The sequence below is a fragment of the Phocoena sinus genome, chromosome 15 (genome assembly GCF_008692025.1).
Source record: "Phocoena sinus isolate mPhoSin1 chromosome 15, mPhoSin1.pri, whole genome shotgun sequence".
In the NCBI taxonomy this organism is placed as follows: Eukaryota; Metazoa; Chordata; class Mammalia; order Artiodactyla; family Phocoenidae; genus Phocoena; species Phocoena sinus.
This window is the reverse complement of record NC_045777.1, coordinates 30,315,542-30,381,842: the sequence shown is the minus strand read 5'-3', so window position 1 is coordinate 30,381,842 and position 66,301 is coordinate 30,315,542. Positions and strand designations below refer to the sequence as shown.

General features: G+C 54.8%; 5 protein-coding genes across 15 annotated transcripts; 3 read left to right on the top strand and 2 right to left on the bottom strand.

Moving 5' to 3' along the window:
- Nucleotides 1-4,028: 4,028 nt before the first annotated feature.
- CDC25B (cell division cycle 25B) lies at nt 4,029-13,465 on the bottom strand. 2 transcript variants are annotated; one of them, XM_032605355.1, is made up of 16 exons: nt 13,063-13,465; nt 12,155-12,261; nt 11,484-11,535; nt 9,798-9,839; nt 9,577-9,613; nt 9,201-9,323; nt 8,965-9,087; nt 8,640-8,774; nt 8,092-8,172; nt 7,794-7,973; nt 7,510-7,605; nt 6,933-6,995; nt 6,693-6,791; nt 6,348-6,481; nt 5,509-5,620; nt 4,037-5,346 (listed from the first exon to the last, which is right to left on the bottom strand). In XM_032605355.1, exons 1-16 carry the CDS (start codon nt 13,260-13,262, stop codon nt 5,206-5,208), a joined length of 1,725 nt encoding a protein of 574 aa, XP_032461246.1. In that variant the 5' UTR covers nt 13,263-13,465; the 3' UTR covers nt 4,037-5,205. The 2 variants fall into 2 exon arrangements, with proteins under 2 accessions (XP_032461247.1, XP_032461246.1); XM_032605356.1 differs by lacking the exon at nt 12,155-12,261 and having other exon boundaries at nt 4,029-5,346; nt 13,063-13,427.
- A 5,685-nt stretch (nt 13,466-19,150) lies between these two features.
- Nucleotides 19,151-22,043, top strand: CENPB (centromere protein B). The gene has a single exon (XM_032605354.1). It carries the CDS (start codon nt 19,404-19,406, stop codon nt 21,213-21,215), a length of 1,812 nt encoding a protein of 603 aa, XP_032461245.1. The 5' UTR covers nt 19,151-19,403; the 3' UTR covers nt 21,216-22,043.
- A 2,131-nt stretch (nt 22,044-24,174) lies between these two features.
- SPEF1 (sperm flagellar 1) lies at nt 24,175-28,434 on the top strand. 7 transcript variants are annotated; one of them, XM_032603748.1, is made up of 8 exons: nt 24,175-24,902; nt 25,837-25,948; nt 26,299-26,455; nt 26,644-26,683; nt 26,831-26,891; nt 27,105-27,228; nt 27,328-27,431; nt 27,577-28,020. In XM_032603748.1, exons 1-8 carry the CDS (start codon nt 24,794-24,796, stop codon nt 27,896-27,898), a joined length of 1,029 nt encoding a protein of 342 aa, XP_032459639.1. In that variant the 5' UTR covers nt 24,175-24,793; the 3' UTR covers nt 27,899-28,020. The 7 variants fall into 7 exon arrangements, 6 of the variants coding, with proteins under 6 accessions (XP_032459639.1, XP_032459641.1, XP_032459638.1 ...); XR_004345595.1 differs by lacking the exon at nt 26,644-26,683 and having other exon boundaries at nt 26,716-26,891; nt 27,148-27,228; nt 27,577-27,609; XM_032603750.1 differs by lacking the exons at nt 26,644-26,683; nt 27,577-28,020 and adding an exon at nt 28,391-28,434 and having other exon boundaries at nt 26,716-26,891.
- Nucleotides 28,435-29,981: 1,547 nt separating this feature from the next.
- C15H20orf27 (chromosome 15 C20orf27 homolog) lies at nt 29,982-43,837 on the top strand. Of its 3 annotated transcripts, none has more exons than XM_032605406.1 (6): nt 29,982-30,156; nt 37,048-37,218; nt 38,646-38,788; nt 41,804-41,942; nt 42,801-42,923; nt 43,161-43,837. In XM_032605406.1, exons 2-6 carry the CDS (start codon nt 37,200-37,202, stop codon nt 43,259-43,261), a joined length of 525 nt encoding a protein of 174 aa, XP_032461297.1. In that variant the 5' UTR covers nt 29,982-30,156; nt 37,048-37,199; the 3' UTR covers nt 43,262-43,837. The 3 variants fall into 3 exon arrangements, with proteins under 3 accessions (XP_032461297.1, XP_032461298.1, XP_032461299.1); XM_032605407.1 differs by having other exon boundaries at nt 29,991-30,156; nt 37,102-37,218; XM_032605408.1 differs by lacking the exon at nt 29,982-30,156 and adding an exon at nt 30,338-30,352.
- A 398-nt stretch (nt 43,838-44,235) lies between these two features.
- Nucleotides 44,236-62,064, bottom strand: HSPA12B (heat shock protein family A (Hsp70) member 12B). Of its 2 annotated transcripts, none has more exons than XM_032605405.1 (13): nt 61,933-62,064; nt 57,064-57,123; nt 55,320-55,417; nt 54,193-54,317; nt 51,492-51,678; nt 51,041-51,145; nt 50,594-50,710; nt 48,614-48,788; nt 47,820-47,906; nt 47,286-47,390; nt 46,918-47,176; nt 46,329-46,432; nt 44,236-45,739 (listed from the first exon to the last, which is right to left on the bottom strand). In XM_032605405.1, the coding sequence occupies exons 2-13, from the start codon at nt 57,104-57,106 to the stop codon at nt 45,084-45,086; spliced, it is 2,061 nt and encodes a 686-aa protein (XP_032461296.1). In that variant the 5' UTR covers nt 57,107-57,123; nt 61,933-62,064; the 3' UTR covers nt 44,236-45,083. The 2 variants fall into 2 exon arrangements, with proteins under 2 accessions (XP_032461296.1, XP_032461295.1); XM_032605404.1 differs by having other exon boundaries at nt 44,240-45,739; nt 54,193-54,332; nt 61,933-62,056.
- Nucleotides 62,065-66,301: the final 4,237 nt, after the last annotated feature.

Sequence of the window (66,301 nt, the reverse complement as noted above, 5' to 3'; positions counted from 1 at the left end):
CCCCTGCCCTGAGCCCTCCCCTCAGGGAGCCCCAGGCCTCATGTCTTGGCTGGGCTCCAGAAGGACTAGGCAGTGTGTGATTCGTCCTTTCAAACGGCTGCTCTTCCTGCAGGGCTGAGAGCCAGGAGGCCCCACGAGGCAGCTCTGGCCCAGCCACGTGAGACCCTTTCCCCTCCGGCTGCCCCAGGCCCAGCTGACTCAGAGCCTGGCAGCTTCAGTCACCACCCCTCCCAGGGTGTATGTGTGCTGGTATGGACTGGGTGGGGAGGAAGCAATCCTAGCAGCACTGCTCGGCACCCACGTTCTCATGTGGGTTGGGTGGGAATGCTTCTTAGCTTCTGTCCCATAACCGACTGTCTACTTTGAACAATAGGCTGAATAACTTCATGTCATCCAACATTCTCTCAAGGCATGAATTTTAAGGCTGTAGAACAGCAACTTCTCCATCATTGCTCAACTTCCCTCTCCTGATTGTTTCCAGATTCCACATGACTATAGACCTCCTTGTCTAAACATCCTTCCTTTCTGTACCACCAACAGTTTTATTGCTTCTGGAAAGTAGGGTGCCTGTGTGTTCAATTCCAGGGATAAAGACTTTTTAAAAATCATGTTTTCTAGGTGGTTGTGAGCTATTGTCACTGGAAGACTCAAGCCAGTGATCTACAGTCAGTTAACTCCAAAGAGTCACTTTAACTTTTTTCAGAATCTGACTTGAGAGACAATTAAGACTAAGATCAGTATTTCAACATAGGAGAATCAGAAAACAGGCTGGAACTTCTGCTACTGCCACATCACAGCACGTAGGTTCAGCACTTGACAGTTAACAGAGCTTTTTGCTATAAATAACCATATTTTCTGGTTGAGAGAGAAATTAAAATTTACCAATCTTAATGAAAATATGGAGCAACAGAACTCTCAGACACTGCTGGTAGGAAGGTAAGTTGGTATAGCAACCTTGGAGAACTACGTGGAAAACACACATGCTACAAGCCAGCAATTCCACTCCTGGTATAGTTCCACCACAATTTGAAATAGTCCCAAATTATTAATTGAGGGCAAAATGAAAATGTTCTATATCTTAATCGTGGCGGCAGTTACCAATCTGTGCATTCGTCAAAACTCACAGAACTGTATACACAAGAGGGTGAATTTTACCTTAATTTTTAAAAGATTTAAAGGCCAGGGAATTCCCTGGTGGTCCAATGGTTAGGACTTGGCACTTTCACTGCCGGGAAAGTGGGTTCAATCCCTGATCGGGGAACTAAGATACTGGAAGACATATGGCATGGCAAAAATAAATAAATAAAGGCCAGAAGAAAAAAGTAGAATGAATAATTCAATTTAAGAATATATCCATATAGCTGATTTACTTTGTTATAAAGCAGAAACTAACACACCATTGTAAAGCAGTTATACTCCAATAAAGATGTTAAAAAAAGTCCAAAAAAATATTTCCCAACATTGACTATTGCCTTTTAAAAATTATTTGCAAATCTTCTAAGTAAAAAGGAATATCCCACAATTAAAAAAAAAAGAATATATATCCATATAATGGAATACTACACAGCAATGAACAAGAATAACTTGCTAAAAGAAATGTGATGAATCTCAAAATCATTATGCTGGGTGAAAAAAGCCAGACACAAAAGAGTATGATTTCATATCTATGAAGCTCAAGAACAGGCAAAACTAATCTACCATGATAGAGGTCAAACTAGTGGTGACCACAGAGTGTGGGTAACTAGGAGGGAGCAGGAGGGAGCCTCCTGGGATGCTAGAAATGTCGACATCTTGAGCCGTGTGGTACCTCCTCACATCTGTGCTTTATGCTTAAGATGTGTACCTTTGAGGAAATGTCAATCTTTCCCCAATTTAAAAAGAAAACTTTTAAATTGTCATTGCAAGTTATCTGGTGAGCAAATCCGATAATGCCCAGTGCCCAGTGATGCCTCCTGACTCTGCCAGGCCTGGCACAGGCTCCTTACTTGGGCCCTGCCCTGCACAGCTCTTTGTGAGTTGGCTGCACGTGGCTGCTCCCAGGCTCCTAGCCAGAGGTGGGAATTACTGCCCCACCTTGGCCCAAGTAAAACAACCTTTAAAACTGGCTGGCAGCCCAGTATTTTAAACCACTTCCTTGACTGATCCACTCCTCTTTATGAGCATCCAGGAATAAAGTTATAGCTTATTTTCCTGGTGTAACAGGGGGTTGCAGCACCTCTGCCCCATCCCCGGAAATTCCTAGGGGCAGGGAGGTCTTGGCCTGACCTGAATTGGAGAGGCGAACCCTGGCGCCCCCTCTACCGGACCCAGGCCTGCACCTCCCTCAAGGTAGATGTCAGCGCCAGGGCCTTCTCTCAGGGAAGAGTTTCATCCTCACTTGACCAGGGTTCCTTACCTTCCTCTTTCTTCTGTTTCCCCTGCAAAATGAGCTGAATACTGACCTGGTGTGCATAGAAGACACTAGGTAAAAGTGTCGGGGCAGATGTGGCTGCAGCTGTCAGCACCTGGCACAGTCTGGGCGGTGTTAGACGCTCAGCACCCATCACTTTCTCCTCCCCATGTGGCCTGATCCAGATGGACAGAGTGGTAAGAGGACTCTCAGAGCAGAAGCCAGGCAGCCTAGCCCCACCACCTTGGCTCTCTGGGCCAGAGGTAGGAGGTGAGTGGGAGAGTCCTGGGCAGCTGTAATACCTGCTCTGCTTGTATCTGTTGTGTAACCTGGGGTAAGTGAGTGCCCTCTGAGCATCCAGCTGCCTTCCTCCTCATAAAACCAGACCACTTGAGCCCTCAGGGTGGTACAGGCAAGTCTCAGCATAACCATGCCCAGGGCTCACTCTCTCCCCTCCCTCTACTTCTCCCTCTTTCTCAGGCGTCTGCACAGATATTTTCCTTTATCTGGGGCAAATCCTCACCCAAATAAAGCTGGCCTTGGTGACAGCTGCCTGCTCAGTGGAGGGGGCTTCTGGAGACTTCCAAAGTTCCTCTTCCTGAGTAGAAGTCCAACCCCCAAGATACCGGCCCTCCCACAGGTTGTGCCCTTGCAGGGGGCTCTAGACCAGGAGTGAAGACCAAGCCTTGGAGCATAAGAAACTTGTGGTGGGCAGGGGGACAAGCTAGAGACCAGGTAAGTGTCCTTTAGACCCAGCCTGGGAATCTCAAGTCCCTTCTTATTGCTCTGGCAAGAAATAGCCTGTTTTCCCATCTGCAAAATGGAGCAAATAATCATGGCAAGGTAGATGAACTTTGACAGAAAGCAGTAATGACACCTGACATGTTCTGTGTGCACTCTGTATCAGGCAGCGTCTTAGTTGTACATTTGCAAAGGATTCCCTACAATCACAGCTCATATTTGAGGGGGAGAGTTATTTGCTGTGGTATTCCGAGAGGATTTCCTGACACACCCAGGTTTGGTCTGGGACTGGTTCTCCCAGATTGGCCCTTTCCCACTCTCTTGATCTTGAACTTGGCACCTCCTAGGTGGTGGAACCTCTGCTGGGTGCTGGGGATACTGAAAGGAAAGTCATGTCCCTGATAGGGCAGGGAGCCTTCTGGGAGGAATTAACATTTGAAACCAAATCTTAAAAGAGGAAAAGCAGATTGGGGAGAGCATTCCTGAGGATAACACAGCAGATGCAAAGACAAGGAAATGTAACAGCAACTCTGTTGCTGGGATTTGATTCAGCAAGAGGTGAGGAATGAGGCTGGGGAGGGCCTAGGTCCTAAAGGGCTATGAGACTTTTAAGTTTATCTGAGGGCAATGGTGAGCCACTGACAGTTCTAGAGGAGAGAACTGATGGCATCACTCTTGCCTTTTTGGTGCAGAATTTAGGAAGGGTGAGCCCAGAAGTGCTTGAGCAGCCAGATGAGGGAAATGGGGAGGCTGAATCCAAAATCTTGGCAAGACTTGGGAAGAGGGTAAGAGGCCACCTTCCCAGGAGTCTTCCAGCCTCAACCTGCTGACTTGCCCCTGCCACATTCCACCATCAGTGTCTGCCGCAGTCTTGTCAAGGGCTCCACAGGACACATGCTGCCTTACTCAACTTGCTCAGTGCTTTATTGAACCAAGACCCTACCAGATGACTCATCAGGGCCTTCAAAAGCCCTGCCCATTTCCTGAGATTCAGAATCCAGAGGTGGCTGGCCTTGGTTTAGCTGCTTCCATGACATTTCCTTTTGAATATCTCCAAACCTTAAAGTGTAAAGATTTTGTCCACACAGATACATGTATACTCCTGCTGCAGGCTGTCATCATCACTGAGACACTTTCAACTCAGCGGTTTGTAGACAAGGCATTGTGCATCCATGGCCATCCATCCATCCACTCTTCCATTCGTCCATCTGTCCATCCACGACAAGACAGCAGCAAGTTCTGACATGGTTCAGGCCCCAGGGTTCACAGCAGTGAGGGCTGGGCTTCCAGTGGGCTCAGGATGCAGGCCTTAGCCCTCACCCAAGGGCCTCCGCAGATAATAACATCCCTTTCTGAGGCAACAGAAGCCAGGGCCAAGTGGGTTATGAAAGTTTGAGTCTTTAACCCCAACTGGACGGGGGAACCTAAACCTTAGCCTGTGACTATCCTGAGATGGGCAAAAAAAAAAAAAAAAGACAAATCAAGCCTACAGATAACACTGAAACAGGAAAGAGTAAGAGCTCATGTCCGTGCTGGAGGTGTTCATATGGAGGGACAGGAAAGAGGAAAAGAGAAAGGGGAACATGGCGCACACACTCAGGAGTGCTGTCGAGGGCCTGGGGCACAGTGCTGAATCCTAGGGCAGCGAAGAGTACAGCTGTGGCCCATCCTAGGGGGCTGTAGCTTTCTCTCAGCCTCATACATACAGACAAAGCCCCTAGAAAAAAGGGGGCTTTTCTGAATACAGGAAGACAAAGGGTTAACCCAAACAATAAAGAAAAAAAAAACGAAAAGGCTCCTGCTACACACAAAATACTTCCTTTGAACTAGACTTAATCCAATCTCACTAAGTCAGCAGGCTGGGCTCTTCCAGGGGTGCCAGGGGTGGGGGCGTGGGTGTCACCAGGATATGGAGTATGACTGGAGTGAGACAGGGGATCAGCACTGGGGTGAACAGACAGGACACCCTCACCGTCTTTCACCCAGACAGCAGACCCTCAGCCCTGTAAGCCACCGGGCAGCTGACGCCCAGGCTGCACAAAGCAAGAAAGGCGGGTGGGACAGTTGCCAGCACTTCACTGGTCCTGCAGGCGGCTGCAGAGCTCCCGCCGGCTCCGCTCGCCAGCCCAGCTGCGCGTCTTGAGGCGGAAGGTCTTCAGCTCATCCTTGAAGGCCTCATGGTTCATGGGCCGGTAGTCTTGAGGCTCACAAAAGGTCTAGGGCAGGATGGGATGGGTTGATCAATACGGGGAAATGGGCAACTTCGGTGGGGTGACCCAGTCCTCCCTACTCCTTCTCCTAGGGCTACCGCCTGGCCGAGCCCTTTCCCTGTAGCCCAGCCCTCCCACGGAGACTATGGCTACCCCCACCCATGGTACCGGGTGCTGTGGGAAGAACTCCTTGTAGCCGCCTTTGAGGATATACATCTCAGGATAGTAGAGGCTGGGGTAGTCATTGGAGGCTCTGTCCCGTTCCCGGATGAAACGGCACCTGCGACAAGCAGGGGTGTGGGGTTCAGAGCTGGGCGTGCAGTGGGTGTACATCAGGGGACCTAGTCCCCGCGCCCACTCCTTTGAGGGCCTTGGGGAACCACAGAAGGCTTGAGTGGAGGAATGTCAGCCACAAGAACACTTTGAGATCAGTCTGGCTAACTGGGTACAGAAGAGGTTGGGGAGATAGAAGGAACGAAGCAAATCAAGGGGGTTCTGTGTCCAGAAGACAGTTGCTCAATCTCTGTCAGAGACATTTCTCCTGGGCTGAGAAAGGGGAGGCAGAAAGGAAAGAAGTGGACAAAGTTCAAGAGGTAGATTCAGAAGGTCTAGACAAGGCTTGGTGAGGAGGAGGTGGAGAGAGGAAAGGACGATTGAACTCTGGAAGGGTCAGTGTCACTGAGGACTGGGACAGGGCCCTTGGACTTTAAGGACACTGATGGAGACTGATGGAGAATTAGGTTTTGGGGAGGGGGGCGGCAAGGGACAGAGGGTAGATGGGAGGCCTGTTGGGAAGGACAGTGAGAGGGAGACAGGAGGAGGGTGCCATGCACAGGGAAGAGGGGATGAGGTCTGCTCCAAGGTATCACGTGAGACAACAGGTCTAGGCCCAGATGGGGCCATGGCTGGGCTTGGGCCTCTTGGCCATTGGATGGCTCTAGCACCCACAATCCCGGGCAAGGAAGGTCAGGAGCAGCACTAGCTGGCTGGGCGGAGCTGGGACTCACATGCGGGGCCCCCTCTCAGATGAAAATTCACAGTGGAAAACGAGGATGATTCTCTTGTCCAGGCTACAGGGTGTGATGGGGCTCTGTAGCAGGAAGGTCTCAGCATCCCTTTCCAGAGGCAGGTTCACAGCAGTCTGCCAAAGGAGCCAGAGGTCAGGCCACAGCCCTAGGCCTGGGTAGGAGACCCTGCCCTATGCGGTCCCCATCTTTCAGATGAGTGACCCCACCTCCTGAGGGGCAGAATCCCATGAGAGGGTGCACCCACCCCCTACTGATTCATCCTCCGGGCAGAGGAAGGATAGAACTGGGTGAGTCTTCAGGGCCTCTCCCGTCACCCTGCCTCACCTTGATGTGCCCGCCTTCATACTCGTAGGGGTATCTGCAGTCCACAATCACAAACCTCTCCACGATGTTGCTGAACTTGCCTGTCAGCAGGGCCACCATCTGTAGGAGGCCACGGAGGTGGGTTCCAGCAGTTCAGGCGGGCAGGCAGGGGCTGACCCATGCGCGTAGCCTGACCCCAGGGGAGGTTAACAGGCAAACAGAAGTCCCAAATGCACCAGAAAATAGCTCATGCCTGCATACCGTTTCTGGTGAGATGTACTTGAGGTCTTGGTGCTTTCCATCCACAGTCTGTAGGAGGAAGGCCTGAAGGGAAGAGAAGAGAGAGGGGAGAGAGAAAGTGAGATTGGTAAGATGGAAAAGATGGAGTTTTTTCCCAAGCCCAAAGGCCACACCTGCTTTGACCTTCAAATTCAGCTCTGGTTCCCATAGCAACCAAGAGGGGCCTCTAGGGTCTGATCCCCAGGGAACAACCTTCCAAGGGGAAATGAAGATGGGGAGAAGAGATGAACCCCCATGCCTCCTGCCCCCATGTATTGCCAAGCAAGCCCCAGGATGAGGCCCAAAGAAGCTCCAAGCAAGATGTTATAGTTTGGAAATGTTTTCCAAGGTTGAGACACCACTGACGCCCTGTACAGATTTAGGTACAGTCGGGATATCAAGGAGAGTGAGAGAGAGGAGTCTAGATGAGAATAAAGGATAAGATGCAAAGGACAAAGCGAGGGGCCTCTGGGGAGAGAGGGAGTTGCTGAAGCAGCTGCTGGGCTCAGGGGCCAGTCAGTAAGGGATCGAGCCTCCTGAGGGATCCCACTGCTAGTACCTTGGAGTAATCCCCGATCAGTTCTCGGTGGTCACTGTCCAGGATGTTCTCAATCTCGTCATGACACAAGGACTTTGAGCGGAGAACGCGGGCTTTCTGTGAGGCAGGTGGCAGCCAGGGTCAGGGGTGAGGCTGCCCCTCAGTGCCCCGTCTGGCTAGGACCCCCCTTCCCCGTACCCTGTCCTCTGCCACAAACCCGGCTGAGAAGGACTTGCTGGGTGGACTTGGAGGGTGGCAGCTCAGCCCTGCCAAGCCCAGTCCCACCCTAGAAGGAGGGCACTCACGGGTTCCTCAGCCTCCCGCTGCTCCTCCTCTGGAGGGGTCACGCTCCTTCTCCGCTTGCTCTGTATGGGCAGGTCCCTGTCCTGGGGCCGCTCCAGCCTCTTGAGGATGGGCCGGATCACGCTGCAGGGCATGGACGGAGAGCGGAAGAGCCGCTGGCACTTGCTGTACATGATGAGGTCCTGGCAGAGGTGGCAGGTCCGGGGTCAGAGTTTCCAGCCCCTGCTCTCCACCCCAAATCCTACCTGGAGGGTAGGGCCCCACCCCTCCAAATTCGGAGGGGCCTCTCCAGAGGCTCACCTGCTCCTCTTCCTTTTCTGAGGTCTTGACCAGTGGGGCACTAATGAGGCTCTCCATGCCTGGGGGGACTACATCATCCTCCTGAGGCCGAATCAGCAAGGATATGGTTACATTCGCAGCAAAGGTCCAACCTCTAAGGCCCCGAGTCCTCCAGGATAGGCTTCCCAGTTCTCCCAGCAAACTTCAGGCCAGCAGCCCTCCCTGACCCTGCTCACACCTCCCTCGCTTTGCCCGAGCACATGGCAGCCCCCCAGAACTAGAAAGCTGCAGGGCCCCACTCGCTGCAGGGGCTTGCATAGAACTGTGAGAAGTGTGGCCATGCAGGAGGACCAGGCTTCCCTCTGTCCTGCCCATCTGCCCTTCACTGCAGCACCAGCCACCTCCTCTCCTCTGATTGGCCAGAGGTCAAGCTGTGACTCAGTTACCTCCAATTCTTCTTCTGACACTGAAGTGAGGTCATAGTCTTGCTGTAGGAGCTCAGAGCTCTCCCCTTTTCTGAGATCCCAAGGAGGAAGAGGTAGGGGGCTTGACAGGGCAAGGCTGTTCACCTTTAAGTCACTCTCCAGGATATCCACGAATCCATCATCTTCCTCGGCAGCCCCCCTGGCTGGGGTCAGGGAGAAGCAGCATTGGGCCAGGGGAGTCAGTTCCTCCACTTCCATCTTCCGCTCAGGGGCGAGACACTGTGTGGGTGACGAGTAGACACAGACGACTCAGGGGTGGGGCCCTGAGGCAGTCCCCACCCCAAACTTTCTGAGAAAAGTTTCCCAGCGCCTCAGGGCTCAGGATCACCCTCAAGTCCCCCAGGCTGCCTTCACAGGCACCTGCCCCACGTGCATGCCTGCCCTGCATGGGTCAGCTCTCCTGATATACCATCAGGTCGGGAGCCGAGCTTGGCCTCTGGGCAAAGGCTTCTCTGCGGCTGGCCCACTCTGCCAGGGCATGGGTGTGGCTGGGATGTGTGGGCTTCCCCGGCATCTTGAAGACAAATCCATCCTGTGGGCAATACAGGGAGAGGAGGGGGGGTGCGTGATCAAATGCCAGAGAACCATCCCAGCAAGCCCCCTCTCTCCCTGGAGTGCTCCCACTCTGGCCTTCTGGAAGCGCACATTCTCTTTGTCCTCCCTAGAGCTGTGGGCAGCTCGGCCACATGCTTCACTCTTCCTCCAGGTGTCAGGCGCTTGGGAGTTGGTGATGTTCCGTAGCACAGGGCTGTGGCCCAGAAGCCTCCCCTAGAGAGCCAGGAGGGCAGCAGGTACAGAAGGCTGCATTCCTCTGGTGCCAGCCCAGGCCCTACCTTCTCCCATTCCTCTTCCAACTCCCCCAGCTCCCCTGTCCACCTCCAAAGCCCCAGCTCCCAGAGCCAGACCAGGGACACCCAACCGATTCAAGTCCACCCTCTGGGAACCAACCACAGTCCCTCCTGCCCCTCCACAATCCTGGCCAGCAAGCCCGAGCCTCCTGATGGGCCTCAAGGACACTCACCGGCAAGGACTGGAAGCGTCGGATAGAAAACTGCTCACTGCAGAAGGAAACAGGGACACCTCAGGGCTGAAGAGTTGGGCCGTGACAGAGAGCATGCAGGGTCCCCCTCCACCACAGAGCCCTGTGCACCCCTTTGGGAGGACCTGGGAAAGCACCCTCCCTGGGCCTACTCCACCCACACGGGGCAGGGGAGCCTGTGTGAGGAAGGTCCGAGCACTTACTTTCGAATAACTCGGCTGGCTGTCTGGATGGCCTGTTCAAATCTAGGAGAGAGAAGGGTCCCATGCAACCCAGCTCCCCTCACAACCCATCGCCCACCCCCAGCATTACGTTTTTAGTCCACAAGGGCCAGGGCCAGGGTTCAGGCCAGGGGAAAGAGGGAAGGAAGAATGCAGACTATCAGGGGGCCCAGGTGTAGGGGAAGGGGAGATGAGAGGCAGCCTGGGATTTTAAAGGCTGCCGTGAATGAAGGAGGCCTGGAGAATGGCAGTGACAGAGACAGCTGGGGTAGGTTGCAGGGTGGCTGAGGAGTTACCAAGGCAACAACAGTCTCACCAGCCTGCCCACAGGCCTTCCACCTGTATGCAAATCACCTCAGCAGGGCCATATGGCTGCCAGGAAAGGCATCCATCCATCCTATGATGACAGGCCTTGTCCTGACAATGTGGATATCTCCAGGGCCTGGATGCCAGAAAGGCTGGGCTTCCCTCCCTTGTGTGGGACTGTCCTGGATCCTCCAGGACAGGGGCCTGGTTCAGTCTGCTGTACCAGACGCCCTAGCGACAAATGTGCAGGGTCACAACCTCTCCTCCCTCCTGTGGAATTTTCCAGGACCCAGACTCTGTCCTACCCCCTCCTCCTGCCTTAGAAGAGGCCAGCAGGCAAAGAATTCCAACAGATGTTCCTTCTGAGGCTAGCTATGTTACCAGAGACCACCTGCCAGGCGGGGCTTTTGTGTGTCTATGTGTATACACACACACACACACACACACACACACACACACACTTCTTTCTGTGTAATCATCAAAGCAGGTGCAGTGTGTGGGGGGGAACTGAGGGCTAAAGTGTCAGGGGGATGCCCCTGCCCCGAGTAGGGGGGTGGCTGTGCCCAGCCAACCTGGCACCAGGATGACCAATTTAATTGGCTTGGTTTTCAGTCTGCACCTGGGCCCTGGGGGTAAAGCAGGGACGGTTCTGTGTTACCATCAAAACCCAACGTGCAGTCCCCACACCACCACCCAATGCTCTCCCCATTTCCTGTTTATGAACAAACCTGCAGCCCAGCCCAGTCTGATCAAAGGCAATGGGAGGAAAGACAGTCACTGCCCTAAACCCAAAGCCACAGTCCCTTAGCCCAGGCCACGGATGCCCAGCTGTTCCCAGTAATGCCTGACAGCTGCTCTCCCTGCTGGGGCATGATCAGCTGGATGGGAACAGCTGTGCTCTGGAAGGTACTACTCATGCCCCACAACCAAGCAGCAGGGAACTATGCTGAGCAGAGCCCACCAACTTCTCTACCCCCCCTCACAAAAGGCCTGGTCCAGGGGTTGGCCAGAGGGGCAAATGTCACTGAAACCAGAGGTTACTGATAGGATGGCCAAGGGCCAAACCAGCTTGCAGCAACTGTTTTGTTTGGCCTAAAGTAAATTAAAAACTTTGAATTAGTTGGACCATATTTTCCTACCACCCCGGCCCTGAACCCACTCTAAGCTGCTCCCATGAGAGCAGACCCTTCCATGAGACAAAGAGCAGAATTCTAGGACATGGGAAGGTCAGTTAGTGCCCCCATTGGGGATCCAGAGAGGTCTGTTTGCTCTCCCAGGATTCCCAGTGAGTTTAGGGTAGAACTGAGATTCCCCAGGGCAGGTTCCCCGTCCTTGGTAGTGTGGTCCCTCTTCTCTACTCACGTCTGCTCCACCACCTGGGGGTCCATAGGGCTGGGAGAGTCCATGCACAGACCTGAGGACAGAGTGCATTGGTTTGAAAGTGGTGGCATTTCCTGCACACTTTCCCCCACCATGTCCCAACCCTATTCAGAAAAGGGAAAAAAGCCTGTTGTTATTTTAGGTCTTGACATATTAAAAAATGAAACAAAACCCACCCATGGACCCCAAGGGCTGACACACTGCCAAATCACACAGGGCTCCACTCCCTGTTTACTATGGAAACTCCTCCCTGTAGCCTTTAAACCAGAACTCTGCTAAGCATTTTTCTAGAACTGGTTTAAAATAATCTGTTCTAGAAGAGACAATGGCTTTTTAAAGGAAAAAGTTAAAGCTGAAGGCAAGTGAATGTTATAAAATGACAGACTTTCAGCCCTAATGCCTCCCAGGTGGGGCTGTGGTTCAGGACTTTGGCGCCTGGTTTTAAATAGGTAAGATCTCATCTCCCGCAGAGGACCCCACCCAACACCCACCTTGCCCAGCCAGTCTGTGCTGGGCGTGGTAAGCCCCACCAGAAGTGGGCAGAGGGAGGCTGCTGGGCCCACCAGGTTGTGGTAAGGATGTTAGTCTGATCAGTAGTGAAGTGGGGAGGCTAAGGCAGCCCCCCAAACTCCCCTGGCACCCCTGGGCCTCACCTGCATCAGAAGATTCAGAGGACTCAGACGACAGGGAGGATTCAGACGCCCGACGGGACAGGGATAGGCATGTGAGCAGGCTGCCTACCTGACTCTTTGGGGTCTCGCTGGGAAGGGAGCAGGGACCCAGGGAAGGAGAAAGGTAAATATGGGGCTCAAGGGCTGGCCGGCCCATGTTCCCACCAGCCACCCACCTCTGAAGGGCCCATCCAGCCTCTGCACTGTCCCAGGGAGGTGACGGCATCAAGGGCCTACCCTCTTCTCAGGCCTTCTACAGAGACTCTAAGTGTCTTCTCTTTGTTGATTGATTTAACGTTCTCCTGGGTGCAGGGGAAGGTGAACCCGGAGCAAGAGCAAGGAGGTAGGCTGGAGGAGGTGGGCTGGGATCATGCTGGGGGATTGTGGGGCAGCAGACAGCCTTGGAGGGCCTTCCCCTAAACTCTTCAGGCCCCTACCCATCCACAAGCCTTTCTGGAGGAATGGCCAAGACTTTGGTCTTTATTGCTCCAAGGACAACCCAGGCTGGAGCTGCAGGCTTGCTCAGGGAGCAGGACCAGAGTTTAACCCCTTAATCCCAGGAAAGAACTGGGGTTGGAGGGAACAGGGCCACCCTCAAGTTCCCCCTCCAGACTCAGAATCCCCTGCCTGGGGCAAAATGGTGGAGATTTAGGCTCAGATTAGGAAGGCAGCATGGTGGAGGTAGGGAAGAGGGTCTCCAGAGGCTTGTGCGGGCCAAGAACAAGTCACCTGGAGGGTGTGAACAGCACAGCCCTAGTCCTGGGCCCCTGAAGCAGTCTCTGTTCCGGATGCCTCCCCATTTGGCACCCAGGCAGGGCTCCCAAGAGGCCTGGGGCTAAATCCTAATGCGGGCCTCTCACCCCACATCCAGTATCCTTGGGGCGCCCTACCTGCCGAGCCCGGCGAGGTCGTGCATGGTCTGGGTGAGGGTGGTGACCGGCGAGGAAGCGGCGGCGCGCTTCGGAGACCCCAGGAGGCCATGAGCCCCCAGCCGGAGGCCCGGGAGGTGGCCGGGACGCTGGGCGCCACCGCGCACGCCGGCCGGACTGAGAGTCGAGGCTGCCGCGGGCTCCGGCTGGGGCAGCTCCATCTCGGTGGGGCGGGAGGGCTGGGCGAAGGGCGACCCACAGACGCCGGGCACAGCTGGCCGGGACGAGGTACGGAGCCGGCCCGGGGTCGAGGGGGGAGGGAGGGAGGAAGGAAGAGCAACGGGGCCGGAGCGAGGGAGGAGAGGGAAGCGGGGAGGGTGGGGAAGGGAGGAGGGACGCAGGGACCAGCCACCAGCCCGGGAAGCCTCTGGCAGAAGCTGCCACCTCCACCTCCTTATATATTCGAAAAATAACAGCGGCCGCGCCGCCGAACGCCACCAATGGGGGTGCGGGTTAGAAGAGAGGCGGGACCGAGGGCGGAGCCCGTGTGGTGGAAGGCGCGGAGGCTGGACCAGCTGGGCCTCGCCCAGTTCCAGGCTTTGGGTGGGGTGGAGGAATTAGGGTTTCTCTTACACCCCTCGCACTCCCTCCCAGCTACGGTTCGAGGAGCCTGGCTTCCCAAATTCCGCTTCTCAGTATGTGGTTTGGAGCTACACCCCCGCCCCCGCAGCGAAGAGGGTGTGTAGAGGGCCTCCAGCGAAGAGGGCCTCAGAGGATGCAACAACCCCCCAGGGTGGCCTTAGAGGGACCCCCGCCGTTTAACATCACTCACAAGCACCGGTTGGCATCTTGAGAGCCTCCATTCCCGGAGTCTGCAGAATACAGCTGTGCGGTGCGGTCTGTTTTCTCCATTCCACTTTACAGACGGGGACAATGAGGCGTAGAGAAGTTCATTAACTCGTTCAAGGTCACATGGTTGTGCAGATGGTGGAGCTGAGATTCACCCCAGGTGCCTCTACTCCCACAGCTTCCCTGACCCTGCAACTGGCAGCTCAGAGCGGCCCCAAAGCGTAATTCCCACGGGGAGCCCCCAGTGCAGGAGGTGGACCCGCGGTGGGGGCTGACACGTAACTGATGGGTGCTTCCATGGCCTCTGATTAGATGTGATGCCAAGGGATCCAGTTTTCTCCCGCAGCCCCAGAGGAGGCTCTAATGGTTGGTCTAGCCATGAGTTTTGGCCGTAAGGGCCAAATAGGGTGTCAGCAACCTCAGAACCCAGTTATGGAATTATCTCATGCCCACTGACGGTTTGGCTAATGTGTTGCCAACGTTTAATTGGTGTTTCTTTAATCAGGGAGGCTGAATTTGTCACTAGTTTTAACTGAACATCTTCTAATTATCTGATCACCTCCTAGGGAGCCATCTTTCCTGGACCGTGGTGGGAAGACTGAACCCAAAAGCGAGTGGGTGGTAAGCTACTCTTGCACCCCATCTCCCCCGGGGGAGAGGTGCTCTCCGGCTTGTCAGGTCGCAGCTCAGGAATGCTGGAGCCACGGCCTTGAGTCCCTTCCCCTGCAGCCCCAATCCTTCAGGCCAAGGAGCAGTGGGTGGGGGTGGCAGAAGGGAGGGCATGGCAGTAGGGGGTTGGGTGGGCCAGGAGACATGTGGAGGAAGGGAATGGAAAGACCCCAATCCCATCTGAGAGGGGTGAGGAGGGTGGGGACGTGACAAAAGTATGTCTCCCACCCCACCCAAATCTTCAGGGCCCCTCCCCAGAGGCAGTCACTACTATAATTTGTTGCATATTCTTCTGGAGTCAGTCTAAACAGTCCTAGCTAATAGAAACACAATGGGAGGCACAAATACGAGCCACATATGTAATTTAAAATTTTCTAGTAACTGCATTTAAAAAAGTGAAAAAAAGGATTTCCCTGGTGGTGCAGTGGTTAAGAATCCGCCTGCCAAGGCAGGGGACACGGGTTTGAGCCCTAGTCCAGGAAGATCCCACATGCCATGGAGCAACTAAGCCCGCATGCGACAACTACTGAGCCCGCGTGTCACAACTACTGAAGCTCGCTTGCCTAGAGCCTGTGCTCCGCAACAAGAGAAGCCACTGCAATACGTCCACACACTGCAACAAAGAGTAGCCCCCACTTGCCGCAACTAGAGAAAGCCTGAGCACAGCAGTGAAGACCCAACGCAGCCAAAAATAAATAAATTACAAAATAAATAAAGGAAGGGTGTTTAAAAAACAAAAAAAAAGGAAAAAGAAACTTTAATATTTTATTTAACCTATTTTAAAAGTTATCATTTCAACATGTTATCAATATAAAAATTTTTAATGAGATGTTTTACATACTTTTTTTTGGTACCAAGCCTTCAAAGTCCAATGTGCGTTTTACACACACAGCACATCTCAATTTGGACTTCCCAGAATGTTTTATACCTTGCTTTCTTTTACTTGATATATTTACTCAATTCCCTAATGCTGAACATTTATTTAAATGATGCAACAGATATGCATAGAATGAAGTCCTAAAGAGAAACTGCTGGAAGGAATGGACTTTATTTATCAAAATCTCCTTTTCCCTTTCCTGAATCTCATTTTCTCAATCTGAGTTATTGAAGAACAGGGACCAAGTCATTTCCATCTCTCCCGTCTCCCAGAACCTTGAATAGGCCCAAGCCCAAGGTTGGTCTCTAACCCCCATATTCTACTTCTAGAGATTTCTCTTAAGAAGGTGATAAAAGTACACAGAGATGTATGTTCATAATAACAATGAAAAATGGAGAGCAAGCTGAGTGTCCTTCAATAGGGAACTAGACAATAAAGGTGGTTCCTCTATACTGTGCAATAGCTGAAGCATTTAAAGAGAACAGGTATTGGGAGGGTCGGGATGCCTGGCACCTGGCAAGCCCAATAATAATTGCTGATTATTGAATGATTACCTATTGGGCTCTTGGAAAATGATCTTTTGGAGAAAGGGTTCCTAGAGTAAAAGAATTTTGAAAGTCATTGATGTAGATATTTATTGACATGAGAAGATCTTTACAATACGGGCTAAAAAATATTATGCCAAGCGTGGTCCCATTAAAAATAATATGCACAGGGGACTTCCTGGTGGTCCAGTGGCTAAGACTCCATGCTCCCAGTGCAGGGGACCCAGGTTCGTGCCCTGGTCAGGGAACTAGATCCCACATGCCATAACTAAGAGGTTGCATGCCGCAGCTAAAGATTCCACATGCCACAACTAAAAGACCCCCGTGCCGCAACTAAGACCGGCGCAGCCAAATAAATAAATTTTCTTTTTATTATAAAAAAAAATGCACAGATAAGTATCCTAGAAGGGTATTCTCTGAGTGATGGAATTAATGGTGATTAAATGGTTTTATCCTAAAACTTTTCTGTATTTGAAAATATCTTCCAAAGAACATAATTTGGAATAATATTATAATAATAACATAATTATAATTTTTAGATTAATTAAAAGAACATGATCTCCATCTGGCAGTTCCTCAAACATTTAAACATAGAGTTACCATGTGACCCAGCAATTCCACTCGTAGGTATATACCCAAGAGAAATGTAAACATATGTCCTTGCAAATAAATATTTATAGCAGTTATTTATGATTGCCAAAAGGTAGAAACAACCCAAACGTCCACCAACTGACAAATGGATAAGCAAAATGTCATATATCTGTACAACAGAATATTATTCAGCCATAAAAAAAGAAAGAAGTACTGATAAATACTATGTCACGGATGAATCTTGAAACATGAAGCTAAGTGAAAGAAGCCAGTCATAAAAGACACATATGATATTATTCCATTCATATGAAATGTTCAGAACAGGGAAATCTATAGACAGACAGTAAATTAGTGGCTGTTTAGGGCCAGCCAGGGAAGGGGCAGGGAGTGGATAGGGAGATGATAGCTAAAGGTTATGGGATTTCTTTATAAAGTGATGAAAATGTGCCATCTTTCCAATTCTCCACCTTAGGAAAGTCCACAGTCCACCTTCCCTTCTCTTGGCCTAGGCTGTCCAAAGCTGCCCATGAGGCCTATACCCATTCCACTTACATCATCACTATCCTTTGTGCCTCTCAGCAAACTTTCCATTTTCCTTTTCACTTTACTATTATTTTAAAAACATTTTTGGCTGCACCACACAGCATGTGGGATCTTAGCTACCTGACCAGGGATCGAACCCTCACCCCTTGAAGTGGAAGTGCAGAGTCTTAACCACTGGACCACCAGGGAAGATCTCCTTTTCATTTTAAAAATCCTGTAGTACTTGCTATTGAAGAAAACTTGGAAAATTCAGCAACGTAGAAAAAAAAAGCTCATCTGTAGTCATTTCACCCAAACAACCATTGATTATAAGTCAGGATGGGTGGGGAGGCAGGAGGACATACATGCACATGGATGAAACCTCCAAAACTGTAGACTTGGTTTCCTGAGGGTTTGTGGGAAGGAGTCCTCAGCCAGGTGGTCCTACATTTACTTCTGCACAGGGACCTCACACCCATTATGGGCCAAGCATTGATCTGGCTCCTAAAGGAAAAAATCTCCCAAGTTTTCTTCTGGACCTTGTGATTGGAAGGATATTTTTTATGTCATGAGGTGGGGGAAGGGGGAGAAGCTCTCTCCAAGTAAGACACAAAATCCAGAAGCAATAGAGGAAAAAACTGACAGACCTGTCTACTTAAAGATTAAAAACTTCTCATATCTGAGATTCCCTAGGCTAAGTAAAAGGACAGTGGCAGACTGGGATAAAATATTTATAATATATTTAAAGATTTTATGTCCAGAGCATATGAAGAGTTCCTAAAAGTCAACAAAAGAGAAACAAGGGCAAAAGATATGACTAGAAAATTCTCAGGCTTCAAATGGCCAATAAACATATGAAAAGAGAAATGCACACTGAAACAGCAGTGAGTTATACTTTCTTCCCTTGGCTTCCAGAACAGCATATGAGCTTGAATTTCCTCCTACTGCTTCAGCTGCTCCTCCTGTGTTTCTTGTTAGTTCTTTCTTGAGCCCTTAACCTTGGAGAACCCCGGCACTGTCTTTGGTGCTATTTTATTCTTTGTCTACACCCATTTTCTTGAAGCCTCATCCAGCCCCAGATCCTCAGCCTGTCCCTCTGGGTCACAGCCTTCCTCTCTGCCTACTCCTCAGGCTACTTTAAGATTTTTTTTAAAAAAACACTGCAATTCATTCATTGTTTAAAGAATTTGTCATGTTTATGTGTTTGGTGGAGGAAGAGGTTTCAGGGATTTGTATGTATGTATGCTTATGTACATACATGACATTATTTCTATAGGTGCAAACACATTTATGGCTAAATGCATGGAACAGTACAGAAAGTGAGACACCGAGATGTTATCAGTGTTTATCTATGAATTGTGGGATCATCATCAACCAGATTTAAAACTATACTGTTGCTTATAAAAATAACCTAAATGTGTAACAATAGGCCCTATCGATTAGTGTTCAACCATAATTGGAACAATATGCAACTATTAAAAAGTTTTTTGGTAGTACTTTATCAGTAAGGCAATATTTTCATCACTTGATGCCAGGTAAAACAGCAGGAGATGCCAATACACAGTCTATATCGTCTGATGCCAGTTTTATGCGATAAATTTTTAAAGAAAACTGCATGCGCCTAGAGAAAAGACTGGAAGTACATGTATCAAAATGTGACCTGCGCATCTCTCCAGGTGTTGGGGTGAAAGGTGCTTTTTAGTTTCCTTTACTTTTCAGTTTCCTCAAAAAACGTGGGTTATTTTTACCTTAATAAAATAAAAAAGACAAAACATAGTTGTTATTCTTTATAAGCAACAAATGGCTGCCCACCCGGCGCGGAGGCCGGGCACAGCGCCCCGGCCCGCACCGTTGCCGGCGGGTCACCAGACGCCCGAGCGCTGGCCGTTCAAGCAGGCCGAAGCGCCCCCGCGCGGTCGGTCCGGGGCGGGGAGGAGGGTGGGCACGGAGGGCTGGAGGCGGTGCCGGGCGTCCCCGCGCTTCCCGCGAGATCCCGCTCTACCCGCTCCGCCCTGCTCGCCGCGCTCCCAGCTCCCCGCGTCGCGGCACTTCCTGCCTTCCGCTCCCGCGCCTCCCGCTCTTGCCCGCGCCCGCCGCCTGCGGCCCGCCGCCCGGCGCCGCGCCCGCCGGCGCCCCCGAAGGTGCCCCCGGCCCGGCCGGGTCGCCGCCCCGCCCGCCGCCCCGCGAGCCGCTTTGTCTCGGGCGGGGCGAGCAGGAGAGGCCGCCAGGTGCCCCCCGCCGCGGGCCCGGGCCCCCCGCCCCGGGGCGGCGGCGGTGGCGCCGGGCCCCGGGGCGGGGGGCGCGCCGGGATGGGCCCCAAGCGGCGGCAGCTGACGTTCCGGGAGAAGTCGCGGATCATCCAGGAGGTGGAGGAGAACCCGGACCTGCGCAAGGGCGAGATCGCGCGGCGCTTCAACATCCCGCCGTCCACGCTGAGCACCATCCTGAAGAACAAGCGCGCCATCCTGGCGTCGGAGCGCAAGTACGGTGTAGCCTCCACCTGCCGCAAGACCAACAAGCTGTCTCCTTACGACAAGCTCGAGGGGCTGCTTATCGCCTGGTTCCAGCAGATCCGCGCCGCTGGCCTGCCGGTCAAGGGCATCATCCTCAAGGAGAAGGCTCTGCGTATAGCTGAGGAGCTGGGCATGGACGATTTCACTGCCTCCAACGGCTGGCTGGACCGCTTCCGCCGGCGCCACGGTGTGGTGTCCTGCAGCGGCGTGGCCCGCGCCCGGTCGCGCAGCGCTGCCCCCAGGCCCCCAGCGGCGCCCGCCAGCCCGCCCACGGTGCCCTCGGAGGGCAGCGGTGGGGGTACCACGGGCTGGCGCGCTCGGGAGGAGCAGCCGCCGTCAGTGGCCGAGGGCTACGCCTCCCAGGACGTGTTCAGTGCCACTGAGACCAGTCTGTGGTACGACTTTCTGCCCGACCAGGCCGCGGGGCTGTGTGGCAGTGATGGACGGGCACGCAAGGCCACCCAGCGCCTGAGTGTCCTGCTGTGCGCCAATGCAGATGGCAGTGAGAAGCTTCCCCCACTTGTAGCCGGCAAGTCCGCTAAGCCCCGTGCAGGCCAAGCCGGCCTGCCCTGCGACTACACCGCCAACTCTAAGGGTGGTGTCACCACCCAGGCCCTGGCCAAGTACTTGAAGGCCCTGGACACCCGCATGGCTGCAGAATCTCGGCGAGTCCTGCTGCTGGCTGGCCGCCTGGCAGCCCAGTCCCTGGATACCTCGGGCCTGAGGCATGTGCAGCTGGCCTTCTTCCCGCCAGGCACCGTGCAGCCGCTGGAGCGTGGAGTGGTCCAACAGGTGAAGGGCCACTACCGCCAGGCTATGCTGCTCAAGGCCATGGCAGCACTAGAGGGCCAGGATCGCTCAGGCCTGCAGCTAGGCCTCATGGAGGCCCTGCACTTCGTTGCTGCAGCCTGGCAGGCTGTGGAACCTTCGGACATAGCCACCTGCTTTCGTGAGGCTGGCTTTGGGGGTGGCCCTAATGCTACCATCACTACTGCCCTCAAGAGCGAGGAGGAGGAAGAGGAGGAGGAGGAGGAAGAGGAGGAGGAAGAGGAAGAGGAAGAGGAGGGTGAAGGGGAGGAGGAGGAGGAGGAAGATGGCGAGGAAGAGGAGGAAGGGGGGGAAGGAGAGGAGCTGGGGGAAGAAGAGGAGGTAGAAGAGGAGGGTGATGTTGATGACAGTGATGAAGAGGAAGAGGAGGAGGAGGAGAGCTCCTCTGAGGGCTTGGAGGCTGAGGACTGGGCCCAGGGAGTAGTGGAGGCTGGTGGCAGCTTCGGGGGTTATGGTGCCCAGGAGGAGGTCCAGTGCCCTACCCTCCACTTCCTGGAAGGTGAGGAGGACTCTGAGTCAGACAGTGAGGAAGAAGAGGAAGATGAGGAGGAGGAGGACGAAGATGACGAAGATGATGATGAGGATGGTGATGAGGTGCCTGTACCCAGCTTTGGGGAGGCCATGGCTTACTTTGCTATGGTCAAGAGGTACCTCACCTCCTTCCCCATTGATGACCGTGTGCAAAGCCACATCCTCCACTTGGAACACGACTTGGTCCATGTGACCAGGAAGAACCATGCCAGGCAGGCAGGAGTTCGGGGTCTTGGACATCAAAGCTGAGCCACTGGGCCTAGCCATGCCCCCAACCCGGATGTGGCAGCACCAGCCCAGGGCAGAGGACTCTCTGGGCAGCTGTTGTGGATGGAGCCAGAGTGGGGAACCCCAGATCCTTTAGTGATGTTCTCCTGGTCTTGTGACAGGCCCAGTCACCTCGGTAGGGCCTGGGGCTGGTGTCAGCCTCACTGCCTGCTTATTGCCTCTTTCTCAGAATCCTCTTTCCTCCCTATTTGCCCCTGGGCTTGGGGGACCAGGTGGGGAGGGTGGGGAGCTGTCCGGTGCTACCACACCGTGCCGTCAGTGGACTAGGCCACAGTAGCAGCCAGGGATGGACCCTGGAAGCTCCTGGCCAGAGAGTGCCTCTCCCCTCTGCCATCCACACCAGGTCTTTGGTGGGGGGGACCCCAAAGCCATTCTGGGAAGGGCTCCAGAGAAAAGTCCAGCCTAGGACCCCGCAAGGCTGGCAGCCCCGCATCCCTGCCCCGAGGCCGCCTTGAGAAGCACAGTCTAACCGCAGGCTCCTGGGCCTGCCTCTGCCTGCTTCCCCACTTCCCCAACCCCTTCCTCTGGCCCAGTCCATGTTACTTTGGCCCTTGCTTTTCTTTCCAGATTGGAGGTTCTCAAGAGGCCCTCCAGAGGAGTGGTAATGGGCACTTCCCTTGTGGGCAGCTGCAGGCCCCATGCCTCTCCTCCCTCTCTGGCAGGGCCCTATCCTGGGCAGGGGTCCTGGGGCTGGGCCCAGAGTCCAGCCATCCAGCTGCTCCTTTCCCAGTCTGAATTCAATAAATCTGTCCACCCCCCTTTTGTGGGAGTGGACATTTTAACAGCCAAGGGTGCATCCTTCATGGTCTGGGCTTGCGTCTGTCTTGGGGACACTTTCTTTCCCGGTTCCCTTTGGTCCTTGCTCTGGTGGGACAAATGTTGAGAGAGTGGCAACAGCCCAGGCCCTGACCAGGGTGAAGGGCAGCATGTATATCTAAGTGTTGCCTAGGCTTGGGTGGGAGGGGTCTTCAATGCACCTGCCTGGGGGTGGGTTTGAGCAAGCTGGGCCTTGCACTGCTTTGGGGTTAAAACTTTTGGGTCAGTTGGCTGGGACAGGAGGGAGGGAGCCAACAGTCCCTGGAGGGCCAAGTTAAACTGTGGGCACCTCGGAACTAGGCTTATCAAGGACCATTAAAGAAGATCCCTGCAGGAGAGGGGTCGGAGGGCAGAAAGAAAGGAGTGTTGGGGCAGCTCCTGTGGTCCAGGTTGGAGTTTGTAGGGGCATACAGGGCATCTCTTGTATGGTGCCTTAAGAGGGAGTCCTCTAGGCCTTTCAGTGATTGGCATTTCCAATTCTGGTGGCTATCCTTGGGAACAGTGTCAGGATGGAGGTGAAATTGCTGGGGACACATTGCACCCCCAAGAGGTTAGCCACTCCCTGTGTGGTACCCTCTGGAGCCCACCCCCCCCCCCCCCCGCCCCTGTCCAAAGGTGAGGACAGGCCCTCTGCTGATCCTACCCAACCTTTCTCTTCAGGGCCAGCTCGCCCCTCCCGGGCCCTTTGTCACTGAGGCCCTCAGGCCCCAGTGGTTCTAGTGAGGGGAGGGCCTGAGCTTGAGCAGGCCAGCAGCTCTGGGCCCCAAACCGGTTTTCCCACCTCTTCTGAGGCTGGCACATCACCCCTGTGGTTCCCTGCCCCCACCTCCTCACAGTTCCTCCTCTCTCCACCCTGGAATGTGGGGGTGGGGTGGGGGGTGTTGCAGGCAGTTATCCAAGTCATCTTTTTAAACAAGAAGGTGGAATGACTTTCCCTTCCGTACCTCTGGCTCTCAGGGATTCCCTCAAGACCTTGAAGGCTTCAGAACTAAGTGAAAGCAAAAAAGCAGTTGGGATTTCCGGCCCCCATCCAGTCCCCATCTGAGCCCCGGAGGATGAGACAAGGAAGCCCAGCCTACCCCCTGGCCTGCTCTGGAGTAAATATGTGGGAGCAGTAGCCTTCTCCCCAGGTTCCCTTGGCCAACCCAAGGCCCTCACCTCAAATACTAACAAGGCAAATACTTCCATTTGTCTCCTGCCAACAAGAACACCTCTTTTGCTGGAACTGAGATCATCTCATTAATGATAACACCAACTGACATTAATAGGGCTCTTGCTGTGTGCCAGGCTCTATGCTAAGTACTTTAGATGCTCACAAAGCCCCTGTGAAGTAGGTAAAACCATGAGAAATACAGAACAGAAAGGTTCAGTAATGTGCCCAAAGCCAAACCACTAGTATGTGGCAGAAGCAAGCTCTCTCCCCAGGCTGACTCCAGAAGTGCCCCTTTACTAAGGAATTCCTAACCCTAACCATATTCCTAAAGGAATTGCTTACTGACTCAGTTTCTTTTTTTAAAAAAAACTTTTTATTTATTTATTTATTTTCGGCCGTGTTGGGTCTTCGTTTCTGTGCGAGGGCTTTCTCTAGTTGCAGAGAGCGGGGCCACTCTTCATCGCGGTGTGCGGGCCTCTCACTGTCGCGGCCTCTCTTGTTGCGGAGTACAAGCTCCAGACGCGCAGGCTCAGTAGCTGTGGCTCACGGGCCTAGTTGCTCCGTGGCATGTGGGATCTTCCCAGACCAGGGCTCGAACCCGTGTCCCCTGCGTTGGCAGGCAGATTCTCAACCACTGCGCCACCAGGGAAGCCCCTGACTCAGTTTCTAACCCATGCAAGAATAGCTCTTGGAGATGAGGGATGTGGAAGTGTCTACAGGAGCTCTTGAAGCTCCTGTACCTATAACTAACCCCTGTTCCCCCAGTCCCCAAATACAGGTCTTCTGTAACTACCCTTCCCATTCTCTCTATTACTCCTCAGGGACGGTAGGTGAGAACCATCCCCATTTCATGAAGGAGGAACTAGGGTTCAGGACTATAAATGACCTGCCCAAGACACTGGCCTTGAGCTCTGGTGCTCTCCCTGGGAGTCTGGGTTACATATAAAATGCCTCACTGGGACACTACTTGGGGGGTGGGGGGCAGTGGTGTGGGGATGGCCCTATGAGCACAGAGCTTTGAGGAGGGACCTAGCAAGGAGGCACTGTCACCCAGCCTACCACGCAGTCCAGATGTGAAGCAGCTGGTGATTAACAATGGACCACCAGATAAAGCTGACAAACACTGGGATGCTGACTTCACATGGGACTGATTGCTAAAGGACCCTGGAGGAGTTTCCTTGTCCTGAGGATACTGATGCAGGGGTTCTGGAGGCCTGGTTGGCTTTGGCAGTTCCCAGAGTGGGCCAATGTCTGGTGAGCAGTTGGCAGAGGTGATTTCTTGGGAGGTGGACAAGACAAACCGCCTTTTCAAAGCTGGGGCCTGAGAGGAGGTAGCTGGAGGGGGAAAACTACAACTCCCAGAAGCCCTTGCTCCCCGGCGACTCGAGTATGGTTGCCATGGTTTCAGAAAACAATATGGCCGCTCCCAGCTGGGAAGTGAGTCTTTGGGTTAGAGAGGCAGAGGAGGATCTGGGCGGCGGCAGTGGCGATAGAGGAAGCTCTTGAGGGGTCGTGAGGTTGGGCCTGGACTCTGCATAGCTGGAACGGCCTGACCTTTCTGAGGGCGCCAATGGCGGGCAGCGTGGACGAGGAAGCGCTGCACCAACTGTACCTGTGGGTAGACAACATCCCTCTGTCCCGGCCCAAGCGAAATCTCTCCCGGGACTTCAGTGACGGAGGTGTGCGCTCCAGCGTGTGTGTGTGTGTGTGTGACAGGCGTGTGAGCTCCAGCGTGTGTGTGTGTCCGCGTGCGCGTCTGGGTGTGTTCTGTACGTCCTTGTGTGTCTACGCGTTCTGTCCTGTATGTACGGGTGTACGGGGTGTGTGTGCATACATGTCTCTTGTGCTTGTGGCGGCGGAGGCGGGGGTGGGCTGGTGGGAGGGGTGTCTATCTCCTAGAACTTCAGTTGTAGAAGTGTGCATCTTGGGTATGTGGGCATGTGTGTGTCCATATTATGTATACATGTTCTATCCTTTATGCATGTGGTGTGTGTGTGTGTGTCTGAGTCTGTGACTCCCTCCTGGGACTTTAATGACTAAGATGCGGATGTTGTGTGCATGTTTCTTTGTGATTGTGTAGGTGTGTGTCCAAGACTGTCTCCTGGGATTTTAATAATAGAAGTATGCACCTCTCTGTGTGTATATTGGTGCATATGTGACACTTTGTGCTTCTGTGTGTGTGTGTTGGTGACTGTCTCTTAGAACTCCAGTGATAGAAGTATGTGTCTGTGTATGTTTCTGCATCTCTGTGTCATTTTGTGTGTGTGTGTGTATTTATGTCAATTCCTAGAGTGAGGCCCCAGCCTCCTGAGGTGTTCTCTCTGCGTCTATATAGAGGACTAGAGACCTTAGTTTTTATATGCCCCGAGTTAATGGCAAAGGAGTGCAGCTCCTTTGGGGTGTGCTGGAATTTTTGTCTCTGGCTGATCACTGATCTTGCTTTCTTACCTCACCTCCATATCATCCTTACCCCCTTCCACATCTTCACCTCTCCACTTGGCCCCACCACTCTGTAAACCCTGATTCTCCCATCCCACCCATTCTTTCTCCCTCCCCCTTCTTCCTTACCCATCTCTACAACTTCCATGTCTGCTCCCACCCCCTCTCCCTCAGTCCTGGTCGCAGAGGTCATCAAGTTTTACTTCCCCAAGATGGTGGAGATGCACAATTATGTTCCTGCTAACTCTCTCCAGCAGAAGCTGAGCAACTGGGGTCACCTGAACAGGTAGCAGAATACCTGGGCACACTAGTGGGATCTCCAGCTCCTACACTGGGATCCCAGGAAGGGCTGCCCAGCCCCTCCACCTCCTGTGGTCTCCACAGTCCAGGCTGGTGGCTGGCTGGGAAGGGACAATGCAGACAGAATCTGTCTGGTAACAAAATCAAGCGACTCTTCTTTTGGGGAGGTGACAAGGACCCTCGAGACATATAAACACTGGGCTCAGGTTGGGTGCCCTTCCATTCCCCCAGGGCTGTGCACTGAAGGGCTGCAACTGCTGCACCCCTTTCCATCCCCCAACCCTTCACTTCATCCCCCCCAGAAGCCAGTCCACCATCCCTGTGTCTGCCCCCCAGGAAGGTGCTGAACAAATTGAGCTTCTCTGTACCAGATGACGTGATGCACAAGATTGCACAGTGTGCCCCAGGCGTGGTGGAGCTGGTGCTCATTCCACTGAGGCAGTGCCTGGAAGAGCAGCAAAGGCGCAGGAAGCAGGGCACCAGCTCCTTACAGGTGCCACCCCATTCAAGTTTCTTGCACTGCTCTGGGGTAGTTTCCCAGGCAGCAGAACGCTCTGCCTCAGCAATAAGTGTGGGAGAAGGGTGCCTGGCTAAAGGGAGCCTGGCGGGTGGGGGTGGGGGGGAGGTGCTCTTTGGGGGTGGGCAGCCTGAGCTCACAGCAGACCCTGGGGGTTCTTTCAGGAGCTGGCTCCCCAGGATGGCACTGACTACATAGATGTGGGTAAAGTGGCCTTTACTTTTCTTCCCTCCCAGGGGGAGCTTTCCTCCTGTCCTTCCTTCCTGTGGGGGAAGGGGTGCAGGTGTGGAGAGGTGGAAGACAAGAAGACAGGGCTCCATCAGGATTACTCCTACACTTGCCTTGTCTCAGGTTTGTCCCAGAAGGCCCGAGGGGAAGGTGCTCCAGACCCCCAGGGAGGGGAGCAGCTCAGGTAAGGAAACTGGGAGCTCCTGACCTCACCAAGCCTGGTAATCTCCCTATGCACATGGCTAGGAGGTGAGGGTGAGGGTTGCACCTGGAAAGGTAGGGAAGTCAGGGATGGGTGGGGGAGGGTGGGGGCGAGAGAAGGCCTGGTCGAGGGACACTGGAAGGGTGAGGGTGGGGCCCAAGATCCAAGCCTGGGCTAAGCTGCTTCTCACCCCAGGGTGGGCCGGCTGCCTGTGCCCCGGCCTCTGGGGTATAGCCAGGCGTTGCAGGGCGACCGAAGCTTCGTCCTCCAGATTGCTGAAAAGGAGCAGGAGCTGTTGGCCTCGCAGGAGACTGTGCAGGTGAGGGCGCACTGGGAAGGCGCTGGGGGATTGGGGCCTGGAAACACAGGGGCGGGGGCAGCAGGCCGCAGGGCTTGACCTCTATGGGGCTCCTCCCAGGTCCTGCAGATGAAGGTGAGACGCTTGGAGCACCTGCTCCAGCTCAAGAACGTGCACATCGAAGACCTCTCCTGGCGGCTCCAGCAGGCGGAGCGTAAGCAGCGGTGAGCCAGCGGCTCCAATGAGCCTCCTGGGACAAGAGCGCCTCCCCTCTCTTGGGGTGTGAGTGAGCATGGGGGGCGGTGGGACAGGAACCCTCCAAGCTGAGCCCCGTGACTGAGCCCCCTCCTTCCACTCCATCCGGGTCAGGAGAATGGACTGCTTTCCAGAACCTAGAAGCCACATGCAGAGACCTGGCATGCACCTCAAAGCAGTGCCTGACACCAGAGGGGGTTCTGCCTTGGTGCTCCCTGTGCTGGGCCTTGGGGGGTGGTCCCCCAGCTCGGTCCGCACCCCTAGAACCCGGTCCCTGCCCAGCTCTGATGACAGCAGTGTCTCCATCCAGGCTAGTCCTCTGTGCCCTGGGCCAAAGGGGAAGCTGCCCCAGACACCTGAGGGGCTTCCTTGCCCCTCCTGGGCACTCACCTGGGACCCAACTGGAGGCTGGAAAGTGCAACAGCTGAAGGGGTGAGGAGTGAGCTCAGCTAGGAGTGGGGAAGACATGGGCTCTGCTTGTTCCAATTGCCCTCCCCTCACAGGGGTTATGTTAAGAATGTCTGGGCTGCCCCCATTAAAGGTATGCTCTCCTTCCTGTGCCTGCCTTCTGTTCTCTGAGGGGGATTTCCTGTCCCCCTTGTGCTACACCCCACCCCTTAAGTGAAAGAGCCTTGTGGGCCCAGAGTGGGTCTCAACTCGTGGGTAGCTGGGCCCTGAAGTGGCCACTGCTTGGTAGGTTGATGATACCACCAGGGGTTAGGTCTTGTGCACTAGGACAGCCTGACTTCTAACTCTGGCCTTAGATTGACCCCCAAACCTATCCTCAGTGTCCTCCAACCCTGTCCAAACCCAACCACAAACCCAGGCTTCAGATTCTCACCAAATGTAGCCACATAGTCACTCTCAACCCTGCTTATGGACTCACCCCTAAACCTGTCCTCTGTATGACTCCCAACCCTGCCCACAGACTGACCCCAAGTTCTGTGGACCAAGGCCAAGCTTGACTCTCAACCCTGACCAAGATACCATGGCCTTTGGTGCCATCAGCCTTTGGTGCCAGGCTGGAATCAAGTCCATGTTGTTAGATCTTCTGATATTTCAAAAGAGGAACAAGAAGAAGCAGAGGAGGAGGAAGAGGAAGAATAATTTTTTAAAGCCCCATGTGGACTAAACAAAATACATCTATCTATAGCTTACTCTGGGTGCACTGTCTGCCATTTTTAGAGCTTGAGGAATAGAATAGACGTGTGAATACAACTGTGGGGGAGGCATACCGGGGCACATGGAATGGTGGGTTGGGTAATAAGAAAGCATCTGGCAAGAGTGGATGGGCTGGGATCAGAATGTAGAAATCTCCCAATGACCATGCTGGAGGACAGCATCTCAAACTTCAGAGTGTGAACTTATCACCCAAAATGATGCTAAAAAGTTTGAGGCTCTTCTGGAGACAGTCCCAGAGCACAGAGCGCTTTGGAACAGGGGAGGATTCAATAGTAACAATAGCTCATGAAGATTAATTTGCCGACAGTGTGTTCACCAGAGACCCGAAGATAGGTTAGGGGCCACAGGGATCCAGCGGAGGGTAGGAGCCTTGGGGGCTCCCCAAAGGCAGTGACCCCGCTCTTTCTGAAAGGAAGCTGGCCTTAAGCCGCCCATACCATCTCTCTCCTAGTTATGTTGGAAAAAGGGACCGTTCCCCGCGGGTACTTTAGGGACCCTGTTCCAGCCAGCGAAATCGGGAGGGGGTGTTGTTCAAGGACCTGCAGGCGCAGCAGCGGCTAGAACCCTTAAAGATCCGAGGGCTACATTTCTGTTCCCAGACTCTGTGCAGGCGCCCACATCCCACCCCGGGGCGCTGAACGAGGCACATCCCCCTGCCATTGCGACCGCCTCCGTGGAGATCGAGAGCAGAGGCTGCGGTCCCCGGCGGCTCCTGCACAAGTTCTCCCACCCCCCACCCCGCGAGCCTTCTTTGTTCTGATTCTTATCTGGGCCGGCAGGGCACCCAGGACGCGTCTCACTTCCTCACGGGAGCGCTTCCTCCGAGGCAGGGGGATGGGACGGAAGGGGACGATGCCGAAACCCGGGGATCGCAGAGCGGGAAGAATGGAAGGTTCCTCCGCTCCTGGACAGGACCTAGCGATGCCCGTATCGACTGCCAATGCGGGCTTGGAAGCCTCGGAAGAAAGGCGACTTTCAGGTGCCTCACCTAGCTCTGAGCCCCACTTTACGGCCGCTCAAGGGACAGAGCCCAGGGGACGCCCCTTCCAGGTTAGGCGGAGACAGGAGGTGCAAACCCCCAACCTGAAAGTAGACACGCGTAGGGCCTATTAAAGGCGCTTCTTCCTTCTCTACGGTATCCTGCCGCCTGGCCACGGAGAGCGCCCTGGCTGACTTCATCGCGAGAACTTGCCGGGCCCCGGGTCGTGGGCTCGCACGGCGCAGCCGCAGGGGCTCCTGCAGGTGACGCAGAGGCGCAACGCCCGTTGGCGGTTCTTTGGGGCCCGCTTATTGGTCCGAAGTGCCCTCGCCCCACCCCTTCGGTCGACCAATGGGAGGAGGTGGGGGGTGTGCCCTTGAGGCGAGCGGTAGTGGCGCGGGGCTCTCTCCTCTGGTTCTGCGCTGAGACCCCGCTGCTGCTGCCACCGCCACGGCTGCCGCCACCGCCACAGCTGCCGCCGCCGCTGTCGCGGTCGTCCCTGCCCTTCCTAGCTTCGGGGTGCTCCCCGCACGGTGAGACTGCTCTTCCTTCCGCCACCTCCCGGTTCCGCCCCGCTCGCGGAGATCCCCTCCCAGCGGAGCCGCTGTTCTGGGTAGTCGGTGCCTGCGACCCCATCCGGCTGGGGCTGGAGAGTTCCGCTGTCGGGCCCGGGACGGGGAGGGCTCCCTGGCATCTGAGCTGGGGAGATGTCAGGCCCCAGGGCCGCAGGTGACCGTTAGGTGGTAGAGCTGGAGTGCTTTCCGCGGGGCGCTGTCGGGGGCACGTGTGACACAGTGAGGGCGGGGGCCAAATGGGGTCAGCGCCGTCAGCAACTCCGCGCCCGCCCTCCATTGTCATCGCCTCAATGTGTGACCTTGGACGAGTAGCCTCTGAACCTCGCGTGGCTCGGCACCTTCAGGGAGGAGGGCTGTGATGTCGGAGAGTACGGGCTCCGGAGACTACAGCGTCAGCAGAGATGAGGGTGGGGACGGCACAGGATTATGAGGGACAGAGCCGACGCCTCGCAGCCCGGGAGGAGTGTGATGGGGGGGCGTCCAGACTCCTCTGTCCCCTTAGAAGATGAGGATGGGGTGGGGATGGGGGCGCCACACCCACGGGGATGGAGGCGGGAGAGGGTACAGATTCCTATACCCAGGCCCCTGATGTCTCTGGGAGCTTGGCCACCACCTCCCCTTTGTCACAGAGCAGGAAAGGTTCGTTTAGGTTCTGGACCAGTGTTCCTGTTAGTGAGCAGGAACCCTGGTGGACTGAGAAGGGTGGGCTTGGGTTGCCATTCCTCTTGAACCTTGGCCTTGGGAAGTGTGGGTAGGGCGTTTCTCTGCTCAGGGAGTTGAAGAAGGTCAGAGGCAGCTGTCACCCGCTGGACCTGGCCTGGCCTCTACTAATTGGGGCCTGGGTGGGGCAGGCAGTCTGGAGGCTAGAGGGGTCTGAGCAGCCTCTAGCTGGGGGCCTGAGAGGTTGTGGGGAGGAGATGCTGGGGAGAGGAGGGCAGCACTTCTTGGGGAGAAAGGAGGGTGGGAGATGGTGGGGGTCCCTTCCTGAGTTCACCCCTGCTCCACTCATTCTTTTTCTAATTAATTAATTTATGGCTGCCTTGGGTCTTCGTTGCTGTGCGTGGATTTTCTCTAGTTGTGGTGAGTGGGGGCTCCTCTGTCGTTGCGGTGTGCGGGCTTCTCATTGCCATGGCTTCTCTTGTTGTGGAGCACCCGCTCTAGGCGTGTGGGCTTCAGTAGTTGTGGTTCACCGGCTCTAGAGCGCAGGCTCAGTAGTTGTGGCACACGGGCTTAATTGCTCTGCGGCATGTGGGATCTTCCCCGACCAGGGCTCGAACCCGTGTCCCCTGCATTGGCAGGTGGATTCTTAACCACTGGGCCACCAGGGAAGCCCTCCACCCATTTTTAAGAGAGAGAACACCATACTTATCCTTGCAACTTTGGCCTGCTGGAGGGAGGAGAAAATGGAGTCATATCCAGTCTGAGTTGACGTAAAACTGTCACAACCACTCCTGACCTTCAGCCTTGTCTTTCCAGGCCTTGTTCTAGGTATGTGGGCCCAGTCCTATGTCAGGTCCTGGAGTCAGCAGGTTAGTGTGGCCTCAGTGGGTGCTCTTTTTACATGCTTGAGCTTTGACGAGAGGCTTCTGTGGGACTGAGTGCTTAAGCCAGGACTGAGTCCTAGGCTGGGGTGGGGAGGGTGGAAGATTGTAGAGTTCCTGACTCAAAGTCCTTGAACAGGTTGAGAATGAGGATTAGGAATGAATGAGAAACGAGGCCCCAAGAAGCATGTTCCTAGCCACAAAGCAGAGGACAAGCTGGGGCTGGTCCTATGATGCCTGGGGTTTGGGGACTGCAGAGACGTGCTGTGGGGATGCAGCTGTGAGGTACAGGGCAAGAGGGTGGCAGGTTCTGGAGCTCCACTTTGCCATGGACAGACTGTCTTTGACCCTCCCTTCAGCCTTGGGCCCCAGTGTGGGACAGCCTGGAGTAGCAGCTAGCACTCTGTGTGCAGGACAGGAATCTAAGGGGCTGAGAACTCTGGGTTCCTGTGTAACTGTCCATCTGTCCATTTGCCCAGCTGCCATTTCCCTGTCCTGCTCCTTGTGCCAGAGGCGCCACTGGGCCTGACTGAGCCCTTCCCTGGGTAGGATAACCTCGAAGCAGCCTTTCTCTCTAAAGCTGAGAGGGATCTGAGCTGGGAGCTCTGTTTCCCAGAGAGAAGGTTCCGCCAATTTCCCCGAGATTAACTGAGAGCTGAAGGAGTCCCCGAAGGCCCTTGTTCCAGCTTCCCAGCCCTCCCCATCCTGTAACTCTCTGTGGTACCACCCCTGACCTGTTGCCAGCCCATCTAAAGGTGGGGGTGTCTTTTTTTTGCTCGAGTGGGATGTATATTCTTCACATCTTCTTTATGAGTCCTTCTGGTTGTAGGGCATAGTGGGCTCCCAGCAGTCTGCCCTCTGGCAATCCCTGGAGACCTGGTGGGGAGGGGAAGGCAGGATGAAGGAAGGGAGAGGGAGGCCCCTCAGCCCTTGAGCTGTTTTTCTTTTTTTTATATATAATTTATTTTTGGCTGCATTGAGTCTTCGTTGCTGCACGCGGGCTTTCTCTGGTTGCGGCGAGTAGGGGCTACTCTTGAGGTGCATGGGCTTCTCAGCGTGTTGGCTTCTCTTGTTGCGGAACCCGGGCTTTTTAGGCGCACGGGCTTCGGGAGTTATGGGGGCTTCGGGAGTTGTGGCTTGCGGGCTCTAGAGCGCAGGCTCAGTAGTTGTGGTGCAGGGGCTTAGTTGCTCCGCAGCATGTGGGATCTTCCCGGACCAGGGCTTGAACCCGTGTCCCCTGCGTTGAAAGGTAGATTCTTAACAATTGCACCACCAGGGAAGTCCCTTGAGTTGTTTTCTGAGAAGACTGAAGTCCCTGTGGCCCACCCTGAGGGCCATTCCTGACTTCCAGGATTGGCCTGAAGTACCTCTTTGATGCTGAAATTGCTGTTGCTTCAGAAACCAGTCCTTTGGGGTATTTGTTCTGCAAAGGTGGGGGTGGAGTGGGGAGCACTGTCACAGAGCTTCAGGCACCAGCTGCACCAAACCCACTGAGGAAGAGGCCACTGCTTATTTGTGTGTTGCAGATGAGGAAACTGAGGCACAGAGACACGGAGTAACTTTGCCATGCAGCCTGAATTTTAATCATCTTGACCATGTCCCTGCTGCCTCTTGGGGGCTGTGCCACTTGGGCCACGATCAAGACTTGGCTGGCACAGGAGGAGGCCTGGGGTTTCAAGGGGACCTAGTGGTTCCCTATGGACACAGCTGCCGCAAGAGGAGGCCCAATGCCATCTCCTCCCGATTCTGATGAAGAATGGTGCGTGGATGAGAGTCTGGCTCACAGGGGACAGCGACCAGAGAGGCTTTCTGCTAGGAAAGGAGCTTTTTCCAGCCTTCTCTGAGCCCCTGAAGTCACTTGCCTCCTCGCTCTGCGTTCTCATTGCCCAAGGGTTACAAGGCAGTGCCTGAGTGCTTGCTCTGTCCTGAGCTCTGGGCAGTGCAAGAGACGCAGGTCCGGCCCTCAGTGGACCTTCCATTTCAAGGTTGAGGGGGCAGGTAACAGCTGATTGTGGCCAGGCTAGTAGATGCCCATCGGGGGGGCCCCACTCTGAGATGTGGGGAAGGGAGTGCCCTCCAGGGCAGGGGTTGGCTTAAAGAATGAGGTGGGGCGTTCCTCTTCTGAGAGCCTCTGGGCCCTGGTGCCACATCTGCCTAGAGGGCCCAGCTGAGGCCCATGCTTGGGCTCCACTTAGTTTGGTCATTCATTCATTTAACAAATATAAACTGAACACAGCTGCTCCCTGCCAGGTGCTGGGCTGGATGCTGGGAACACAGCGTTTGGCAAAAACACAGTCACCGCCCTTGTTAGGTGGGGGACATAGATATCAAATGATCCCAGAAGTGAGAAAGGGGATCCTTTTTGAAGATTTTCAGGCCTATCCTGGGATGGGCGGTGGTGGGATGGGGTTGTGCTACCTTGAAAAACGTCCTCTGGAGCTGAGACCCAGGCTGGGGTGTGGATGGGGGGCAGGATTGTTCCAGGCAGAGGGGATGGCCTGGGTTAAAGCAGGCAGGCAGGCAGGCAGGCAACAGGCAATGGACTGGGGAGGAAGACAGGGACCGGACCCTGTGTGTATTGGGGTTTTATGAAGTGAAGAGAGCTATATGAAGAGCCGCAGGAGCCTTTGCTTACCAGCCGCTGTTTGAGTTTCATCCAGGCCTCCCAGGAAATGTCCTGGGAAATGGGGGCCTCTTGTCATTTCCCCTGGCTGCAGAGGTGTGGCTGGAGCAGCCTCTGCCCAAGGTAGGAGGAGGGTCCCCTTGCTCTTGGCCATGTTTCACATGCTCTGAGTCCACAGCTTTAGGGGATGGCTGGAGTGGGTAGGGTAGGGCAGGCTTCTCTCCAGGGGCCAGTCTCTCTGGGACAGCTAGGCATTCCAGGGCTCAGGGGCTACCCTTCTGGGAGTGACCTCAGAGTACTCACCTGGGGCTGTTTCTGCCCTGGCCGCTCCTGCATTCCTGAGACCCAAGCCTTGCCTTTCCCTGTACCTCCTGAGGCCTCGTATGTGGGCTCCTGGTACCCAGGCTGTTTGCCCTGCCCTTGAGGCCAGGCTTGTGCCTAGGTGGACTTCTCTTGCATTGGGAAGTAGGGAGGGAGGTGAGGCCTGCTCTCAGGGCAGCTCGGCACCTGAGGGGCCTCAAGGTTATGCCCTCCACAGGCCCAGCTCTGAGGCCACCCCAAGTTGGCTAGTCTCTTCATTCCCTGGACTAGCCAACGTCGTTCACTTATCTCTACTTTAGTGTGTATCTCTGACATATGGACATACTTCTCTACGTAATCCAATTCCATTATCGCACCTAACTGATAAGCTTTTATTTCTTAATGTCATCTAAGATCCAGTCCCACTCATTATTTCCCAATTATCCCCTAAATGTCTCTTTTTAGAGATAGTTAGAAATCCCCTACCCCATTTATTTTTCTTCTTGAAACTGACGTGGTGGAAAAAACGAGGTCAGTTTTCCCATTCTTGGTCTCTTTGTGTGTTAATTTAGAACAGCGGTTGGCAAACTTTTTCTGTGAAGGGCCAGATAGTAAATATTATAGACTTTGCAGGCTATGTGGCCTCTGTAGCAACTACTCAAAGTAGTTTTGCTTTAGTGCAAAAGCAGTTTTAGGGAATTCCCTGGCAGTCCAGTGGTTAGGACCCAGCACTTTCACTGCCAGGCCCAGGTTCAATCCCTGGTCTGGGAATTAAGATCCCACAAGTAGCATGGCAAGGCAAAACAAACAAACAAATAAAAAAAAACAAGCGATTTTAGACAACACGTAAACAAATGAGCACGGTTGTGTGCCAGTAAAACTTTACAAAAAACAGTGGCGGCTGCCACAGGCTGTAGTTGGCCCATCCCCTATCTAGAACCACCTCCCTCCTTTATTTTCCTTCTTACAGTTTGGAAAAAAATTAGGTCAGTTGTTCTGTAGAATATCCTGCCTTCTGGGTTTGTCTCCTTGCTTTCTCGTGGAGTCATTTATTCTGCTGGCCTCTGTGTTTTTGGTAAGCTGAAGCTGGAGTTCTAGGGGCGTGTTAGATGCAGGTTAGACATTTGGGGTGGGGCTGCCCTGTTAGCACTGCTGTGACTTGGTGCTGCCTCACATCAGTAGACATCAGTGTGTCCAGTTGTCCCACTCTGAGTGAGAGGAGATTGACTAATGCAAGACTGACTGATGTCACATCCCTCCAATGCAAACTCGTTCCCTTTAACCCTAGGTCATCTGTCAGTGGCACTTGCGCATATGTGAGCATCCATTTCAACCTTTGCCTTACTGGTTTAGCACCCACTGATTAGTGCTGCTCCTAGCATTTGTGTTTTGGGGGTTGCAGAATTATTTAGCAGTTGGTCATTCCTTTGTTAAAGAAGAGCTGTCCTTTAACCACCAGGGCAAGTTGGTTATAGGAAAGGCCAAGAGAGAGGCTGAATTAGTTCTCTATATTGCCAGTTTCCAGTAGAGAGTTAGGGCATTGCTACTGTCAGTAGTGACAAATGAGGATTTGGGTTCGTTTGTTTTGCTTTCTCCCATTTTTTGTAGTCTCTGTGAATGCTCTGATTTTATGTAATTCCATCTGTTTCCATCAGTTGCACTTATTATTCTTTTTGATGCTGAGATGGTCTCAGCCCAGTCTTTCAGAGGCCTGGCTGCTCACACAGGCTTCCTGGAGGCGCCTCCCACAGTCTCTGCCCTGAGGCTGCCCTTGGGGAGCTGAGCTGGGAGGCCAGCCGGATAGTAATCAAGCCAGAGTCTGAATGGTGGGTTTCGATGGACGGCAACCCCTTCATGGGTATCTGTTCTGTATATGGCCCTGACCGATCACTCGGAGGGAAAGCTCTGAGGACATGTTTTATTATGTGAGCCCCCATATTTGCCCCCCTCCAAGCATACTGTTAACTCTGACCTGGACCCACTCGTGCAACGTGAATACTGTGGTCTCTGGATGTAGGATGGTACAGCCTGTGTGTCTGGGATGGGCCAGCCTTTGGGCCACCAGCACCAGAACTGACCCCTGGAAAGTGCCAGTGAAGTCCCCTTCCTTTGCTGGTTGTCTCTTCCCACCAGCCTTAGGTGGGCTGGGCACAAGAGGCTTGTGCTGGCGCTGTGGCACCCAGAAGCTGCGGCTCAGTACATGCTGGCCAGGCCCTGGGTCAGTAGTGTGTCAGGCAAGGGTGAGGGCTCTTGGTGAATGTGGGGAGTGGGTGGAGGAGTGGGGGGCAGAAGCCCCCTCTGCTACGGGGTACAGGTACCACTTGGACTACTGAGAGCAGCAGGGGTTTGGGTCCTTCCTAAAGGGAACTCTCTGCTCTCCCCTAGCCACAGGCCCATTGGTGACCCTGACCCCTGCCCTCCCCACTCCCCATGCATCAGGCTTCTGCTGGTGTCCCTGGAGCATGGGAAGCTGCTGAGCTTGACCAGTGGTGTCTGGCAGGAGCTGCGTGTCTCACCCTGTGGCAGGGAGGGCATCCATGGCTGCAGCCAACAAAGGTGAGTGCCTGCCTGGTCTGGTGGGGTTTGTAGCATCTTCCAGCGGGCCCTGGTGGGAAGGGGCATTGCTGCATGTGGGGCCTGCGTTGGCTGTGAGTGTGTGTGTGTGTCTGTCTGAATGTGAGGTACTAATTACATTACACCAGTGTTTGTTCTGGGGACATCCAAGCCAAACCCGGGGACCCCTGCTGGCTCCATGGTGTGCTGGTCTTTGGAGGTGTGTGCCTTCATGGCCCCATGTTCCAGCCTCCCTGTTCCACTGTGGGGGTTGGGGAGCACAGGGGGCTTTGGGTGAGCATTGAGGCTGCTGAGGTGGGTAGGGCCACAGCAGGTTGTGGAAAGGAATTTGGGTTTCATTCAGAGTCCAGAAGTGCTCATAGAAGGTTTTAGGCAAGAGAGGCCTGGTAGGATATATGAGGGTCAAGTCTGGGGGCCTCAGCAGGGAATGTGAAAATGCCAGGCTGGCCCCCTGGCCCTCCACTGAGTGTGCAAGAACCCAGGCAAGGGCTGGCCCAGGCCTTCTCACCAAAAGGACTCTGGGTAGGGCTGTTGGGAGCCCTAGGGGCTGTGGGGGTCAGAGAGGATTGGGGTCATGCTCTTGGCAAGATGGGCCTCTTTCAGCCTTAGCCTCCCCCAGTACAGGCCCTCAGCCCAGTTCCCACGCTCTGCCTGCCTTAACTCCCTGACTTCCTGGCCTTGGAGAACCTGACCCAGCTGGAGACAGCCGTGGGCCATGTGAGGGGTTAAGCGGAGGAGGGAAAGGCGTCTCTGGGAGGGGTCCTGGAGGCTCCCCTGGGTTCTTCCTTCTTACCTGCCAGTGATCAGTGATGAGGTTTAGAGGCAGCTGCGGCCCCTCCTAGGAGGGCTGAGTGTGGTTTTTGACCCTGTTTGTTTCTCCCACTCCCAGGCAGGTCCCATAGAGCCCATTCCTGTCTCTGCCCTTCTCCCCTCTCAAGTTGGGTCAGCAGGAGGGGCAGGCAGGGGGCCTCAGGTACTGACAGACCTGGAAGAGGAGATCCCAGAGATGGGGAGCTTGCTTGGCACTGTGAAGGAGAGCATGGGGCAGGGTATCTTGAGGATTGGGGCTGAGTCCTGCACTGCTTGGTGTTTGGAGTCGGGAGGACTGTCTCTTCCCTGTTAGCCCTATTCCCTCTAAGTGAAGGGTCATATTAGCTAATCCCTGAATCCCACCCCCACAAACCCTCTCTCAGGATGAGTATTTTCTGTGGGAGGACTGAGCAGGTAGGGGCAGGTGGGAGCCTCAAGCCTTTGATCACCACTGTCCAGTAGGATGTGGCCTAGCCCAGCAGTGGATGCTGGATGATGTGAAGGGCAGTCGCAGAGGGCGGGGAGGTGACACGGTGGAGTAGTTTACTGGGATAGGTGAAGGCAACAGCCCCGGTAGCCCTCTCCCACTCTCTTCGTAGGCAATAAGCCCAGAGTCCGGAGTATCCGCTTTGCGACAGGCCATGATGCAGAAGGCTCCCAGAGCCATGTCCACTTTGATGAGAAGCTGCATGACTCTGTGGTCATGGTCACCCAAGAGAGCGACAGCAGCTTTCTGGTCAAGGTATGTGTGCATCTTCCCCGCCCCATCATCAGCCTCATTCCATCTGTCTTCTCCCTGGCCCTGCCTGGCTTCCTGAGCCTGTTCCATTTCCTCTAAGTTGGCTCCATAGGCACATCTTTGTCCTTCCCTGGGCTTTGATTTCCCCATCTGTAAAATGGGAAGTGTGAGACTGTGGTAAGATGAGTGCACTTAGGACAGGGGTCCCCAACCCTCAGGCCACGGACCATTACTGGTCCATGGCCTGTTAGGAACCAGGCCACACAGCAGGAGGTGAGCAGCAGGCGAGTGAGCAAAGCTTCATCTGTATTTACAGCTGCTCCCCATTGCTCGCATTACCGCCTGAGCTCCACCTCCTGTCAGATCAGTGGCGGGATTAGATTCTCTTAGGAGTGGGAACCCTACTGTGAACTGCGCATGCAAGGGATCTAGGTTGCGTGTTCCTTGTGAGAATCTAATGCCTGATGATCTGAGGTGGAGCTGAGGCAGTGATGCTAGCGCTGGGGAGTGGCTGCAAATACAGATTATCATTAGCAGAGAGGTTTGACTGCACAGAGACCATAATAAATCAGTTGCTTGCAGACTCATATCAAAACCCTATCAGTAAGTGGCAAGTGAAAGCTAGCTCAGGGCTCCCACTGATTCTTCATTATGGTGAGTTGTATAATTTTTTCATTATATATTACAATGTAATAATAATAGAAATAAAGTGCACAGTAAATGTAATGCACTTGAATCATCCTGAAACCATCCCCACCTCACCCCCACCCCCTGGTCCGTGGAAAAATTGTCTTCCACAGAACAGCCCCTGGTGCCAAAAAGGTTGGGGACCACTGACTTAGGATGTTACTTGAATGGGAGTGGAGCTATTGTTATCATCGGCATCACCCCAACCATTGCAATTGGAAGGCAGCTGTCAAGGCTGTGGTGTCACAGGCCTGGGTTCAGGTCCAGGCCTGCTATTCTGGCTCTGACCTTGGGCAGGTCACCTCAGTTTCCCTTCTCTGAAGTAGAGACAATTTATATCCCAAAGAGTTGGAAATGGAAGGATGTATGTATGTCACTCAGGTGTAAGGCTAATTATGCTGATAACAAGGTGTGACTTTATTTACTCTTCTCTGCCAAACCTCTGGCTGATTTAGGCTCTTTGCAGTAGTATTTATCACCCCCATGTTTTTCCCCTCTCCTCCTCTCCGAGTGGCCACATCTCATACACTCTTGTCTCCTCTGCTGCTGGGACACACACAGTTGGATCCCACATCCACTTTGGAGGGGCAGGAGGAAGTCTCTGGAGGGGATGGATTGGAGGGAAACAGGGACTGAGGCCCTCAGGTTGGACAATAAATCAGGGCTCCAGAGTTGAGCCCTGGAGGGCATGGTGGTGAGGATGCGGGTTGGTTTCTGGTTTATTGAGGTCACCCTGAGGAGGGGCCCAGAGTCATACCTGTTTGCCCAACTCTAAAACCCTTGCTCTTCCTCCAAGAGCTGACAACTTCCCCAAGGGAATAAACATAATTAACCCAAACTTTCAAAAATAGCTCCCTGCCTCCCATTGCAAAATCCATTCATGTAATTAGAGAAAATCTGGAAGATAGAAAAAACTATAAAGAAATTTAAAAGTACCCGCAATCATACTATCCAGAAATAACTACGGTTAATATTTTGATGTGTGTTATTCCAGTTTCTTTTTTAGCTTTGTTTCCAAAAATGAAAAACTGGTATCACAGTGTACACACTGTGTTTTGCTTGCTTCTGTTGTGAACCATCTCCTGATGGTTTCCACGAGATTTTAAAACTGCCTGGTATTCCACTATATGTATCATCATTGATTTAGCTGGTTCCCTATTCGTGGTGTTACAGTTTTGTACTGTTATAAATAGGGCAGTGATGAGTATTTTTTTTTTGCACATCTCTGAGTATTTCCCCTGGAAAATTCTGCAAGTGATACAGCTGGATCACAGGGTCACCATTGGCAGGTACAGCCAGAAAGTCCTCTTGAGAGGTGTGCCCTCTACCAGCAGAGTGTGGGGGCCACAGGGACTGAGCTTTATCATGCAGTGACATCATCTGATCTCATTGAAAGGCTAGTTGCTCTCCCAAAGGACAGGGCCATCCATTTCCTGAAACTGAACAGGAGTGTGTGTGCATGAGAGCTGTGGATACAGCATGCACCCCTGCACCTCCTGGACTGACACTCCAGTCAGCCTACCTGCCCAACAGCCACCCTGGCCTGTGACCCTTCACATGACTGGAGTTTCCAAGGATGGCCAAGCTCTGTGTATGAACAACAGAAATTGCTCGGGCTGTGAATCAGGGCTGTTGGACACAGTGAGCCTTTGAGTGGGCAGGCAGGAATCCATGTTCACATGCCAGCAGGGTAGGCTGGAGCCCAGGTTCCATGGCTGGTGCCAGTCTTGTGGGCCAGCTTTGGACTGACACAGCTGGTCTAGTGTCTGTTTTTCTAATTCTGTCCCATCCTCCATCTTGTGCTATCTGTGTTGCCTGGTGGCCCCGCCATGACTAGAGGACCAGAGTCCCTGGGCTCTTGGCTCTGGCCACATGCTGGTAGTGGTAGGAGCAGGTGGATGGCCTGTGTCGTGGGGCTTTGAGCCTCCCCTGTGGGCAGTGGCTGGTGCTTTGCTGTGTGCCACGTGTGGCAGCAGTAGCCAAGAGGTCCAGGGAGGACTATACCCTGACCACACTGTGGCCTTCAGCCAGTCATTTCCTAGCTTCCATTTCATCATCTATAAAATGGCCACCAAGGAACTTAAGGGCTCATGAGACAGATGCTGAGGAGTGTGTGGGCCAAGCTGTAGGGATGGGGTCCTTGGAGAAAGGGCCTAGAGCTACCCGACCAGGGGTGTGGACCAACTAGAGTGATGGAGGGAGTCAGGCTCCCCTGGGATTGTCAAGGAAGCAAGTGTAGGGCCCCACAGGATCATCAGTGGCACAACCTGGGTGGGCCCTGGGGGAGACTGTAAGTGAAGGTGCCTTCTTCCCCCACCCCTCCTGCTGCAGGTTGGCTTCCTGAAGATCCTGCACAGGTATGAGATTACCTTCACTCTGCCCCCAGTGCGCAGGCTGAGCAAGGAGGTCCGAGAGGCACCTGTCCCCAGCCTGCACCTCAAGCTCCTCAGCGTCATGCCCATCCCAGAAGGTGCGTACCCTGCTTGGGGTGCTGGAAGCCTGCCCTCCTCCAGCAGGGCCTGGGTGTGAGTGGGAGTGAGAGCATGGGGTACTTCCTTCCCGCATCTAGGGCTGATGGGCAGCTTAGCAATCAGGGGACATGATGCCTCTTTATGGCCTTGCAGTGTGGCACCTTGGCAGGTCCCATACCCCAGGCCCCACTCCCTGAACAGAAGTCCATGGGCTCACACAGTTGGCCTATGTCTGCTCATTGCCTGATAGTTACCTTAATGGGACAGTGGGAGCCACTGAGGAACTGGCTCTGGGCCTCTAGCCCTCCCTCTGCCTGTACCTCAGGAAAAAGCTACTGGAACCTCAGGGACTCTGGGCAGCTACCTCCCATCACCCGCCAAACCTGGGCTTGGGCTTGGGGCTGCTTCTCTATACCCTGCCAGCTTTAGTGCCCCCGCTTCTTCCAAAGGCTAGGGTATCAGTTTCACCATGTACCGAAGCCCCAGCTTCAGTTTCAGTTCCCTCTACCTCTACCTAATGACCTCACCCTCAAGTGGATTGAGCAAGACCCTCAGGCCTCTTGCCACCAGATCTGCTCAAGCCCTGCCCTGCCCTCCTTTCCCTTCCCCATCACCCTCTCTCCTTGCTTGCCTTTTTGGGGAATCCCACCTCTTGGAAGCCTGAGTTTGACCTCTGGCCTGCAGGCAGAGGCATGTAGAGCTCAATGAAGAATGGGAAGTTCCTGAGGCCCATGCGCCCAGCCCTGGGGGTAGGGTCCTGGGCCATCCTTGCTCTGGAGGTCTTGGTGGTGGGTGGGGGCCAGTGAGTGCTGGGGGGTGGGGGCGAGAGGCCGCAGAGGTGCTGATCACCCGGGCAGGTTACAGCATCAAGTGTGAGTACTCAGCGCACAAGGAGGGCGTCCTCAAGGAGGAGATGTTCCTAGCCTGCGAAGGTGGCACCGGCACCTGCGTGCGCGTGATGGTACAGGCACGCGTCATGGGTGAGAGCTCGAGGCCCGGGTCTGGCTAGAGGAGGGAGGCACCAACTTGGCTGCAAGGAGTTTCCACCCTCCTTGAGTCTGTAAAAGGGATCCTTGTCCCGGCCCATCCCCAACCTCCTTGGTGGGTGCCTTTCTCCCCATCCCCTAGCAGAGCCGGGAGGGAAGGTAGAGGAGTCCCCTTGGAGTAGGTGGGGCCAGGGTCCAGCCTGGCATACTGACTTGTCACCTGCCTTGCAGACCGACACCACGGCACACCCATGCTGCTAGATGGTGTCAAGTGCGTGGGTGCTGAGCTAGAATACGACTCAGAGCACAGTGACTGGCACGGCTTCGACTGAGGCCCTCGCCCCCACCTGCCTCGGGGCCTCTCAGCCTTAAACCCCACCTCGTCTCCTCAAATGCTGCGTGATGGTGTGGCTTCCTCACCCTACCCAGGGATGGGCATGGAGGTGGAGGGTCCAAGGGCCTCCAAGCTGGAGCCTCGCCCACACCTCTCACCTCATTTGTGCCACCTCCCTGCCTCTCCAGCATCCTCCTCTCCCACTTCCTCCTCTCTGTGTGCCTCAGTCTCCTGCTGGAAGAAATGGGCTGAGCCCCCAAGGAGGCTCTCTGAGGAGGGATGGAGAGGGCCTGGGGTGGGTTCTACCCACCCCCCTACCCCAAGCCATAGGGGCTGTAGCCAGGGCCTAGGAGAGGAGGGAGCTGGCTCTGTGGTGTAGCTGCCCCCATTACTGCTGCTGTCGTCTTGCTTTAGCCACCTCTCCTGTCCCCTCCCTCTTTCCCACTGCCATCCATGGTGAGGAGGAGGGAGGTGCAGTTTCCAATCCCTACCCCCCCAGGTCTGTGTTACTTGGTTTTTAAACAACTGGTTGGGATAAAACCCTAAAGAAATAAAACTTCCAGTGGATACCAGAGGCCAGCAGGATTTTTGTTCTCCAGGGCCCTGAGAATGCCCAATCCTTTACAGAAGGGCCAAGGAACAGTTTTGGCTCAGCTCATTCTTTTTGGAGGCAAGGTCACTTTGTGGGTCACCTGGTCCCAAAAGAAGTATGCACAGGGGGTGACATTTTAGGCCTGGGAATAGTTGCCAAGACAGAGTTTGGATGGGGAGGGGCCTTCTGCCCAGGTCAGAGAGAGGTCTTGTGGAATGGGGCGTTCAGTTTGGGAGGCTTGACCCAGAGACAGCAGCACCCCCTTCTGGTCAGTTCCCAGCCCCAGGCACAGCTGAAAACCTCCCTTTGCAGATCCCAGCCCCTCTCCACTACTCCATTATTAGGGTCCCCTCTTGTGAGGTACCAGGAGGCTATAGCTTCACCTTGAGCATAAATGCTTTATTGTCACCTTAGGGTTCTCAGGCAGGTGGAGCTGTTGCACATCATGGGAGGGCAGGTACACTGAGTTGATGGCAGAGCTGTGACCAGTGCTTCCTCTGTCCTCCCTACCCTCCCCCCACTCCGTGGCTCGATGGAGTGCAAGTGCGTCATTCATAGGCTGCCCCTGGGGCCTTCTCAGATAGAAAGGAAAGGCCCCCCCGACATGTGCCCCCACATCCCCCTCATAAGTGCCTCGCCCTGTACCCTTCTCATAGTCCGCTACTGCTCTTTCTACAATTAACATTCATACTTGGGTGGTCAGTACCACACCCAGGAAGGTCTTACTACCCCTGTCCCTTTCCTGTCAGTTTCCAGTCCTTGTCCTGTCTGGCTCCCTAAACAGGCTGAGCCAGTCAGTCAGTGCACTCCGCCCTTCAGGCCCAGGCCCTGCACAACCTCCTTCCTCTTGCTGCCCCACCTGCAGCTGCACCCCCACCCCCCCACTCCCATCCCGGATCCCAGTTCAGACCAGGGCTCAAGTCTTCCGGTGCATTCTGCTTTCAGGATCATGTGCTCCCTGTGGGCACGCCGTCTTGCAAACCTCTTTTAAGTCTCCTTGACCTCAGTCCTTGGCAGGGCCCTTCAGCCTTCCAGTCAGCGGACCGGGGCCCAATCCTAAAGCCAGAGTTTCTGGATATGTCCCCACCCATCCTCCTGTGACCTCACCTCCCCTCACCTCCCGGGGCAGGATGGTGGGGAATGGGGCCGGTTGGTCCGCCTCAGCCCGCTCCCCAGGCCCTGGGCCAAAAGAGAGTTCAGCGGGGCCTACGGGGCTGGCACTGCGCCCTCAATTGGAAAGAAAGTCGATGGCGGCGCGCACGGAGCGATTGGTGCTGACGTCGACGGCAGTGACCTTAATCTCGGTGTCGCCAAACTGCATAGCAGTGCGGATCTCACGGCGGCTAGGGGGCGCGCCGGCGGCATGGGGGCCTCCCTCGGCGGGCTCGAGCTCTAGACTGAGCGCGCCGCACTTGCGCACGCCTGGGTCGGTGATGAAGCGCGCGTCCTCGGCGGCGCAGCAGTACAGGTTGATGAGCACGCGCCTCTGGCCTGGGCGCGCTGGGCAGTAGCTGCGCAGCACCTCCTCGCCCAGGGCCACCGACTGCTCGGCGGCCACGAAGCGCTCGAACACGTCGGTGCACCAGCGGCGGCCGTCGCGAACCAGCAGCTTGTCGGGCGGGTGGCGCCCAGCCACAAAGCGGTTGAGAACGCCCACGCCATAGGTGAGCGGCGAGCGGCGCACCCGAACCACGCCCGGAGCCTGCCCGAAGAGCACCGCGCCCTTTAGGATGGTGAGGCCCACGTCGTGCGGAACCACCACGCGGAGGCCGCGGGCACCCAGTGCTGCCTGCACCGCGTGCTGCAGCACGGCCGACTCTGCGAAGCCGCCCACCAGGAACAGCAGCTTCACGCCCTGCACTTCGGGGCGCGCCAGCAGCGCCTCTGCGGTACAGGAGTGAAGGGTGGGGGTAAGGAGGAGGGACGGGGAGTGGGCCACTGAGGCCACCAGTGCGCATCCACTGGTGCCTCTCCTCTGCCCGCCTGTATCCTCGGGCAACCAGAAACTAGTCTTTTCACTATAAAACGGTAGCCTGGTTCTCATAAAGAAAAACACTGGGCACTTTCATGAGGGCCCCTGGCAATCTTTATGGGCTCTGCTTCCCCACCACACTGGAGGGCTTTAGATAAGGGTCTGCATTTACACATATTAAATGCCTACTACGTGCAAGACATTGCACTCTCTAGATACTTCAGCTCATTTAAATCCCTGTGATAACAGTTTGGGGGACCTAATACTATCACCCCATTTGGGGAAACAGGCACCAGAGGTTCTTTAACCTGGCAAGACTGCACATTTTCCCGCCTATCTCTTAATCCCCACCACACTGCATCCTCCAGGTATTCCAGATGATTCTGGGTCTCATTCCAGTGTATGGATATGGGAAGGTTTCCAGGCACTAACAGGGTAACATATTCCCCCATCTGGGTGTGTATGTTGAGGTGAATGAAGGACCCAGGCTCAGGTGCTCACCTATGTGCTGGATGATCCCGCTGACCGTGGGCTGAAAAAGGTCGTTCATGGCCTCACAAGACATCCTGAGCATCCCCTGTGAGGACCACTTCACGAAGTTCACGCTGTAGGTGTTGAAGGAGGCACAGGCCCATGGGTCAGGGTCCTGGGCGCTACCCCTATTCCAGGCCGAAGTACCTGGGCACTGACTGACTGCACATTATGTGTTGTGCCAGGCGTACTTTCAGGGCTTTAGATGCAGGTCTGTTCCAGGTCCAGGCATGAGGTCCCAGGAGAGGAGCCTTCCTTTGCCTCGAGCAGAGGAACCCAGACCCATTGGCTTGTATATATGTATGTATGTATATATATGTATATGTATGTATGTGTGTGTGTGTGTGTGTGCAGGGAATGGGAAGAGGTAGATGTTGGCCTTTCCGCAGGCTCAAGATTCTCGCCCCAGTTTGGGCTGCTGATTCCAGCTGGGGTACTCATGCCCCTCCCCCTGCCTCCACCGGGGCTGGCATGATATGTGCGTGGGACAGATAAGGTGGCTCCCCTACTCCCCCCTGGGGCCCACACCTTCCCCTGTAGGTGCGGTCCCCCGGCCCACCTGCTCCTGCGCAGGGCTGTCTCCACGTTGTGGCCTCGCTGCTTGCGGTAGAAGTCAATAAACGAGAAGGGCAGCGAGATGTTGAGCGCCCCCGCACGGTGTGGGCCTGCGGTGCGTTTGCGGGCCTCGAAGGCTATAGTCAGATCCACCCAGGCTGCTGGGCGTTGCCTTTTGAAAGTGGCGATGAAGTCTTCGCCGAAGATGCGGCCCAACAGCTGCTCGAAGGCCAGGTCCACGCCCACCGCGCCACAGGGGCCACCTTGGGTAGGGCAGGGGAGGAAGTGGGGCGTCAGTGCCGACTCCGCCGCCAGGGGGCGTTGGCGGGGCCAGGGCGGTCTGGGTACCAAGGGCGCTGCCTGGCTACTCACCAGATGCCTTGTAGAGCTCCTTGAGGGTGCCATGGGGCTGCTCCAACTGGTGCACGGTAAGGTCCACCGTGCCTCCCCCGCAGTCTGCCACCACGTAGCGGTCTCCTACGGGGGCGAGCGTGAGCACACACCCGTGGCACCTTCAGCTCTGTGCCCTCTGCAGACTCACCCAGCCTCCAGCCCTGCCCCAGGTCCTGAGCCCTGTCTGCGGGGCCATGGGGGTTAGGGTTGAAAGGGGCTTCAGGTGCTTGAGGGTCACCAGGTAGGAGCACAAGGTGTGGGGGAAAATGGTCCCAGGATTCTGCAACTCCATCTGCAGAGAATCCCCCAGGGGAGTGGGGGTTAGGGGCATGGCTGTGAGTGGCGGTGGGAGTGCAGGTGACTGAGGGGAACTACCAGGTTAGGTACAGCTGAAAGAGTTGGAAGGGGCAGGGTTCCTAGGGGCTAGAGCTGACTTCGGGAATGTTCCCCCCACCTTCAGTATACGGTGCCCCACAGGGCCCAAGGAATATCCCTCCATCTTCCCTCCCCCACCTGCTTGCATCTCAGCCCACAGTTCTCCGACACCCGATTCCACCAGGAACGTGCGGCTGTGGCGGGACCTTCGAAGCTGCTCTCGGGCTGTGTGTTGAGGGACAGCAGGACAGTGAGGTTAGAAGGGGTGTCTCAGCTACCACGCTCAATGCCCCACGTCCTTCCACCAACACCCTCCATGAGCATCTGGAGCAGCGAGTGCTCCTGAAACTCCTGCTCCACTCCTAACTGGGAGAGGGCAATGCTGAACCCCAAAGAGTCCAGAGAAACTGGATGGGGTAATCTTAGGTACTGTAACCAACAGCTAAGGGGGAGTATTTCTGGCTGCAGGACCTTCCCTTAATCCAGAAGGGCTCAGGCCATGGCAAAATCAGAATTAAGAAGGTCTGAAGGAGCTGGGGATGGGATGGGGGGAGGTCCTGGGACCTCTCCCTGTCATGGGAGATGGCATCTGAGGGGATGATGAAGGTTGACCATAGCTGTCCCAGTTCCTGGTCCTGGCAGCAGGAGCTTGGGGCTGATGGGGGAGGGGGAGGACAGCTGATGTGCCAGGAGGGGAGGGAAAACTGATTCAGTGGCTGTTTAAGGGGCAGCTCCTGAAGACCTCCACCTTCAGCTCAGAGTACCCTTGTACCCAAGCACCTCTCCCCAGGGTAGGCATCACTCTCCCACTCTCAGATTCAGGGCTGGGCTGAGTCCTACCGTCCTCTGACAGTGCTACTCTAGGGCAAGGTGTAATCTTCAGCGCCTGCCTCCAAGGCCACCACTGGGCAGTATCCCTGGGGGTGGCTCACCCTGACGGAAGCTGGAATCAATGGAGCGGCGCTCGCCCAGGCGCCCACTGCCTGGAGCTCGGCTGCTCAGGTCCACGAGCTGGTGCAGACGCAGCTTGCGGCAGTAGACAGAGGCGGCCTCAGGCTCCAGGGCGATGAGTAATTGCTCTGCATCCTCTCTTGACACCAGTCCGGCCTGAGGTTGGGTGGTTAGCAGGGTTGGGGAGCATCATGGGCCAAACATCACACTGAAATGGCACCTCAGGGCAGGCAACCGGGGGCCTGTGGGGCTCCAGTCTCCTCTGGATTATACCCCACCCATGCTAAGCTTCTCAGGCCCCTCCATGCTGCACAAATTTGGAGCTCTCTCACAGCCACCCTGTGACCAGGCTGGGGAGGGGCATGGCCATGGCCAAGGATGCCATGGTGTTGCCCAGCAGGAAGAGACCCTAGACTGAGTGAAAACCTAGAGCACCTGGGATCTGCCTCCAGGCTGCCCAAGGTGTCCCTGGGCTGCAGCAAGGTCCCCTTCACAGATGCTGGGTTGGCCAGCTAAGCACTGGCTGAGGGGGTTAGTGGAGACTCCAACACAGTGTATTGGGGAGAGTGGGTATAATGGCTAGACCATCAGTCAGAGGGGTGGGGGGGGCCCCTTTTGGCTTACTGAACCCTCTTTCTCCACTGGTGATAGACAGTGGCTATGGGCCTCCCCACTCTTAGGAGAACTTTGTTCTCAGGGAATCTGATATAGGAGGAAAGAAACTTTAACTGAAATTTCAGGCGCCAAGGCAAGGCAGTCTGACCAGGTGGGGGATGGGGATGGGTGGGTATTGAGACTCCAGCCTGTTCTCAGCTGACAGGGAACAGTGTGGGAGGAAGCAGGGTGGGTAAACCAGCAGGGGGCCACTGGTATAGGTGTTTGTTCTGGCTGGGCACAGCCATGCTTTCATCCTGGTCTCTGCAGGGGGATGCCCACTGGCCTCAGGGTTAGCTCCTTCTAGAGACAAGTGTAGGCACCTGCGGATTTGACAGCTGTGGCGTGCCTGGCCCAAAGTTGTGTTTGTGGGGCGTTGGGGGTCCTGGTATCTTCCATGGGAAGATGTACTGGAATTCCTGAGATCCCTTTTGGGGATCCTAGGGTGTCCACCAAGGCCTCAGGTTCACAGGCGGGATCAAACAATGAGCCCCCCTCCAACCTCCCCATTTCCACTTGAGAGGGAGGTGCCTGAGCCGTCCCCCTTTCTCCAGACCTTTGGGCACCTCTTACGGTAGGAAGACCAGCAAACATTGGCCAAAATCGCCTCCCTTCATAGTTTCATAGTCCTATTTCCCCTGCTCAGTGGTTGGGGCTGTGGTGAAAATACTGATGCTGGCTGAAGTGGGTGTTCTTGGTGTCCTGCCCAGCTACTGTGAGTGTTGGCTGCTATTGGCTCACCGCTGCCCCTTCTCTGAAGAACTGCCCTCAGCTGAATGGGAACCACCTCACTTGGAGGGGCTTTCCCCAACTCCCCCAGTAACCAATGACAGACTGATAAGGATGGACAAAAAGCCCCCCCCCCCCCCGCCTCCCCGTGGCCAACACCACAGTACATTCTCCCTCTAGAGCTCTCCATGGGATCAGGCTGAGGCTAGACTCCAGCTGAGACCACATCCTTGCTCAACTCTTTCTCCTGTCCTGCTTTTCTCACTCCCCTTTCTCCTGAGAGTCCTTGCAATAGACCACATGCACAAGAATCCCCATCTTGGGCTCTGCTTCTAGGAAACCTGCCCTAAGACACTGTTTAAGCTGGCCTGGGCTGTGTCTTTTGTCCCTCTGCTCTCTGGTCGTGCAGGCCCACCCCCTTTCCTGGTGGCAACAGCCCTCCAAAATGGCCAGCAGGGTGGGGCTGGCAGTCTTTACACAGTGGCTCTGTGGTCCCAAGGGTGGTGGGTGAATGAGGGTATGGGCCCTGCCCGGGGCCCTCCCGACCAATGTCCATGGCTCTGAGTGCACATTCTCACCAAGTAGGCAGCCTCTCGCATGAACTGCTTAGCTGGCTGTTTCCAGATGGCCGGCACTGTCAACACCCAGCGCACAGTGTCCTTCTCTGGCAGCGATGGGCACTGGTCCCTCAGCTCCTGGAGCAGGAGGGGGCAGTGAGGGGAATGGCTGGCTTGGTTTGCCGGGAGTGTCTTTAGCCTCTATGGGAGCTGGAGGAACTAATCAGGCCTCAGGAGGAACTACCCAGCTAACTTGGAATCCTAACACCCACTTCCCCACCACCACCACCTCCCCAACACCTGTAGGGTTGATGCAGGCTCTACCAGATAGAAAGGCAGGGGACTGGAGAAGATGACCTCTGTCTTCTGACAGTGGCTACCCATTGGATGGACAGGGGATGGGCTGAGGGGAAAGGATGGACCTGGGGGCCCTCCAACCCAGTAGGCAGGGATGGGGTCACAGTGCACCTGAAGGGCATGCTCCTTGAAGAAGCACAAGGCATGGGCGAACACCTCCAGGGCAGGCATTTTCTTTCCATTTACCGCTTCTAGCTGGGTCTTCAAGGTGAGATCCTGGCAGGGACACAAGGTGACTCTGCAGGAGGCCGTAGCTCTGCCTCCATTTCCTGACAACCTCTTATACTCACCCCATTTCCTGGTGCTCCTCCTCTTTGGCACTGTCCCACTCTGGCTCTAATCTCACATTAGTTCTCTCCCCAGCCCCTCTCTTTACCCTATCTTCACCCCTTGGTCATGCCTCCATCCCTTACATTCAAGTTCCGCCTCCTTAGCTACTCCTCCACCAGTCCCCTCCTCACCTTTTAGCTTTACCTACCCTCCATGAGGCCTCCCTCCCCGTTTTCCCTCCTAGCCCTGCCTTCCTGGCTGGAGCTGGGCCCTGAGCCAGAATGTGACTCACAGTGGCACTGTGGATCTTCATCTTGAACTTCTCAAAGTAGAGCCAGTCACGAGCCTCCTCAGGGTCCAGATCGTGGTAGTAATCACGGGCTGTATAGCCAAAACTGTGAAAGGCACCCTCTGGGGTCAGCAGCAGGCAGGTGGGGGTCTTCTGGTGGGCCACACCTGGGTCCCCGCCCTCCCATTTCCTGTGGAGGTAGATAGCTGTCAGTGTGGTCAGCAGTAATCCTCCCTTTGTGGGGTTGGGTGCTGGCTCTGGAACCAGCTGTGTGACTTTGGGCAGCTCACTTGGCTTCCCCAAGCCTCAGTCTTTCCATATGTAAAATGGGAATGATAATAATACCTACCTTTTAGGGTTCTTGTGAATATGGTGCTTGGCATCCACTTAAATCTCCATAAACGTTGCTCATGGGATCCTCTCTATCCATGGGGCCATGGGTCCCATCCGACATCCTCAGCTCCTGATCCCTTCCATGAAGTATACCATTGGACCTCACCTCCCTTTTTTTTTTTTTTTTTTTTTTTTGTGGTATGCGGGCCTTTCACTGTTGTGGCCTCTCCCGTTGCGGAGCACAGGCTCTGGACGCCCAGGCTCAGCGGCCATGGCGTACAGGCCTAGCCGGTCTGCGGCATGTGGGATCTTCCCGGACCGGGGCATGAACCCGCATCCACTGCATCAGCAGGCAGACTCTCAACCACTGCACCACTAGGGAAGCCCACCTCCCTGTCTTTTTAACAAGCAGCAGCAGCAAACCATCTGCCTTGTCTGGCCTTCTGATATGTCTAGGCCATCTTCCACAGCTAAGCTCTTTCAAGGTATTCATGTTCACTCCTATCTGGCCCACATCAGTAGCTACACCCCAGCTGACTGCACCTCCAGCAGGCCCCCAAAACCTGAGACTCCAAACTTCCCTATGTGCAGGCACCATCTGGACCTCCACCCAGAACTCACTGCCCAGTTCATTAGCCTGGCAAATCCTTCCTCCCCTTCCTCTGCATTGTCTGATGCCCTGACTCCTCTAGGCCAAGCTCACCAGTGCAGCCTTTTGGGGAAATAACTGGGAATCCAGGCAGAAGGAAGAGCATGTGCAAAAGCTTAGAGGTGTGAAAGACCAGGGAGAACTAGCTATAAGTTGGCTCAAAGCAGGAGAAAATACAGGAATCTTAAGATCAACTAAGGAGTATCAAATGCCATATCAGAATTCTGTCTTGGTGGGTATTAGGTAGGGGAGTGAAGAGGCATGACCACATTTGCCTTTAGAAAGGTCACTGGTTCCCATGTAGCAACAGAGTGGAGGGGAGGGAGGATGGAGAAGGAAAACCAGGGAGGAGGATATTGCAACCATTCAAGTGAGAGAGGGTGGGGCTGAACTTTGGGGTGGTAGTGGTGGAGAGAAGTAGGCGGGTATTACAGAGATATTAGAGATAGAAGTGACGGGGATTAGTGGCTAGTGGGGGTGGGAAGGACTTGGGAGGAGGCCAAGATGCCTCCAGTTACTTCCTGTGATTGTTATCTCCAGTGTCCCTTCATGTGTCCTCAGCCCCAGCAAGGGGCCCAGCATGGCCTTGGCTGTGCGTGCTGACAAGTTGGGATGCCCTGCAGCTCTTAGAGAGCTCTAAGGGCCCAGAGTCTTTGTGGCCTCATGTGGATGTGGAGGGAGCAGAGAAAGGGGAAGGACAGTCCACGCTCATGTAGGTTAGGTCCCCTGTATCTTTGGGGCAGTGACCCTTTGCCTGCCTCTCCACCCATGCTTCCATCCAGCCTCCCAGGCCCTGGTGAAGCCCCCTGATCCCCCACCCCAGGCTGAGTTGGGAGCTTTGGGGTCTTCTATAGGGGTCTTCCCCCTATAGGCTACAGCCCCACTAAGATATATTCAAAGGATCAGGGTCTTGAGGCCTGAAGGAGTGTCAAACAAATGTTTCATTCAAACAAAACAAAATCCATCAGAATGGATTTTTCAAACAGCTCTTTCATGACAACTGTGTGACTTGTCAACTCAGTTAACCCTCTGATCGTTCATTTCCTTGTATTTCATTTGAGCCGAACCTAGGAATCTGCCTCTAGGATTCTACTACATAGAAATTCCAGCACAAGTTTTCAAGGAAGAATATTCATTGCAACACTTTTTGTAATAGTGAAAAATTAGAAGGAAAAATAGCCTCAAAACTATCAACAGAAGAATGGATAAATTATGACACATCTGTACTGTGGAATACTATGCAACCATTAAAACAAAATTGTGGCTCTCTGTATTCACATGAAACATCTAGAAAATAGTGTTGAAAGCTTAAAATAAAGCAAGTTGTATGATATACCACTTTTATTTTAAAACCACATATTTATTTGGTTTTTGCATATGTATTTGTGCATATGTATTTGTGTATGTGTTTGTGACCAGCCCAGAAAAAGATCTGTGTATTTTGCTGTATGTTTGTTATCTCGCAATAAAAAATTTAAAATAAAAAACAAAGCCCAATATTTCCTGCAGAGGTCAGAGTGCTGCCCCAATTGGGGCTGAGGGCCCAGGCCTAGCACCCATCCTCCAAACTTTTGCCCCAGTGAGGAGCCCAGACTAGGGGTGGAAGGCACTCTGAGGAGACCCCATATCTCCTTAGTGACAGTACTTCTGGGACCAGGTCTCTCCCAGGGTGTAGGATTCCCCCCGCACCCCACACCAATCTCCCAGCCCAGCCACCCTCACCTCATCATGTGGATGGCCTCAGGGTCACTGGCAAAGCTGAAGGCATAGCCACTGGATGTGGTGCCGAAGTCGATGGCCACTACCACGGAGAAGGGGGCCTGCTGGGGGGCTCGGGCCTCAGGCTTCTGCAAGTGCAAGACCTAGTCAGGGAGCAGCCAGATGGCCAGGCTGAGTGTATGTGGGAGCCCTCCCAACCCCTGGCTGTGGTCCAGACCGGCCCTGGCCCAACCCCACCTACCTGCCTGCCTGGCTTCCTTCCTCTCCTAAGCTCCAAGGTAAGCTCTTGAGATGCCAACTGTTCAGAAAGCCCAAGGCCTCTCAGGTAGCCCCATGAAGTTTTGGGCTTGAGCTCCTGCTTCCCTGCTTCTGGTTCTCTGCCCACCTTCTGCCTGGACTGCCTTTGCCCCACCCCCATCTCACACCATGTCACAGCCTGGGCCCAGCTGGGGGCAATTTTGCTGCTCTGAGCAGCTTCATAGCACATGGACCTGCGTATATTTGACCCTCTTGCTCTTTGTGGCCACAGTGACACAGCCAGACTCTATCCAGTTTTGTGACAGAGAAGAGAGGCCCCATGCACATGCCCAAGAGTGGTCCCTGACTCCTCCCAGGCCAGGCCTGGGCTCCCTGAGAAAAAGGGGGTCCCCAGGCTGAATCACTAGGGTGAGGCCACCCCACGTGGGGTGACCTAGGGAGCTTGGGGGTGGTGGTTATGTCCTGGATACTTCAAGCTAGCCCCAAACTATTTTTTAGCAACATGTCTCCTCTTCCCTAGATATACCTTGTATTAAGGTGGCTGTGGTTGACAGGAGGGGAAGCAAGTCTCGGAGGCCCAGTGCTCTGAGAACACACAAAACTACTTGCTCAGAAGTACACCTGCCCCAGGCAGGTTACGTGCAATGGTCCCTAGATGTTATCCTGGAGAGAGATCACCTCAGTAGAATTGTTGCCCCTACAGTCCAAGGTCACCTAAGGCTAACCCATTAGGGGGAACATGAGTGGAGTGTGTAGGGGCAGGAAGCATGATGGCATCCCCAGCCCAGACCTGCCAGGGCTCTTCCAGACACCAGTGTGACCTTCCCCACTAACCAGGCCACCCACCACCCCAATCCCTGCTCTGGGCTTACTGGAGACTGTGAAGGTGTGAGGGGGGCAATGCCACAGCTTTCTTGGGTCCTTGGGGAGCCGGGTGGGCTGGGCACTGGAGACCGCTCTGGGCTGGAGCCTGCAAAGAGAGGGCAAATCACTCTGGCACAATCAGGGTAAGGGGGTGGTGGCTGGGGCCCAAGCCTGGGGGATTCTCCATCAGTCATTGCTGGGCCAAGGTGAGGGGTACCCTGCTGGGGAAAGGGGATGAGGGAGGGAGGGTAGGAAGGATGGGACTGAGGTCGGGGTCGGGGATAGCTGGGCTCAGGGTCTGTTATCAGTTAGAGGCGACCTATTCCTGAAGGGTGACATACTTCACCTAGGGACTCACTGTCTCCCCCAGCACTCCTCAGACACAGCAGGGAAGGGGAGAGACAGAGAAGCATTGTGGGGGTGGGGAAGACTGAGTCCAGAGATAGAAGGGCAGGAGAGATGGGGCAGGTGAGCTCCTGGGGTGAGGGTGGAGAAACCAGAAAAGGTTGGGGACTACAGACCTAACTGAGTGGGAGTGGAGGCACTCCTCTCCCCACTAAAGTGCAGCCACATGGTTCTAATCAGGACCCGAGGGAGTTGCCTCCCCCTCTCCCTCTGCCCCACAAGGGCCATGGACAGGCCCAGCTGGCTGACTGGGGCAACACCTCCCCCAGCCCAGCCCTGAGCCAAGAGGTGTCCACCACACTAGGAAGTCAGATTCCAAGCCTCCCCTCCCCCATGACACACATAGACCTGGAGCCAGCGTTTGGGGGCAGGAGGCCCCCTTAAGACCCTCTCACAGGCCCAGGACTGAGCTGGACCTTTGGTGGGAGGAAGCAGTGCAGCCCCAGAAGGCAGCCCAAAGCCTGGTTTGGAGGCTCTGGCAGCTCAGGGGGCAGGAGGGCCTGCTTTGCTGGTGTGGGCTGGTGGCTTATCACCACCACACTGAACTTTGCTAAGGCCCCTGGGAGGGGCACTGGGGCTGCCCTGAGATCTGTGTGTGGGGACGGGGGCGCTGGCCAGGGAGATTGATGGGGTCTGGTATGAAGACACATTGGCAAATCAATGTCTGGCTTTAGGCTGAGCCAGGGCTGGGGCCTGTGTACTCGCTCAGCCACAGCTCTGTGGCCCTGGCAAGTCCCAGCCCTCCCCGACCTTGGGGTACCCTTGGAATATATGTGAGGGGCCGGGCATGATTCTGGGAAGTGCCTGGACAGGGCTGGCATCTGTCTTGCAGTGCTGGAGGGGCAAGGACATGGTGGTCACACTCCCAGAGCCCCTTTTTCTCAGGTGGCCAGGGCAGGCTTGGGTCCTGTCACCAGCTCCAGCTTGAGGGGCCGAGTTGCTGTGGTTTGAGCCTGGGAAGGGAGTCAGGAAGGAAGCCCCAGCCCACCAGGTCTTTGTGAGTGGACTTCCTGAGGCGTGTCCGTCCTGCCTCCTGGCCTCCTACCCCTGCACAGAACCCAGAGCCTGCGCCCAGACCAGGCCAAAGGCAGATGCGCATGCACACGGAGTTCTGTGCAGACATACACACCCTGTGCCCAGAGACCTGCCCATAGGCAGACACGCAGACACACACACACACTCACATGCGTAGTCCTGTTACACTGACCCTCCTTGCGCACACACACTCACAGAATGGTGCTCAGGAGCCTCTGCTGGGCAAGGCACGTGGACAGACTAGGGGTGGGTCTGAGTGCCAGGGTGAGGGGGGCAGTGGGCCCCGGGCAGAGGTGATGGGGTGGGTCTTACCGCTGTACAGCCCCTGCAGGCCCATCTCCGGGACAGCCAGCATCTTTGTAGGCCCTGTGGCTGTGAACAGGAACAGACAAGCAGAATGGCATTTATTTGTTCCTTTGTTCCCTTACTGAATAATTGTTTTTATTTATTTACTCTTGGCTGGAGTCCTTTGAAGCAAATCCCAGGCATGTTGCTTGACCTATAAATTATTTAATGTCTCTCTAACAGAGATTTTTTAAAAGACATTGCCACAACACCACTATCATGTCTAACAAAATCAACAGTAATTCCTTAATTTCATCCAATGCTCAATCCTCCATCCCAGCTTGTCTCAAAAATGTCGGGTTTTTCTTTGGGCCACACTGCGTGGCTTGCAGGATTTTACTTCCCTGAGCAGGGATTGAACCCTGGCCCCCTGCAGTGGAAGTGAGGAAACCCAGTCACTGGACTGCCAGGGAATTCCCTCAAAAATGTCTTTTTAACAGTTGCTTTGTTGGAACCAGGATGCTCCTAAGTGTTTTCAGGTGCCCACTCTCTGCCAGATGCTATGGGACATCAGTGACCCAGAGAGACACTGTCCCTGTCCTGGGGGCCCACAGCCTGGTGGGGAAGCCATTCATAATCATATAATCATGTAAGTGAATCTGAGATTACAAACAATGCTGTGAAGGATACTGTGAAGCAGGGCAGAAAGGGGAGCATGGCAAGGCTGGAGAGAGGGGTTGGGCTAGGCTCACCCTGCAGGCAGACCCTGGTGGACCCAATTTTAGATCTGGTTTTACATGAAAGGCAACAGCAAATCTTGAAAGGTTTCAAGTGGCAGAGTGAAGGCAGGGGCATGACTAAATCTGTGTTTTAAAAAGCCCCTCTGGCTGCATGGGAAGTGTAGATTGCAGTGGGACGACATGAAAACAGGAGCCAATAAGTGCTCCAGGCAACAGATGATGGTGGTGGCTGTGTGTCTTGAGACAGAAGTGTAGACATTTACGTTAGAGGTTAAAATCAACAAGCCTGATGGAAGATGGCTGGATTGGACATGGGAGGTTAGGAAGAAGAAGGTGTCAAGGATGACACTGCCTGATCCAAGCTAGGAGATGGATGGTGAAATGGAGAATACTGGAGCAGGGCAGGCTGGCAGGGGGAAGGGGCAGTGTTCTGGGTGCAGTCTTGAAACTGCTGAGAGAACAGACTGAGGAGTCAGATGACATATGACCTAGAGGACAGGGAGAAATCTGAGGTGGAGATGCGTGTCTGGGAGTCATTGTCACAGGAGGCTTGGCAGAGAGTAGAGTGGGGGAAGGGAAGGGAGGAGAAGCTCTGAATAAAGGTTGACTGGAGGAAGGTTGGCTGGCCAGGGAAACGGAGTTGCCTGCTATGGTTTCATGAAGATCTTGATAAGAGAAGGCTGTGAAGCTAGACGCCTTTAGAGATTTTTAGATGAGACTGGAAACACCTGTTTTTAATGGCATTTCAGTGGAATGATGGAGATGAGGCGGGAGTCAGGTAGGCGAGGAGGGAGCAGACAGTGAGAGAAGAGAGCTAGCTAGCACTCCTCCAGCTAGCACCTGGAGGAACATAATGCTTGAGGAGGGGAGGACAGGTTTTTATTTTCTCTTCTAAGGTGGGAGGAACCTGAGCTTGTGTCTGTGAAGTTCTGAGGGCCAAGCTAGAGGCCTCGTCCTCCAGGTCATTGACAGCTTTGTTACTCAAAGCGTGGTATCAGGACAGCAGCACTGGGTCCCCTGGGAGCTTGTTAGATGTGCAGGCCCTCAGGCTCCGCCCTGGACCTGCTCAGTTAGTGCTTGCTTTTTCACAAGATCCCAGGTGGTTGGGAGCACCCTAAGGTTTGAGAAGTGCTTCTCAATGTATCCTGGCCCAGTCTTCAGATCACCAATGCTACTGTCCTCAGCAGTGAGCCTAAACAAGGGTGGGGACAGCCCAGAGCCCACTCCCCCTCTGTAGCCAGTGGCCAGATCAGGAAGTTTTGCTAACAGAACACACGGACACAGAGCTGGGCACTGTCACACCCCTACACACATGTGCACACACCCTTGCTCACACAGAATTCACACAACCCAGCCCCAGCATGGACAGACACTGAGACACATCCAGGATATTCCCCCATGGCCAGCACCATGGAGATTTCCAGACGCATGCAGTCCTGCTGTCACTGGAGGTGCACAGGTGGATGTCCAGGAATTAGAATCAGGGGAAATACAGGGGCTGATCGTGGGCACTTGTACAGTAGCTGGATGATGCTGAGAAAAAGGAAAGTAAATGGTGGGGGTGGGTATGGGCCTTGAGAACCAGGGACAGGTGCCCAGTTCAGGGTGATGGAGTGTCGTGCTGGACGTGGATCCTACCAGCTCCCAAGAACTGATTCTGTGCATCTCTTCTCAATTCTGCATTTATTGACATCACATTGATAGCTTGAAATCAGCCATGGTGTTTCTACCATAGAAGTTGGTAAACTGCAAATTAGGTTTTTCTCCCTCTTGGGGAGCTGACTGAAAAACATCTACCAACATACTACTAGATCAAGCCCACAAGAGAGAATATGGCAGCCCTATTTATACATTGTTTTGATTCATCAGCAAAAACTTATTGACATTTCTTCCTGCCAGGTTCTGCAGCTAAGTGCTGGAGAAATGCTTTGCTGAATGGATTTTCTGAACCAAGGATATTGTATTTGGAGCAGAAACAATCTAGAACCACCAAGAAAAAAAGACTCAAGAGTTGTCACTCTAAGCTGATTCCATGTCCAAACCAATGTGTCTATAATCTCCCCAGCTCTGTGAACCTGGTCCAGTTATCTCCCATCTTTGAGCATGTGACACGGAATGCCCCTACACTCAGGGCTGACAAGGGCCTGTTATGGCATCTGGCTGGAGTGCATCACGTTGCCTCTCTGTGCCTCAGTGCCCTTTCCTGTAAAATGGATCATGCAGGGGGCTTGTGAGGATCAAGTCCAAGAAAGGAAGGTGGCTGATAAAAAGGCAGGAAGTTCGACAGATGTGAGCAGTGTTCTTTCCCTTCGTGATGTAGATTCTAAATTTTCTCTTGTCAGAAGTCTTTGGTCTTATTGAGACTTTTATTCTAGTCATTCTGAGTTCTTTAGGGAGGGAGGGAGGCCCTGAATCAATTTGTGTTAAAGAAGGAGGATCCTGCTGATTCTCTGAGAGGTGGAGGTACACGAGGGTGGCAGCCACACAAGCACACACACATACCCCATATTTCTTTGGGACATCCCCCACCATGCATACACACCCACATACCAGAAACATGTAAGGAGAATGCTGATCATGGGACTCAGGACAACCTCAGCTACAAAAGCTATATCTGGGCGGGGCCTGCAGCTGGAAGTGGGGAGAAGTAGATCCCTGCCCCAGGGGCCCACTAATTTCAGACTGGTGATGCTTATGGGTTTGAGAATTGGGTGGGGCAGTTTGATATACAGAGAGAATAACTTCATTTCCTGGCTACAAGGGCAGGCTAAACCCTGGCCCCAGCCTGACCCCTACCCTACCCACAGATAGACCCTTAACCCTGCCTATGGTCTGTCCCTTAACCTTGCCCATGGACTGACCCCTAGCTCTTGGCCTCATATTGACCTCTCATCTTCAGCTGTACCCTGACCCCTGGCCCTGGCTTCTACCCAATAGGCATGACTGGGGACTAGGACAGAGTGTGGCCGAGTAGGGACTTGAAACTGGTGACTCCCATCCCACAGTGTCCCCCAGACTCACAAAAGCCTAGGACTTTCACCTCCCTACCCCTGCAGGCCTCCTTTTACCGGGACCCTGCCTCTCCCATCCACTGCTCTCTCAGCATCCTGCCAGTCAGCAGGCAAAGAGAGGCCACAGGCATTTCTCCCAAGCCAGAGACTGAGCCAATCAGGGCCCAAGGAACAGATCAGAAATGGCACCCGAAGGGCTGCCCCAGTCTGTCTCTGGAGAGGCACCCTCAAGGAGAGGGACCAGTGGGAGGTTGTGGGGTAAGGAAGCTGCCTTCTCCTGGCCTGAGGCAGGGAGTGATAGAAATGGCCTCCCAAGTCCCCTCCCTGTCCTCACCTTTTCTTTCTATACATCCTGCCCTGCCCCCATGGGTCCTCATCAAGGGAGCAGCCAGTTCACAAACAACCTCTGTCCCACACAGCCTAGGGCCTGAAGCCCCTCCCACCCTCTGCCCACTGTCCCTCATCACCTCTCTTACCTTCTGGGGATCCAGGGCTGCCTTCACTCTCCCAGGGAGTCCACATTTTAGAGCACCCTCCCTGTCAGTTTCTCTCCCCTACACAAGCTAACTTTACAGCCTGGCTCCACTGGGATCCCACAGGGAGCCCTGACCCCACCCCACCTGGATTCCCAAGCTGGCCTCACAGAGAGAAACCAGAGGTCCCTGTTCATGAGGCCAGCCCACAGTCTGGCACTGTGCCACCCAGCCACTCTTGAACTTTCTGAACCACAGGCCCTGGGAACTCCCCCTGCAGGCGTCCCCAAATACACACACACTCAACCCCCGGGTCTCCACCTCTGGCCTAAGCACCGTGTCCTCCACAAACTGGCTCCCTAGAGCAGCCCCCAGCCCCACAGACACCCAGACATGGAAGTCCCTCGAGCCCCCCTCCCTTCCCCCAGATCCCCACCCTCCACAGGGCGAGTGTGGGGTCCCAAAGCCCGGATGTAGCCCTCCGTCGCTACCCCAATTGCCTTACTGAACCCACAGCCCTGCTGGAGAGAGGGGCTTGCAGATCTGCCCCAGTCCTGTCCCCCTGGGTCAGGAAGTTTGTGGTGGGGTCTCAGCCACCAGCCCGCGATGAGACCGCAAACCTTGGCGTTTTCTCCTCTCTGGGAGCCCAGCGGTCCCCCGCCCAGAACTCACCTCTGCCCTGCCGACAGCTTGACCTGTGTCCAGACGCCTGGATCCTGGGCCCAAAACCGGTGGGGCGGCTGTGCTCTGCCGCGTCGGCCAAAGCCCTCGACGTGCGCCCAGCCCCAGCCCGGCTCTCCGCCCCGCACCGCCCCCGCCCCTCTCCTCCCCTCCCCCTCCCCCAGGCCGGATGGCCGCGCCGCTGCCGCCGCCGCCGCCGTGTGGGCCAGCGCTTCAGCCCAGATGTGCGAGGCCGGGGCGGGGCCTGCAGCACGGGCCTCCGCCGAGGGGCCCGGCCCGGCTCGAGTCCACCGCCCCTCCCTTTGCCCCTCCTGCGCCTCCCCCACTTCCCAGCCACCCGGGGGGCCGTGAGGGGAGAAGGGTGAGGAGACGAGGTGGAGGGAGGAGGAGAGGAATTTCAGGCCCTGGTAGGCCTCCTGCAGCCCGACTGCGAAGGGCTCCTCTGCCCACCCCAAGGCTACCTCGGGATTCAACCTAAGGGGCCTAGCTGCTGAGAGGGAGGGCACTGCCCAGACCCCTCCAGCCCCTGCCCCGGACTCTCGCAGTCCCTTCACCCAGACACCCCCACCCCACCCCCAAGATCCCGAGCTTGGTCTCCAAGGGTCAGAGAAGAGAGAAGAAGCCAGATTGAGGGTGAGGACAGGCCTTTAAGCCCCAGGCTGGGGCCTAGGTCTGTCCTTGCTGAAGTTTGGGGTAGGGAGGGAAGGGTTCTCACAGTTTGGGTCCCCACTCCTAGCAAAGGGATCACTCAGAACTCATCCTGCTTTGGCAAGGAGCACAGAGCTCCTTTCCTGTGAGGGTTCATGACCTTCTTCCTGTCCTAACCCATGCTTTCGTGGGGATTTGGGGACCTGGCCTCCAAACAGGAGACATAGAGTGGAGATCTCCTTGCTAGGCCCCTCTAAGGCAGCTGACTTCCCATAATGCCCACCACCTCCTGATTCTGGCAGGGCCTGGGCCTGGCCCCTTTCTCTCTGCCCAGTGTGTTCCCACAAAGGCTTAGGCTGAGCATGGATGGGATAGGGCCAAGGGCTGCTTCTTAGCTTGTCTCTCTGTGTTAGGGGGGCTGGCCTCCTGTCTGTTCCCCCAGCCCCTTCCCCAAAGAAGGCTCCCACAGTTCTTTGGGCATCAGCTGCCCCTCCCACCCCAAACCTTGGCAGGGGCTATTGTCCCTCCCTGGAATACTTTCTCTCCTCATCTCTGACCATCTATAAGGCTCCCCAGCTAAAGTGTCATCTCTCCTAGACTTTTTATTTATTTATTTTCTAAAATTTTTATTTATTCTTATTTTTAAATTTTTATTACTTAATTTTGGCTGTATTGGATCTTCGTTGCTGCAAGCGGGCTTTCTCTAGTTGTGGTGAGCAGGGGCTGCTCTTTGTTGCCACGTGCGGGCTTCTCATTGTGGTGGCTTCTCTTGTTGCAGAGCACGGGCTCTAGGTGTGCGGGCTTCAGTAGTTGCGGCACATGGGCTCAGTAGTTGTGGCATGCGGGCTCTAGGGTGCGCGGGCTTCAGTAGTTGTGGTGTGCAGACTCTAGAGCGCAGGCTCAGTAGTTGTAGCGCAGGGGCTTAGTTGCTACGCGGCATGTGGGATCTTCCCGGACCAGGGCTTGAACCCATGTCTCCCGCATTGGCAGGTGAATTCTTAACCACTGCGCCACCAGGGAAGTCCCTCTCCTAGACTTTTTGCCCTTATTTTCAGGGCCACTGCTCCAGAGGGCTCCCTGCAATGAGACTGGGGGTGAGGGGTGTGCAGAACCAAACAATTTTGTATGTTAGCACTGGCCAATAAGCCAGCAAGGTATGCAATCAGCAGCCTCCACTGGCTGTTCCAAATGTGTGTCTGTAAGAATGTGTGTATCTGTTGGTGTGTCTGTGTGTGTGTCTATGTGTATGAGTGTGTCTTTGTGTCTATGACTGTGTGTCTATGTATGTCTGTGTCCATACGTGAGTGTGTCTCTTGGGATGTCTATGTGACTGTGTCTGTATGTGTCTATGCCTGTCGGTGTGTCTGTATGTATTATTTATGTGTGTCTCTGTATCTTATGTCTTTGTGTGTGTAAGTGTGTTTGTTGTATTTGTCTGTTTGTGTGTGACAAGTGTGTGATGGGGGCTGGCAGGCCTTCCTCTCATTCCAGAGGCCGAGCAAAGCCGGGGAGGGTTGAAGTGTGGCTGGGCATTAGTGTATGGGGAAAGGGCAAAGGGTTCAGCCTCTCAAACACAGAAGCAGAGAAGGCAAGTTGGGCTTGAAGGGCAGCAGATGCAGGATCTGTGGGATCTGCCTCTTGTTATTCTTTTTCCTCCACCCCAGGTGTTCCTCCCTCCCCACCCCCAGCTCCACAGACTGGCTCATCTCTGAGGGCTACAGCAGCAGGCTCTGAGCAGGAGTGAAGAAGACTCGTGGGTGGGGAGGTCCCCAGCCCCTGGTGCCCTTCTGTTTAGCAGCCTTCTGTTCCCCTCTATTTTAGGCCCCCTCAGTCTGACATAGGCATCACAGCCCCACCCTTGGGCAGCATCCAGTCAGACACAAGAGAAGGACATCGAACAATCCCAGTGACTCCTTGCCACTGGGAGGTTTGATTCAACTTCCACCAGAAGATTTGGGCCGAGGTGGGCATGGACAAGGGTCCTCCAGAGGCCCTGCCCTTTGTCATCCTCCCTGTGCCCTTGCACCTCCCTCCTCTCCCCTCCATCGCTATGGGGACCCACCCACTCACCTCACCAGCTTCCTGCTTCTCCCTGGTGGGGGAGGAGCGAGGAAGGATCAGTTCCGAGTGTGTACTTTCAGGAGCAGCTTCTCTCCAGGTCACGCTTCCCTCCTCTGGCCTGCACTCAGGATATCTCCCTCCTGTGGATGCCCTCGTTCCCAGCCTTGCCCCTCCAGTTCATCTCTATTATGCAACTGGAGGAGACTTTAAAAAGTGCAAATCTGGTTCTATTGCTTCACTGCTCCTACACTCTCCATGATTCCCCATTACCTACAGCAGAAGAGCCAAGTGATCCAAGGCTTGGACTGCCCTTGGCTGACCTCTCAAACTCCCCTTCCCAGCCTTAACCTCCAACCGCATCTGCTGCCCTTCAAGCCCAACTTGCCTTCTCTGCTTCTGAACCTTTGTTCCACCTGGGCCAGCCCCAGCCCTGCCTTGCTTGGCAGGCAGCACCCTTCCTCCCTTGGGCTCTTTGGGAGAAACTGGCCCCTGGGAACCTGTTGTGGGTACTGTGTCTGCTCAAAGAGCCCCCAGCCCTGTGGCTTTTAGGAAAACTCTTTGGGTCTGGAAGGCAGGAGCAAATGCTCCTCTTGCTTGGTGCCTCACCCGCACGCCAGCAGGCAGTAGTAGGGCAGAGGGTGATATTTGTCTTTAGGACATGTCATTTTCCGCCTAAGCTTATGTGTTCTGTCTCCCCTCCCTCTTGCCCAAGTCCAGCTGCTTGCTCCATCCCAGAGCTTGGGGCAGACAGACAGAGAGACACACAAACCACACACACACACACACACACACACACACACACCTCACACATACACCAGGAGGAGGGCAGGTGTTCCCACAGCGTTCCTCGGGAGGAGAGGATGGACAGAAGTTTTCTTCCATCAGTAGACCCTGTTGACTGCACCTCGTGGTGTGCTGGTGCCTATTTGGGTAACTTACCTGCCACTTACGCTGCCACAACACCCTCGGTGGGGAGGGACTCTCCATTCTACAGAGGAGAAAGCTGAGGCTTAGAGAGAAGAGGGCACTGCCCATTTCAGACCCGCTGCTGATTCAGGGCACAGATCGATTCAGTGGGCTGTCTCAGAGTCTGTGCTCTTGCAGGAGACTGATGAAGGGAAGATGGTACCTGGGCACCCAGACGCAGCCTTCCTGGATAGTTGTCCAGCCCTGCCTGCCCCTCCCTGGGGATGGAAGGTGGGTGGCTCCTGGGACAGAGGCCTCTAGAGTGTTCCTCTACCAGATTCCTGAGGTGCGAGCTTCCTTCCAGGAATGACTCTGCCTGCCCCACCCAGCTGGACTTCCTCTCTGTGGCTCACAGCATCCATCTGCATCATTTTCCTCATTGGAGATGGGAGCGTGGGAGGCCCAGCCTGTGGCCAGGAGTTCAGGATGAGCCCTGGTGGTGCCCTGCCTCCGCTGTTGCATGGGCAGCTGGCACCTCCTCCTTCATAAAAAGAGAGCCCTGGGGTTCCACCTTCCTGCTGAGCCTCCCTAGTACCCTGCCCCAAATGACCCCCAAAGCACCGGAATTGGCCCTGTCTCCCAGAGCTCTGCACTGACATGGCTCCACTTGCAGCTCCTTCTCCAGAGTGATGTTATTAGGGTTCCCAACAGGGACATTGGGAAGACTTCTTGGAGGTGATGACGC

Excerpts from the sequence above, each read along its gene's own strand:
- HSPA12B (XM_032605404.1), bottom strand. The coding sequence starts at position 57,106 with ATGCTGGCTGTCCCGGAGATGGGCCTGCAGGGGCTGTACAGCG. Across the intron at positions 47,177-47,285 it reads GGAGCTCTACAAGGCATCTG|GTGGCCCCTGTGGCGCGGTG; the intron begins GTGAGTAGCCAG and ends GCCCTACCCAAG. Across the intron at positions 45,740-46,328 it reads CGGGATCATCCAGCACATAG|AGGCGCTGCTGGCGCGCCCC; the intron begins GTGAGCACCTGA and ends CCTGTACCGCAG.
- SPEF1 (XM_032603747.1), top strand. The coding sequence starts at position 24,794 with ATGGCGGGCAGCGTGGACGAGGAAGCGCTGCACCAACTGTACCTGTGG. Across the intron at positions 24,903-25,836 it reads CCGGGACTTCAGTGACGGAG|TCCTGGTCGCAGAGGTCATC; the intron begins GTGTGCGCTCCA and ends CCTCTCCCTCAG. Across the intron at positions 27,432-27,576 it reads CAGGCGGAGCGTAAGCAGCG|GAGAATGGACTGCTTTCCAG; the intron begins GTGAGCCAGCGG and ends CATCCGGGTCAG.
- CENPB (XM_032605354.1), top strand. The coding sequence starts at position 19,404 with ATGGGCCCCAAGCGGCGGCAGCTGACGTTCCGGGAGAAGTCGCGGATC.
- CDC25B (XM_032605355.1), bottom strand. The coding sequence starts at position 13,262 with ATGGAGCTGCCCCAGCCGGAGCCCGCGGCAGCCTCGACTCTCAGTCCG. Across the intron at positions 11,536-12,154 it reads CTCTGAATCTTCTGATGCAG|GTCTGTGCATGGACTCTCCC; the intron begins GTGAGGCCCAGG and ends CTCTGTCCTCAG. Across the intron at positions 7,606-7,793 it reads AGCGGGAGGCTGAGGAACCC|AAAGCCCGCGTTCTCCGCTC; the intron begins GTGAGTGCCCTC and ends CCTGCCTCACAG.
- C15H20orf27 (XM_032605406.1), top strand. Across the intron at positions 41,943-42,800 it reads CGTCATGCCCATCCCAGAAG|GTTACAGCATCAAGTGTGAG; the intron begins GTGCGTACCCTG and ends TCACCCGGGCAG. Across the intron at positions 42,924-43,160 it reads GGTACAGGCACGCGTCATGG|ACCGACACCACGGCACACCC; the intron begins GTGAGAGCTCGA and ends CCTGCCTTGCAG.